Genomic DNA, 72,089 nt, shown 5'->3' with positions numbered 1-72,089 from the left:
TGATAATGATGTCATTGAAAGTTCTAAAAGTTTCTTATCGTCTAGCTTTAGTATGAAAGACACGGGCTTAGTTGATGTAATTTTGGGTATTACGACCAAACGAGAGGACAATAATTTGATTCTAACCCAGTCGCACTATATTGAGAAAATTCTTAAGAAATTTAATCAATATAATTGTACACCCATGTTTACACCTTTTGATTCAAATTTGAAATTGTATCCTAATACTAGAAGAGCTGTTGATCAACTAGAATACTCAAGAGTAATAGGTAGCCTGATGTATGCCATGACTTGCACTAGACCTGATATTGTTTTTGCAGTGGGAAAACTTAGTAGATACACTAGTAATCCCAGTAGTGTGCATTGGCATGCTGTTAACCGAGTACTTAGGTACTTGAGGAAAACAATAGACTATGGAATAGTCTATAATGGTTATCCAACAGTGCTGGAAGGATTCACGGATGTTAGTTGGATAACTGACCGTGAAGATCACTTGTCCACGAGTGGTTGGATTTTTACTATTGAAGGAGGAGCTATGTCCTGGGGTTTTAAAAAGCAAACATGCATAACAGACTCAACCATGGTGCTAGAGTTTGTAGCGTTGGCTTCTTGTAGCAAAGAGGCAGAATGGCTAAGGAATCTCTTGTTAGAGATTAAGATATGGCTAAAACCTATGCCACCAATATCTTTGCATTGTGATAGTGAAGCAACTCTATCACGGGCCTATAGCCATGTCTATAATGGAAAGTCCAGGCATATAAGACTGAGACATAGCTGTGTCAGGAAGTTAATCACATAAGGTGTGATTACCATTAGTTATGTAAAGTCAAGTGAAAACTTGGTTGACCCCTTAACAAAGGGATTTACAAGGGATTTGGTGTGGAAAACATTAAAGGGGATGGGTCTCAAGCCCACTTAACATAATCACTCCTGGTGGAAACTCAACTCAACGCTTGAAAAAACATAAAGTCTTGAGTTCAATGAGCCCAAGTACACTATATGTCGTGATTGCAAGCACTTAGTTTTATTTCATCCCAAGGTTGAAGTGTTTGGTACATGTAATGTGAAAAGAAGAGGATGAGTTAGCAAACTCTTAATAAGCTTACAACTGGGTTGTTAGGGTACTGTAAATTATAGGGGTACTCTCAGTAAGCTTACCTATGTGAGTGTAGGAGGTGTTTCCACTTCCTATGAGTCCAAGGGCTTGACTCTAGAGCGCTCATGAAACAGGATATAGATACAAGGCCAATCCACGTGTCCGTTTGTTTGAATACTTGAGGTAACCTGTACTATGCGTGAGATATGTCCGGTTAGTCGTATAAGATCGCTAGTTCAAAGACAAGTCTACTATGCCATCTTGACTAACTTTGAGATGTCTTCACTAAGTGAATGATTCAAATCGTAAGATATCTTCACCTATGCATAAGGCTGTCAAGTGAGCCAAGACTCATCATCTGGTATTTTGAAAATGGTGGGGGAATGTTAGGGAATTTTCAAAATATATAGTTTAATTTTTGGTTGTTTTAAAAACCTTCCATGTTTTCTTTGGAAAACATGAAATAAGCTTAAGGACTTTGTTCCACATTGGAAAGAGAGCAAAACATGGAGCACTTAATAAAGTGTTACATGGAATATTCTTTTGAATATGGAATTATGGGATGAAAACTAGTGTGCATGCACCCACACCGCAATGATGGTGCTTCGCACCATCCGCACACGCGTGCGCACGTGGCGTGGGTAGTGGGTTGTGTGGCGTTTGATGGCGTACTTAGCATGGACGCATCGGCGCAAGGCGCCATGAGGGCACTTTCCTATTTGCATTGGATAGGTTGGAGCGATGATGTGGATCCATCGTGGCATGGGTGACGTGGAATACAGTCAGCTCCACGTGGCAGTGATGTGTCGTCCATTGGAGATGAAACGATTGTGTGTCCGATCTGGAGCAAGTTGATTATAGCCGTTGATTGGAGATGCGCGCGATCGTACGAATGAGATGGCACCCGATCGTGATCAGGTGTGATTAGTCAAGGCATCTATTCGGTGTTAGAATGATCTTCACCATAGATCGTCGATCCAACGGTTAGATCTGATCGGATGCGATCAAGGGACATGAACATTCGATCAGATCCATTAAGGCCTATAAATAGGCCACGAAATCAACCATTTCATTCCATCCAAAATTCTGAAAAGCATTCCAGCAATTCTCTCTCTCTCTCTTTTGATTTTGAATTTTCGATCAAGAGTTTCTTAAGAAAATTTCTATTTTTCTTATTGATAATCAAGTTCTGCAGATTTGATTATCAGCGTCTTGGTTTCTAGATTATATCAAGAGTGTTATGATCTATTGTCGTCAGTGCAGACGCCGATAGACTAGATCTTTAGATCAGGCTTCATCGTATCTTAGAGGCAAATTTGTTGTAACCCCCTGCACGCCTTTGGTGGGTACAAATATTGTCTTTAGGAAAACGACGTAACGCGACTTGAAGCACTAATTTCTGTTCTATATAGACAAAATCATTGCCAAATTTTGAAGACCCGAAGACCACCATTTGAAGAATTCAAGACCCTTTGTTCCAACATTGATGAAAAGCAAAGTACAGGGTACAACACAAAACATCAATAAATGAGGTGATTGCAAAAGTATCACGATGGGCTAAATCATCCTAACTATGTTAGCACCAAAAAGCCCATCCTATCATTTTTTAGCACTCCCAAAATTGGTGAGCCACCAACCAAGAAACTAGAAAAAAAGACAAGCAACAAACAGATAGCTATAAATATTTGTACAGCTTAGCATAGTAGACACGAAAACATCAACTCGGCATAGCAGGCACAAAACATCATTACAGCTTTGCATGGCAGTCTCCTCTATATCATTAACACAGCCTGGCAGTCACCATGGCAATCACCATATCAATTCACTATATTAGAAGAGCAGACACAAAACAGATAGCCTTATGACCATATATCAGTACACCATAACAGCTTAACATATCAGTACAGCCCACCTCTCTTTATTTGCAACAATATAAACTTTGTACCCTGCTACTATCTATACATACCCTAATTATACAAGCACCAAAAACAGAGAAACTCCTCTACAACCTTGGCACAACATGGCATTTTTGCACTCCACTGCTAAGCATAGCAGGCCAACAGATTAGGTCTTTTACTCTTCCTATTATCACCCACCAAGACTTTGCAGCTTTCTTCCTTCCAAACAATACCTAATGCCTCTGAGAATAGAAGTGAAATCCTAATGGATAACTCTCAAACAATGAAGCCGAGTTGTGCAGCCAATACACCAGCAGCTGCTCCATTACACTGAACAACAAATATGCTTTCTTCAAGGGCTTTCTTGTCAAACATCTCTATATACCTGCTTTATTTAAGAGCTAATTTTACACATCTGGATGTACCAAAAGCAACAATGACAGCAGACTAGTGTAAAACAGCGGAAGCCAACCACAAGCCACAATCACAGTATACCAATACAAAACAGATCACAACAAGATCACAGCGGAACTGAAGACAACCCCTACGCAGCCCATGACACCTCCACTGCTACACCCACACAGTAAACCATTGCAAAAAAGCTCCAAATCAGTGAGAGTCCAAAAAAACAGATCACAGAACACAGCAGCTCACGGATCACGGCTCACAGATCACAAACATGACTGTTCTCAACTCCCCTTCCTAATACAATATTGAACCTAATGCAAATTGAAAACTACATCATTCACAGAGAACTCCACTTTGGCTAGGGAGGATTTAACCCACTAAGCTATTCTTGCTTTGACAGTTTTACATAATTCTTCCAAGTTTGGCTGAGAGCCATTAAATACACAGTCATTTCTATGTTTCCATATGGACCAAAAAACAGCCAAGGACACAACCTTCCATAGCATTTTCTCATTCTTTTTCATTCTGCAAAATGACCACCACTACAATAGCCCTTCCACAGAGTTTGACATCACCTATTGAAAACTCCACTACTTCAAAATCTTAGACCATAACAGCCAGACAAATGGACAAAAAAGCAAGATATGGTTGGCGGTTTCCATCTCATTTTGACAGAACACACAGCCCGCATTAGCAGCCTCATCTAATATTCCAATCCTCTGAAAGAAGCTAGATGTTTTCACTTTGCCTAACCAAGCCAACCCCCCCAAAAGAATTTGACTTTTGGTGGTACACAATTATGCCAAACTGCCCCTGCCAGTTTCCTATCAGGCCCTAATAATGACTCACAACCTTTGTGCCCTGAAGCAACAAAATATATCCCAGAGGGATTATCCTGCCATTTCCATATATCAGACCTGAAAACCCTCACTGTTGGTGCATTCGTAAGACAGATATGTAATCTTCTGACCTCCTCATCTTCCCAGACCAACAGAGATCTCCTAAAAGCCAAAGTCCAATCCTAAGACCCTCCTCCACTGGTGAAAAAATCAGAGTCTACTCCATCTTTAGCAGTGGACAGAGAAAAGAGTCTAGGAAATTCATCCTTGAGACACAACTCCCTGCCCATTTATCTTTCTAGAACTGAGCTCTATGGCCATTCCCCAGCTCAATTGTAGAGTTTTAGAGGTAAAAATTGCGTAAGACAGGTGTAGACTAAACTGCACTAATTATGTCAGACCAAATTTTTGAGCCTCTGATCCTACCTTCCACATGTGGCAGCCATCTTCCTCCCCCCACGTTATACTTTGAACATATAACTTCCTTCCACAAAGACTGATTCTCTGCCCTAAACCTTTACCACCATTTTAGCAGTAGGCACTTATTCATATCAATTATTCTTCTGATTCCCAAACCTCCCAAAGTTTTGCTTTTTGTAATAGTATCCTAACTAACCATGTGAACTTTCCTTCTAAGGTCTGAATCCCCCCAAAGAAAATTAGCTTGGATTTTATCAATTTCCTTTGCTACCTCAACTGGTATTTTGAATAATGACAAATAGTAAATTGGCAAGTTGCTCATGACAGATTTAGGTAAGGTCAGCCTCCCCGTAAACGAAAGTAACCTTCTTTTCCATATGGATAATTTCTGCTTAAATTTGTCCAAGACTGGCTTCCAAGTGCATAACCTATCAGGATTAGCTCCTAGAGGTAACCCAAAGTACTTTAAAGGCATGTTCTGATGTACACAGTTTAGTCTAGACGCAAAACTATGTAGCAATCCCTCCACTATGTTGAATAGGAAAGGTGACAGTGGGTCGCCTTGCCGAAGACCGCGTTGTGGGAAAAATTCTAAGGTTGGTGAACCATTCACTAGAACCGACACTTTTGTGGAGGTTACACAAGTTTTCATCCATTTCACCCATCTATCTTTAACTCCAAAATTGGATAGCATATTGAATAAGAATTCCCAATTGATCGAATCATATGCCTTCTCAAAATCTAGTTTCAACACCAATTCTTTCTTATTTGATTTTCTACACCCATCAACTATCTCGTTAGCAATAAGTATCCCATCTAGGATATTCCTACCCCCCAAAAATGCTGATTGGGCCTCACGAATTATCTGTGGCATCATTTGTTTCAACCTATTCAACAAGACTTTAGCCAGAATTTTGTATAATGAGCTAATAAGACTTATGGGCCTATATTCACTCAAGCTTGATGAGCTATCCACTTTTGGGATTAGAGCAATAAAAGAGCTGTTCAAACCAGAAACTAGTGTAGCATTTTGGTGAAACTCTCTAAAGAAATGCATTAACTCAGGTTTGACTATTTCCCAGCATTTCTTAAAGAAGGCCAAATTAAATCCATCAGGCCTGGGTGCTTTGTTACCTTCGTAACTCTTGATAACAAATCTAACTTCCTCTTCCGAGAGCTCTGCTTCCAGCAATTCCGCTGCTGGGCTTCCTCTATTATTTTTGAATTGGCCAGATAATTTAGGCCTATCATCCCATGATTCAGAGAAGTGATTCTTGAAATGAGACATCACCATATGTCTGACCTCCATAAGTTCCTCAACCATTACACCATTCACCATCACTGAACACAAAGAGTTCCTGTTATTTCTATTACAAGCCATTATATGAAAATACCTTGTATTCCTATCCTCTTTTAAGGCCCAGTTATCATGACCTAAACTCGCCCCTATGGGTTTAGCACCGTAACCAGCCAGTAATCCGTGATTACCGAAGGCTGCTTGACAGTAAAGACAATAATACAGAGTACAGGGGCTGGCGGAAGCCAAAATAGTAATAAAAGATGTCCAATGAGCTGTGACAGTCTGTATGCAAAAAGAATTTTTCGAACATATTCACATTCGTAAGCAAAACATATATACACCATATGTACAAACACTCAGAGTACAGTACAAGTCTTAAACAGTATTACAAAACAGAGACGGAAGGGTGAAACTGAGACACCCTAAAACAGCCTTAGCTCGGTTAGACTTGGAACCTCGAGGTGAGACACAATGGTTGGCTTGGCAAAAAGGGAGTTAAGACGCTCCTAGCATCGATCCAGTGCCTGAACACCTACATATAAATATAAACAGTGAGCTAAAGCCTAGTGAATAACAACTGTGTAAAGAGGTTAAGAATGAATGTCCTTTCAGTAATTAAACAGTCATATCAGTCATTTAGAAACCGTAGCAGTTATATGTGGTACATCCAATAGCAAAACAGTACAGTAGGTCTTAACAGACCGAACAATCAGTTGATGGCCATCATAATAGTAAACAGTAGTGGTTCCAAACATGGGAACCGACAGAGATCTCTGTGACAGTAGTAGTAACAGTACAGTAACAGTAAGTTGCTAAGGATGCCACGAATACAGTTTACAAATAGGACAAACATTCGTTTATTAAACAATAACATTTCAATAAACATAATAGTTGATCATTCAGAAAATATTAATAATTGAACATATCTTTATAACATTGTTACTCACAGAGCACTAGGCTATAAGCAGCTAATGAGCGTCCTCGGATGCCAGCCCTACACAGTTATAGAACGAACATACACTAAGTTACACACTTGGGAGTCAACAACTTAGTCCCTATCTTGACTCGGTGTGGTTTTACATCAATATCCTCATTAAGATGCCTTAAACATGGCCTAGGAATGCCTAGGATGGAAAGAGGATGCAAAGATGCACTTTAAAACACTTTTCAAAATTTCAGAAAATAGGGGTCTCGCTCGAGCGTGGCTTTCTACGTTCGAGCGGACATGCAGACAAAGGAGCTCTGCTCGAGCGTGACTTCCTTCACTCGAGCGGACTGTAAACTCCATGAAAAGTACTGGATACATGCAATTCACGTTCGATGGATGCTCGACCCCCGCTCAAGCGTGAGACTCAGGTTCTCGCTCGAGCGTATTGTAAAACACACAAACTTTTGGGTATACGCATTTCACGCTCGAGCGTAACTCTCGCCGCTCGAGCGGAATGCATGTACTCAGGGTTCACGCCCGAGCGTGAAAGTCCCCGCTTGAGCGTGGGTCAAATTTCTAAAAAATCCAGATTGACCTCCAAACATGAAATTCAACATTCAACCATCTGAAACTCATTTTTCTGGGCCAAAACTTTGGAAAACACTTGATAACCCATAAAACAACATGTTTCAAAGATCAATTTTGCAAAATCAAGCCCAAAGGTAAGTCAATTGAACACAATTTCAAAGAAACTCTCATGATCTATGTAAAAACATAACATGCAAGAATTCTTATGAATTAAGTGCTCTAAAACTTGACCAAATGCAAGATTAAGCTCAAGAACGTGGTGAACTCATGGACTACATTCAAAATATACACATGCATGGAAGGAATTCATGCAAAACAACCTCAAAATGCAAGAATATGAACATGCATGCATAAATTAGCTCATAATTCCACTCTTCAAATTAATCCTTGACTTTAAACTCTAAATTACCATGAACCATGCAATATACAACTCAAATGTATAAATGAGAGGATGAAATCTCTACCTTAGGTCTTGAATTCAAGGTATAGAAGCTCAATTTTGCAAATGCTCTTCAAGTCTTCTAATTTTCCAAGCCAATCTAGGTGAACTCAATTTCTTCCAACTCTCTAGCTCTCTCTCACATTTTTAGTCTCTAGAGGAAATGAAAATGATGCATAAAAAATGTATAAGGCATAATAAGGGTGGGTTTTTGAGTCAATCCACTCAATGGCAATTTCATAAATAACTTGAACTAATGCGATTTAGCTTTATTTAATCTAATTTAATTACACCAAATCAAATTTAAATTAAATCTACCATAATATCACATAAATTCTAATTAACATAAAACACCAATCAATTTCAGATTCGGCCGCCGATAAGGCCTTCAATTCGCAATTCGAAGTTAAAACACGAACATATCATTTAGTAGTCAAACAGATAGAAATGCATTTACAGACAATACACTCATGCAATCAGTTTAGGATTTCCTCCTAATCAGTTACTTATCATATTCAGTCATAGTTTAGCAGTAATCAGAGGTGAGGGTTGTCACACCAGTTCATTCTTGACTTTTGTAGCTATGTCCATTCTAGCATTTTATTCAATCTCCAAATTTCCTTCATAAGTTCCCTTCTTCTAGCTTGTTCATTCTCCAGAAGTACTCTTTCTTCAGCAGTTAGTTCAAAAGCATGGGCTTTTTCTTCAGCAGCTCTGAGCTTAAATTCAATATTCCCAAATACTTCAATATTCCACACTTTTAATTTTTGTTTCAAGGCTTAAAACTTCTTAAGACAATGGTAACCAGCCCCACCCTCTACCTGAAGTCCTGACCAAGTTTCCTCCACTACGGATATAAACTTAGGATGAAGAGCCCAAGCATTGATAAACCTAAAAGGTCTAGGTCCCCAATCTCTATCGTCCTCCATCAATATTATAGGACATTAGTTAGATAACAGCCTAGGGAGTCCCCATAACTTGAAGTTGAAATTTTGTAACCACTCATGATTAAGAAGAAATCTGTCAATTCTGCTCCATTTCTCTCTAGTTTGTAAGTTGCACCAGGTGAATTTCTTACCAAGCATTGGTAAGTCAATCATATCTAATTGGTCAACCATTGTATTGAAATCCCTTATTCCTCTGTCTCTTCTAGAACACCCAATTATTTTAGTAATGGTCCTTATTTCGTTAAAGTCACCCCCCATACACCATGGCTCCACGAATATATTCTTCAACCGAGCAAAAGTATTCCATAATTCATTCCTTCTAGCCACATCCGAGGGACCATAGACATTAACAATCTGTCACGACCCAAACCCGGCCCTATGGGTTTAGCACCGTAACCGGCCAGTAATCCGAGATTGCCGAAGGCCTGCAGAACAGTAGAACAGAGTACAGGGCCTGGCGGAAGCCAAAACAGTAAATAAACAATGTCCAATGAGCTGTGACAGTCTGTATGCAAAAAGACTTTCATACATATATACATGAACGGTACAGAACAGTAAGCACAGTATATACAATTATTCAGACTAGGGACTCCATCCCTTACATAGCAGTACAGTAAACGTTCAGTCTATACAATCCATTCAGTTATTACAAAACAGCAAGACAGTACAGAAGGGGGAGTCCTAAAACGCCCCTAAGCCTTAGCAAGATAGGCTTGGAACCTCGCAGTGAGGCACGGTAGTTGGCTTGACAAAACTGGAGTAACCCTGACGCTCCTAGCCGCGGTCTGGTGCCTGTACACCTACATATATATATGAGCAGTGAGCTAAAGCCCAGTGAATAACATAATGCGTAAAGAGGTTAAGAATGAATGTCCTTACAGTAATGAAAATAGTTCATTAAATCAGTATTTCAGTCGTTCAGTCAGTACAGTCATATGTGGTACACCCATTAGCATAACAGTACAGTAAACAGTAGGTCTTAAAAGACCGAACAGTAATGATGGCCATCAGTCAGTAACAGTAGTGGTTCCAACAAGGGAACCGACAGAGATTTCTGTCACAGTAACGGTAAACAGTAGGTGCTAAGGATGCCACAATACAGTTCAGAATATAGGACATACATTCATTCAATTAACAGTAATCAGTTCAGAAAACAGTACAGTTCAGTTGTTCAGAAGATAATCATTTGTGAACATATCTTTACACAATCGTTACTCACAGAGTTCTGGGCTACAGTATGCTAGAGCGTGCCTCCCCAGTCGCTAACCCTACACAGTTAACAGATTAAACACACTAAGCTACACAGCTGGGAAAGATAGTAACTTAAATCCTAAATGCCTCGGTGTGTTCTACATCTATATCCCCAACAAGACGCCTTAAACTAGGCCTACGAATGCCTAGAATGGGATGAGGATGCAAAGATGTACTCAAAAAGCAGTTTCAGAAGTTTCAGAAAAACAGAGTCCCGCTCGAGCGCGGTTCTACTCCTCGAGCGGACATGCAATAAGGTACACGCTCGAGCGTCAACTTTCCCGCTCGAGCGTACTGTAAAAGTACTGGATGGGTGAAATCTCCGCTCGGCGGACGCTCGACGCCCGCTCGATCGTGAGACACATGCCTCCGCTCGAACGCCCAATCCTCCGCTCGAGCGGACTGTAAAACAGTGCAGAGAAAATACTGGATGCTCGGATTCCACGCTCGAGCGTCACTAGTACCCACTCGAGCGGAAGTGCAAAATCTGGAAAACCCAGATTGCACCTCCAAGCCAAAAACCAAGTTTTAACAACTCAAAACTCGACCTCTTGGGCTGAATTTCCAGAAAACATTTGTAAACACATGGAATAACATGATTCAAAACTCAACTTGAGAAATCAAAGCCCAAGGGTGTTTAATTCAAACCCAATTTCAAACCAATTTCAAGAACAGGATGAACATACAAACATGCATGAATTCAAATCAATTCAAAGCTTCAATTTGATGCTCTAAGGAGCCAATTGTTTCCAAAACATGATGAAATCATGGACTTAAACATAATTGTGGACATGCATGTAACATTTTGCCATGAAAACAACTCAACATCTACAATACAACCATGCATGCAAGGATTGAGCTTCAATTCAACAACAATGAACCAAAACATGACTTAGTTCTACAATGAAGCATGAACCATGCACGAATTAGCTCAAACACAAGAATGAGAAGATGAAATCCTTACCTAGGTCTTGTATTCAAGGTTTGGGAGCTCAAATAGCAATCTACACTTCAATTACCAAGCAATTCTCCAAGATGAATCCAATTTCTCTCACTCTCTCCATCTCTTCTCTCTTGGTCGGCTATGGCAAGGAGGAAGGCTGAGCAAATGTTTTGATTTAAGTGTGTACAAGGCTCAACATGTGTGAGGTAGTGGCCACTAAGTGGTCTAATGGTAATTAAGTCAAACTTAAACCTATCAATATTTAATCTAATTTAATCATACCTAATCAGTTTTCAGATAAATTTACCATAAAGTCACATTAATTATGAGGATCATAAAACATCAATCAATTCTCGGTTCGGCCGCCGATAAGGCCTTCAATTAGCAGTTTAAACATAAAACGTGAACAGATCAAATAAACAATCAAACAGATAGAATACAGATTAACACACACACTCAGTCAATTCAGTTCCAGTTTTCAGTCAGTCAGTTCAGTACTTTAATCAGTTCAATTATCAGTCATAATCAGTTCAGTTTGACGGTAATCAATGTTTATCGGTAAGCAGTGATGAGGGTTATTACACAATCACACAATTAAAAGAGTAAAAGAGATTACCCGACAAAAAGATAAAATCACGATGACCACAGTAAGTGGTTAATTGGAACACCCCTAGATTCCAAATGCATAGTAGCCCACTTACTCGGCCTTCCGCATCCACTGCCATATACTCAAAACTATCGTCATACCAGATGGATTTTACCACTTTGGGAGTTATTGTTGCTCTCTTTGTCTCTTGAATCAACACAAATAATTTTCCTTTCTGCCAGAATTCTTTTAATTTTCCTTTTTTTCTTAGGTCTACCAAGACCTCGAACATTCCAAGATTGTATCTTCATTACAAGACTATTTAGTACCCAAATACCCAGAGCTTAGGGCTCAGTTAGCTTCACCTACCCTTCTCACCACTTTCCTTTCATCATTGGCCTCCAATTCCTTCAACTTACTAATTATCTCTTCCTCTTTGCCATCACAAGCTACCCCCAACACTTTTCCAATTTGAAATGATGTTTCTGCCTCTGATAATCTTAAGCATCCTCTACTAGACTTACTTGCCATGGAAAGAGAGATAGCAGCGACTGCCGATCTGAAAACAACCCCATTTCCGTAGATACATAGATGGCTTCACGAATTTCTTGCCCACAACTCTTTTCCCCTTCTTAGAAATTTTATGTCTTCTATTTTCTGCTTCTGTTTCCTTCCTAATTTTCCCTTCGAATAATGTTTGTGGTCAACAAATTATTCACTGAGCTGGGCTGCTCCACACTAGAAGTAGATTTAGGAACTGAAGAAGAGCTGGGCACCCTTTTATCCACCGAGCTGGGTTGCCCCACTCCACAGACAGATTCAGTAATAGATTGAGTGTTATTATCAGCCCAAGTATCTGGTATTATAGCCCCTTGGGCCGATCCATCCCAACTTGACTCAACATGGGCCCTATTTATATCCACCTCCAGATTAATTCCTTGTTGCTTCCCTACAGACCCACTCATGATTCTGATAAACCCAGATGTGACCACCTCATCATCAACTCTACAGCTTCCCTCCTTGCGTGCGCCATCCTTCTCTGACGCCCCTTTACTGAGCCTCCTTTCTAAGCCCACTTCACGTGCGATGCCTACCTCTGACCCTCCCTCTATCATTTCTGTCTCCTCCACCACCGAAATCTCCTTCAAGCTGGTATCTTCTTCCATGCCATTCATATTAACCTGTGCATCCACCCTATCCCCTGCTTCCACATCACAGCCTTTAACCACCTCATTACCCATCTGTACTACCACATCATCATCTTCTTCCTCTTGTTTGCTGCCCTGATCTGCAATAATCTCATTTTCTTCTGTAGCTGTCTTCATGATTCCTCATAAAAGATTGGCATATATAGTGTTCTTTCACTATTTGAGTGACTATGATTTGTTCCTCACAAATCCTAACTGGATAAATTACACATTTACAATCTAGGTTAATTGTGTGATTAATGTTTCCCATGTGTCTTGTCGCAACCTTTACCTTTCCACAATGGAAAGAGGTCAAGTTAGCTATGTCTGCATCCAGTTCTGTAACCTCTCCCCACTCTTTTCCTATGCTACTGAATGTTTTGTTGTTCCACAAGACCAGTGGCACACCATAGCAACTTAACCATACCTGCCTCACCTAACCTCTCCCCACTCTTTTCCTATGCTACTGAATGTTTTGTTGTTCCACAAGACCAGTGGCACACCATAGCAACTTAACCATACCTGCCTCACCTGTTCCAAGACCATTCTATCTTTCCATTCTTCAACCGATTCTCACCAATCTTTGAGCCAGTCCTTCATGATCAATAGTTTTTCCTTCATAGCTTCCACTGATCGAAATGAGAGAACTAATTGTCTGTCACCACCTACTCGAACTGTGATGTCTCCATGACCTCTTCTTTATAATTCATCCTTAAAAACTTCAACCAACGTAGTTGGATTTAGTCTGATCACTGCGCTTTCATACAGCCATCCATTACCAGCTTTCTGTACCTTAACAGTGTGAACTGAGTTTGGTTGAATCACCCTATCTCGAACCATATTATAATAGTGGTCATGTACAGTGTGATTGCCTTCCTAATCCCACCTCTGTTGTACTAGATGTGGCTTGCTTTGTTTTATACCCCCCTCCTTTCTGAACTCAGTTATTTTGACCTTTAGCGCCTTGTCATCACACCAAAGGCCAATTGCTTTTTGTAGAGCTACGTCAGCTGCTACTGGACAATCGTACCTAATGAAGCCAAATCTGGATCTTGTAGATCTTCTTCTCTTATTTGGGATATACGCATCCAGCACCACTCCAAAATTTGAGAAGATTTTGGACAGCCCTTTCGCCCCCATAGATTTGGGTATGTTGTCCACAAACACAGAGTAAATGGTATTCCCCTAAAAAATCCCAACTCCTCTACCACCATGCCTGCGAACTACAGGTTGCCATCCTCCATTCCCATGCTTACTTGCTTGCCCTTCAAACTCGTTTCCAGATTGCCATGGACGCCCAGATGCTAGATTTCTACTCATCTTCATAAATGTTGTCTAATTGTGTGAAGTGCAAGATGCAATTAAAACAAATTAAAGATTAGAGACCAAAATGAAATATGTAGTATACTTTGGGTGCTATTTGTGTAATTTACCCTTTGCATATAAGTCCCTATCATTTCCCCCCCCCCCCCCAAACAGAGAAGAACAACTGAAAAGTTCTAAGTAGTCGTACAGTATAATGAATCCATGCACTATTTGTTTCAATAAAGTTGCAACTCTATAATTTTCTATGTTAAAATTGGCACCAATATGGAATAGGAAGCTACAAACAAAAACTCTCTATTCTATGTTATTGTTTACAATTAAGTAGGCATAGAGTTGGATCATAATCAAAGAATGTGAAATTATTTTGAAATTTCATAAGAAAATAGTGTTCATAAGAAAATAGGGTAAAGCTAGACTATTATGTATAACATTTTCAATATTGAATCATGTAACTGACGTTGCACATCTTCATGAATAGTTTTGAATTGTGCCACTTAGCTTAACTAGTAAAGTTTCATGGCCACAGTAATAAAGACATTTGATTGAGTATTGGTGAGGGATTATAAGATGAGACAATTATTTGTATGTTCACGAGGCATTAACAGTTCCAGGAGCCACATGAAAATGAAACTAACGTCACCACAAATTTTTTTTATAAAGAAAAAAAACCCTTTCAGAGGCACCAAATTTGACAAATAATTGCCTTAACATTTAGAATGAGCAGGGAAAAAAACAATGAAACAAAACTTGCAAAGAAATCTTAGGTTGAGGTCCAGTGGACCCACTCTAATACCACATAGAATTTAAATACAATAGAGAAATAATAAAGACCACAGAATATAACACTATCAAGGCAATTCAACTTCTCACCCTCCTATTCTGCTTTCTTCCAAACACGAAATCAAAACTTGTTCTGTGTTGTATGCAAACTCCAACAATGCGAACAGCTCTTGATTCTCTTGTAGACCAAAACTTGCGCCGAGTCTCCCTCTTCTGGGTTGTTCTTTGAGAACCGTCCTATGTTGACACAACAAACTTGAGAAGCTAGTGGGACCGGCCTTGCCTATCTCTACTACTTTGTCTTCCACCCCCACCCTTTTTACCATTTTTACCAAACTTTTTCCCCTTAGATTTGCTCTTCACATAAGAATTTCTGGTTGCCTTTTTCTGCCTTTCCTTGCGAACTTGTTCGACATCTTTAATTTCTGAACGCACGTGAGCATTGGGCATTGACCAATGCTTCTTCCCACCTTTGAACCTTCTGTTGTCTCCTCGTATGCCATTACCACCTGCCAGACAAACATATTTGTGGATAAATCAGAGGTCCAGCGTCTTAATGTGCAACTAAAGCATTATTATTATGCATTTTTTAATAATTGTTAATGATAACAGAACAATATTATAAAGATGGAGAAGGCAGAGCACAATGCCTGGAGTATAAGGAACAAAACAAGTGACAGAATACACAGCTCAAGCTACAATAATGTAACACCTCAAATTCCGACATTCAATACTACTTGCTCTGTAAACATTTCATCTCATGTTTTGATTTCAATATATGGTATGATATATTGAAAATCAAAAATAAAAAAGAAGTTAGCATATCATAGGTCAACATGAATGAATGACCAATTCTAAAATGGCCAAATCCAAGCGACAACTACCAAAGTTGATTTTTAGGCTCGTGAAACTTTGATTGCCCCTACTTGGGCAGCTCAGTGTTGCCTAATCACTCAAAACCAAAGTGAGGAGAACACTTACAGTGGGAAGAAGAAGAAGAATTGTTAGAATTTCCCATCTTTACCTTCACCTACTCCACTACACACTCCACTTCACCTACCTCCACTTCACCTAACCCACTATCACCTCCACTACACCTACTCCACTACACACTCCACTTCACCACACACTCCACTTCACCTAACCCACTATCACCTCCACTACACCTACTACCACATTTTCTTCTATATATAGATTGTATAGGAATTGTAATTTATCAATCTTGTAATACATCAAGATATCCATCAATAATACAATTTATTCTCTTTCTCTCTCTATCAATATTTTTAACATGGTATCAGAGCAAGGTTAACAACCTACTCATTTTGCTTCACCGGCGGGCGGCAGCCTCGCCTTGGCCGCCCGCCGGACCTCTACCTATTCCATCTCTAAACAGTATTTTCGCTACATATAGATTTCCATCTCTAAACAGTACACTTGCTGCACATGCTCCTCCATTTACTCCCTGACTAAGAAATTCCTTATCAGTGTCCAAATAGCCGCTATGTATGGCTGCTTCTAACTGATCTTCTTCGTCTCTGACAAATTCAAGTGCTTTCACAATGTTCTTTCCCAGATTTTCAGCAACATAATCTGCTACCTTCTCAGAAACTCAACTTCCTTGAAAAGTGTTACCCGAGAAAAGCTGAGGAGACGTGGGGACATCCAATTTTCAGTTGTTGATAACCTGTCTGTTGCTTCTTCACCAGTAAGCCCCATGGATGCATCTGGTTCAAATCTTTCTGGAAAGGATAAACATCCAGAAGCTACTGGAATGGGCTTATTCTCTCCAAATTTGTTGGAATCACTTGGCAAGTCTGGTACACCACCCTTTTTATGCCCAGGATCTCAAGAACCTTCAATGGGCTCATCCCTTTTTTCTCCCTATTATTGTTGGTGCCCTCCTATGGCATCAATTTTTCAATACACAGTAAAACCTCCACAACTGCCTATGTCATTCACTGAATCACTATCTTTACCTCCACTTTCTTCTTTACTACCAGCTACAAGGTCTTCTAGTGTGTTGACACCAATATCACCTCTTAATGTGTCTGATCTCCCCCCTCTGGATTTTCCTACTTTGCTGCCTGAGCCACTGGTCAGGTTGCCACTATCTAGATCAAGTTCACCCCAGATCCTACCATTCACACCTCTAATGTGTGACCCTATTGTTCATATTCCAGTCATTGATGTTTGTTCCTCAGGCCAGTCTATCCCAGTTGGTGGTCTTGCTTACTATGTCACTGCACCATCAAACTTGGCAGACATGGCAGCCAATCCCTTTCATGCTCTGTTCTATTTAGAGTTCATGCTGTCAGCCTGTGCACTGTTCTCAAAAAACTTGGATTGAGGTTTCTGGATCTTCTGCTAAAGATGTGGCCAAGCAACTTAAGGAGCAACAATTTTTCTGTTGATTTTTCTGCATTACCACACCTACCATTCGAGTTTGCACAACACCCATATTTTATTCATCTCAGGGATCAACCCCGATCACATTGTTACACAAAAAAAAAAAAAAAAAAAAAAAAAAACAAACAAACAAACAAACAAACAAACAAACAAAACAACCACATCCACTGGCGGATTTTTTTTCTTCTCTACTCTGCAGCCGGTCTCTTCTTCTTGCCTCCGTCTTGGGCGGCCCTTGACGGTGCTGCCTCCGTGTTTCCCACTCCACTGGGCATGATCACTACTCCCTGCTCCTCCACTGCAGCATATGGTGGACCTCCAAATCGGAACATCACGGTGGCCTTCCGCTTCAGCTCCTTATTTTCTGCTTTCAGCACACTTATCTCTGCTCGCGCATCCTTATACATGCGTTGGAGCAGAGCCAGTTGGGCGTTTAAATGCTGCACCTCATTTGTCCTACTCTGCAGCCGGTTTGACAAATTTGTGACCGCCGTCATGGTTTCCACGCATGACTTCAGAGTATATTGATTAGCCTCAATATCAGTTTGCACCGCCATTTTTTGCTCCACCGACCGCATCGGAAAGTTCAATGGAGCAAAACCAGAGGTGTTTGGTTGAGGTTCACTGGCCACCGCACCAGTTATTTCTCTTGTGGGCTCGTTCAGTTCTGGAAAGAGCGTGAGCAGGTTCTGGGTAGCTGGACGGGAAGAAGAGGCCATGTTTTTGGGTTGCTAAGTGTTTCAGCGAAATAGCAATTTCAGACTGGTAATGTTCGGAAGGGTTGGTGACAGAATGGCAACAAAGTGTTCCACAGTTTCTCTCTCCGCAGAGGCAGAGTTTTTTCAGCGAAGGGTTGGTTTCAGAGGTTTCAGAATGGTATGCCTCAGCCTCAGCCTTCGTCTTGGTTAAATAGCCGAGGCAGCCACGCGTATCGCGCGCCTCTTGCCGCCCGACAAACTGGCACGCCTTTTCATGGCACATCTTTTGACAAAGTGGACACGCCTTTTGATGGCACGCCTTTTGATGGCACGCCTTTTGATGAATTGGGCACGCCTTTTGATGGCACGCCTTTTTGACAAAATTGGGCACACCTTTTGAGGGTGCAACTTTACAAGGGTCCGACAAGACTCTGTAAACTGTCCCGACATTGATTCCGGTTAGCTCCTTTATGGGTCCGACAAGACTCTGTAAACTGTCCCGACATTGATTCCGGTTAGTTTCTACAAGGGTCCAGCAAGACTCCGTAAACTGTCACAACATTGTCTTCTACAACGGTCCGACATGACCCCATAAACTGTCTTCTACAACGGTCCGACATGACCCCGTAAACTGTCTGCTACAACGGTCCGACACGACCATACAGTGTCACCTATCCTTTTTTATTTTTATGTATTTTCTTGTTTTGTTACTCTCTCCAAACTCAAGTTGGTTAGTTTCTCTCCTCCTTGAGTTTGCGGGGGGCTGTTAGAATTTCCCATCTTTACCTTCACCTACTCCACTACACACTCCACTTCACCTACCTCCACTTCACCACACACTCCACTTCACCTAACCCACTATCACCTCCACTACACCTACTCCACTACACACTCCACTTCACCACACACTCCACTTCACCTAACCCACTATCACCTCCACTACACCTACTACCACATTTTCTTCTATATATAGATTGTATAGGAATTGTAATTTATCAATCTTGTAATACATCAAGATATCCATCAATAATACAATTTATTCTCTTTCTCTCTCTATCAATATTTTTAACAAGAATGAAGGACAGAAGATCACAATCCCAAATCAAAATATCAATCTCACTTATTCAATAATCAATATACATATCAAGTCAACCAAGTCCATCACCTAAAAGACCTATTTATATAGGCAAACCAAACTAATCCTAGACAAACTCCATTTTCTAAATAAACTCTTAGATAAACCAGAGATCACTCCAAAAGTCAGTTTCACATAGGGCTGCAAATGAATAGAGCCACAAGCTCGAGTTTGGCTCAGTAAGAACTTGTTCGAATTTGGTTCGTTCAATTTTTGTTTGGCAAAACATTTTAGATTTTTAATTTTTTTTTTTCCAATCTAAGAAAAAAATCCAAAAATAAAACCTTTTTGTTTATTTAATTTTTTCAAAAGATAGAATATTAACGAATTAATGAGTTAGATTATTACAATTTGACATTCTACACTTCTCCATAAACTCGAATTCCAAACCTCCTTAGAAACAAAGATTTACACCTAAGGTTAAAATTTTAATAAACAAGCCTAAACATACTAAATCTCAGCCCATAAGCTCGGCTCGTTAACTAACTCGCTTAACATCTATTAGTTATACATTAAATAATGTAAAAATATATATAAAAATAAAATAATTATGTTATTTATATATTTAAAAAATGTAAATGTAAATGATAGCTAACCGTAGATAATACATTTATATGATAGTAGTGGTAGATATTATTATTTTAGTAAAATATTGGTTTTTTTAATATGTTTATATATATTGCATATATAATTGTATAATCAAAATTTCAATTGTAACTTTATTTTCATACCAACTATGAATTTAAAATTTTTTTGGCTCGTTAAGAATCATGAACAGAGAGCTCAAGTCAAGTCTAAACCATATCGGCTCGAACTCGGTTCCTTAAATTTTTATTGAGCTCGAGCTTGAACTCGTTAAAATCTTAATAAAGAAGCCCAAACATACTAAAACTCGGCTCGACTCAGCTCGTTTGCAGCTCTAGTTTTACAAGAGAACAATTTAGAGGGCTACATCGGTTGACTTGGTCACAGGGAAGTGACTAACCAGACAACAAACATAGAGACACCTTTGGCAGAAAACACTTGCCAATAAACAATAGAATAAATGTCCCCAAATGGTAACAAGGAAGCAATGATAAAAACTCATCTGCTAAAAATTAATCCGAAAATACTTTAAACATCATGTCAGAAGTGAGCACTCAAAGTTACTACCTAGAACTCACATAATTACTACCTAAGGGTATCTAACCCTTCCGATATGCACTAAATGTCCACGCAATTGAAATTTTCATCAGGAAGTAAATCAAAAATTTTAAATCCTATTGTTACGAACATAAAAAAAAAATATGCAAAAAGAAAAGAAACTACATTTATAACAACAGACTAGAAAGGAAAAGAATTGATAGCATTTGAATGCCAACACTATAAAACAACAGAATAGCAGTCAATAAAATTCAAAAGAACAAGAGCCCGAATGAATACAAATTGTTTCTGATTTCAAAGCACTCACCTGAAAAACTTTTGGATTCTTCAGCATTGCCCTCATAACTGGATCCTTTAAGGGATATTTTATTGTGTGACTGCTCTTTCCACCTCTTGTATATGCCAGTTTTGTTAGCTGTTACTTTTGCACCACCCTCTGTCTTTATCTGCTCACCATTGAAAGACAAAAAGAGTAAATAATCCCAAATAACCTTCGCGCCAAAACAAATAAGCAAAATTAGTTTTAGCCATGGATAGAACAAAACCACTTTTCCACCCTATAAAATCAAACCACTTATCAAGGTGCATCCAATATGCTATTCACAACTAAAGCAACATAAAGCAATGTATCACACATCAAACAAATAAAAGTAATTTCATATACTTGAGAATCATCTCATAAGACCAGTTTCTTGTCATAAAGATATATTAGAGAATGGACAGCATATCACTGAAAAAAATACATCATGTGTCTGGGGTACAATTCAAAATACTAACTTTATAATAACACAAATAACAATTCTTTCCAGTGTTAAGCATGATTCCAATAGTTTCAATAGAATTCAAAATTATAAAGAATGAAAAAGAAGATGAAGAGTTATCCACAAGCAATGAAGTAAATACATCAAGACTAGTTTTTGAACAGCTACTCTTTTCCTAAGGTTCAAATTCAATTTCACAGTCACTAAGGACTCGGCAATGTCTAATAGAACCTGCCAATAGTGAACCCCAATAGAAAACTCCACATTATCCCATCATAGGAAGAAGTTTGAAGCTGCAAACTCCACAAATCTTTAACAATTCAACACTCTTAGCGAAAAATAGAACATCTTTAACACTCAGTGGACTGCAAATAAATATGTTCAACAAGAAAACCACTTTACACCTAATTTCAAGAAGCAAAGCATCTCGCCTACACCTATTTCTTCTATATGCCAATTATACCAATAAAAAAAGCTTAATATATTTGTAAAACTGCAAAGATATTTGATAAAATACCTTTCCACTAGCTGTCACACGGTCCCCATTGTTTAACTTGATGTACTTCTTACTCCTCTGCCAGCAAACAGATTCACACGGTTTAAAAAGTTTGAGAGAAAAACAAAAAATAAACATCCACAAGATATACCTTATCCCAGTGGAATCTAGATTTTTGTTTCTGCATGCCACCACTATCATCTGCAACCAGATCCAGCACAGCAGCTTCCAACCTATTCAATTAATTAATCATGACATAAAGATGCGTCAACTATTAAAACGTCAAGAACAAGAAAAAACACATACTACAGATTAATAAACATTTCTTTTTTTATCATTCAGCAACAAAAAGGACATATTAATTACAAAGAAAACAGATAGAATGCTCAAAGCAAAAAAAAAAGGTAAGGGATTCTCCAAAGACAAAAATGAAAAGAAAGAAGGAAAAAATAAAATAAAAAATGAAGATACATGTGGCACACAGCCCTCCAATTACTACTAATAGAAAACAAAGGAACTCTTTAAATGGTGCTGAAACTGACACACCCAAAAAGAAACCAAATAACATATTTTATCACATAAACTACCAAATATCTTTTGAATTGTCTTCAAAAACTCTTGCATTTCTCTCTAACCATAAAACCCACAATATCACACAAATTGGACAGCTCCAAGGGTCCCTTAACTTCTTATTTGAAACAAAACCATTAAAATCAATAGTAAACAACTTATCACATGAAGATGGAATCACCCAATTAAGGAATTATTTGTCCAGCCAAGTGATGATGAGTTATGTGAGGAATTGTTGTTTGATGATGATTTTTGGTCAGAAGGGTTAGATACTGAGGATAAGGAAGTCAAAGGGGCATCAAGCATCATTGAGGATGAAGGGTTAGACTTAGAGTTGCCTGGTTGTCCTCCATTAGTTGTTCTGCTAGTTGAAGGTTCTACAAAGGATGGGTGTGAAGAGGTTTCGGTTTCTAAAGATGAAGATTGGATCACTTGGATGAAGCAAAATATATGTGGAATTTGCAATGTTTTAGGGGTATATCATTTGGGGGCTTTAAGAAAGAAGGTATGCAACTTTTGGAGGACACTCACAGAAGGCTAATGAAGACGAGAAGTGTAAGGATGGGGGTTTTCAGAAAAGACTAATATGCTTCATCATAAATTAATCTTTACCTGTTTGATTCAAATCCTTCGTTAGCTCTTACCATGAGTCCTGCCTCCAAATGCTGCATTCGATAACATAGCATATGTTAAATAGCCATAGCTATGTTCTTTTGACACACAGTGCACACAAGACGTTAAGAACTGAATACCACCCAAAAAAGGACAGACTGATTGAACCAAATAGCAAGTTAAATCATTATGAGAAACATTACAAAATACTGGAATCATTATTAACATTAGACAGAATAGGATGACCTACTTGATTTGTAGGTACCGCACTTATAAAGTATTCATCATCCTTGAAGGTCTTTGCCTTCCTTTTGGAACCAGAAACTGCAAGAATAGAAGGAATGTTAACAACAATCACAAAACTAATATCAGCATAATTATGATCTGTTGTGTCACAAAGTAACATTCAAAATAAAAATGAAAACAAACTTTTAGGTTTCCTTGTTTGTTGGTTCATGGCTATTGCAAGTGATGCCCATTCTATTGTCAGCGGGATATATCTAATTATAGAAAGTTTCATTCCTCATAATTTCCATTACTGGAAGTCTATTGTATTGAATTCGCAATTGGATCTCAACTAGGAATGTTTCACTGGGCTGTTTAACAACTAGATTTACTTAGAAACTAATCATTTTTAAAAAATTTGAGTTCTGTTTGGACACAAGACCCATTTTACTTGAATAAGATCAGCATGAATTGATATTGAATATGGCATGCTTAACAGATGAAATTTAGTGATTGTTTTGTTTTTAACTCAGCAGTAATCTTCTATTTGTAAATTCTCTTCTCTTCCTACTTCCATTTATTGCTCCTGTCTGGAAAAATCCATCCAGAAACCAGTATAATATTCCTTCTGCTTATATATTCAGATTCAGAGTGTTGCTAAAGATCAACTGTAGAAATAGAAAAAGCTCTTTGAGCTGAAATGCCATATTTTCTTGTGTACTTAGACATTCCAACCTCCAAAAACTTTAACATGGTTCAAAATTTAAAAACAAAACAAATATATCAGGTGGGTAATTACATACTTGACAGAAACCTCTTCCTGTCTGCAGTGCATAATATAAGTGTTGATCACCTACCTAAGGAGGGTCCTCACTATGATTTGAAAGCACAACTCCTAGGTGTTAACGGGATGACTCTTAACTTCAGACACTTTCCAGCAGGGTCATTATTTCTTCTTCTTAACTTCAAGGAAGTGGTCCATTTTCACCTAATTCCAATTTCTGGGAAAAAGAAGAATCATATCATTGTGGCCATGGATGGAACCATAGATATGGTGTTCTTTAAAGGAAGCCAGCAAACAAGATCACCACTTGTACTTTCCATTCAAATTGGAACACTAATATTCATGATGATAGCCATAATCCTCTAAGAGGCATTAGCTCGTGCTTAAAGGTTCTCTCTTCTGCTGCTGCTGATGCTTTCCATCAGGCTCTTGTTCCATGAACAAATTTTGATTTATCTTAAAGTTCTCACAATGCAAATCATCCTTCCTAATTGGTTTACACTGTCAAAACAGTATAAAAATACCACAAGTAGAACATTACAAGACATACCATGACATATATATACATATATATATATAGAGAGAGAGAGAGAGAGAGAGAGATCAAAATGAATTAGAGAAGAAAATTAAAGACTAGACAAGGACAAACCTTTTTTCTTTGTGTCCTTTGAAGAAGTGATTTCAGGTATCTCTTCCTGCAACAAGTGTCAAGGGGTTTATCAAGCTCACTACAGAGAAGAATTATCTGGGGATCAGTCAAATAACTATGTAAAGCATACATGTAACCAATAATTCCACTTCTATTAACCGCATAAAAATGTTCACACGGGTCAAGGCCCACAAAAATGAGGAATTCTCTCCTTATCCAAAAAATTGAGGTGGTTCAGATTCACTCCACCATCTAGAGCCCAAATATTAAGGTTCATCTAATCGTTTGGGTCAGGTGTGGATACTAGCAATTCAGGCTAAATGAGCCAATTAAAATGGCATTTTTTTAATGGATTTGATAATACGGTTGCAAATCCAAAGAACAACATAAATATGGCATACTTTATTTAGAGGTTTACCTTTGTCAAATGATCATTAGAGCGTTTCTGATGTACCATATTAATGACCTCCTCGTGAATAGCTCTTTTCTTCTTCATCACATCAACCCATTGTCCAGAAGGGCCCTAAAATTAAGCCTTTATGTCAAGATATACTCAACTGAATAAGATAAGAAATTAACAAAATATTCTCCTCACAATTAAATGTAAACAGTGGCATTTCTCTGAATATTACTTAAAATCAAACGGATAAAATATGTTCATCATGGCAAACATCTGCAAAAGTTATACATGAAAATTGCTGAAAATTATAACGCTGGAAAGTTGAAAAAGTTCACAATATTACAACCACATAAATTAGCATATGCGAACGACAAAAAGTGACAAGCTCCCTTATTATCATGAAAAATATCACCTTTAAAAGAGGGTTTGGTATTGGAGACAACAATGTCACACACAAATGGAGTTTTTAGGGCATAAACAGCTAGTGAAAATGTACCTCCGGAGGTGAAAGGGAAAGAAAATGCAGCTCAATACGGAAACACATGCCTTCACAAGTACAAGACAATCTGCAAGCTGAAGAAGTGGAGACTCTGACTTGAGATTAAAAATATGTGATTCTAAACATTTTGGAGGGGCATCAAGAATTTGTTAACTTCAAACCAGGGTCACCAAGAAACTTTAATAATATAGTGATTTATGTTTTGGAACACACTCCCAAACATGGTACACTTTCGTTCCAAATTGGTGAATTTAGGAGGGGAAATCAAATATAATGAATTAAAGCTATAGAGAGTGGAGCTTTGGCAGAACAAAATAAATTAAAAAATAAAGATTGGCTATTAATTTCCTAGAATTGAATTTTTACATGATTAATTTCAAGAATATTAAATTATATTTTATTGGATGTATAACTATTACAAGAAAATTGCTCACATTTTGAAGTACCTCAAATTCTTATAGTGTGATCTATACATGTCTACCACATTTTAAAACATTTGGCGTACCACATTCCAGTCCTCATTTCAAAACGATCCACATTCCAACCAACATAGCTTCAAACATTAGTCACACAATAGATTTATCAAGCTCTTGTTAAGGTAGGATTGTCCAGTAGTGAATAATCAGTAATGGCCACAAGAAATTAAGTTTCTGACCTTTTGAGGAAAAGGTCTCTCTTTTTTCTTTTTTCTTTTTGAAGTAGAAAAAGGTCTCTTTAAAGAAAAAAAAAATTATTCTAGGAGTCTTTACAACCAGTTCCTTGATGTTTCCTAGTACAAAATGGATACAATTGTCAACTATAAAGTCTCGTTCAACTTGGCTTTTCTAAGTTTCTTTTGAATCTTTCCTTGCTCAACAGTCAAGCAGAGAATTCTAATAGAAATCACATAAGAAAACAGTAGAAATGAAGATTGTTGATATCTTAGAAGTACAATGAACTCATCCGCCAGCCTTTTTATTTTCAACAAATTTCTACTATGATTCATATTACTGTATCTTCAACTTTTTGTTATGGCTTATCTTCATAGAAAACATATAGAACTTGATTAGAGAGGAAAACTATACATACAAAATGACTGAAGAGCCATTAAGTTTCAAATATTTAGAAGAATCCAAGCCAAAAAAAAATTTGAGACAAGTGATGAATTTTGTTTTTTTTAAAAGATGTAGTATTGTAAATTTTTTTTAACACAAATACTTTTTGTATCTGTATCAAGTTTGATCTAAAGATTAAAATATGTTCAAATCAACAGATGAAAGGGATTGATTTAGGCGAGAGTATGTTCCAATGTCACAAAATAAACTCCATCTTTATGGAGAAAGTTTTAAAATACATGAAAATAACAGTTATCATAGAGATATTTTGATCATCCACAGAAGGATAATCTCATTTGACATTGCAATATAGCACATAGTAGAAAAACAAACAAAATTAGGCACATACAACTACATGAAAAAGAAAATTACAGAAGATTATATCTGAAGTAGATTGAGTACATAAAGTGATGAATTATACGACATTTATTATCAAAAAGATGCAAGAGCAAGAAATTACTTGTACACGCTTTGATTTAGCAGCTTCACCTTCAGCTTCTAAAATAGTCTGCTTGGGTCTATGATAGATCATCCATTGAACGGTTAATACTTGCAGCACTAACATTTCATGAAGAAGATGAAAACAAAGGGGAAAAAATACTTTCAAAAGCCTTTAAAAACTACTTAGAAGTCACCTGAAGGTTTTCAAGCGTTCTGAAAAGGCCAGTGCTGTTAACTCATTGCCACCTAGCACATTTTTGAAAATTGGATGCAACCCTTCACGAGGTAAATCCTTTGCTCTTCTAATGGACTCCCTTGCAGGTAATGGTTTAGTCTTAGAATATAACCGGAATGCATTTGTACTGGCTTTCAGCAACGAAGTCAGTTCTGCAGAGGAATCAATAATTTCTCGAACTCTATCAGAAACAAGATCTATAACTGTTTGAGGAAAACGCCCATAAACAGTGTCTCCATTTGCAATGGCTTGATCAATTTTGGACATTACTCCATCCATATCTTGTAAAACCTCCTCTTCTGTGGGAGCAGCTCTGATTGGTTTTGAGAGAAAGAGATGAAGATCTAAAAGATAAGGCATATCTTCAGCTGTGAGAAAAGAAAATGCAGTGCCAGTCCGACCTGCTCTTGCAGCTCGCCCTACTCGATGCACGAAAAGTTTAGGTTTGGGGGGGAAATCCCAGTTAATAACATTATCAAGCAACGGGATGTCAATACCCCTAGCAGCAATATCAGTCACAATCAGCAACATGGTCTTTCTAGCCCTAAATTTTGATACATGAATTTTGCGAGCATCTTGATCCATATCACCGTAACATACAGAAGCCTCAATACCCTCTTCTCTGAACAGATTATTAAGAAACTCTACGTGATGTTTTGTAGAAACAAAAATCAATGACTGCTGATCAAAACTGATTTGTTCTCTTACCAGATACAACAATGCAGCATTTTTTTCTTCATGCCGTAGGGTGAAAAAGTTAAGCTTCAAGTCAGGGCTAATCCTAGACTCCAAATCAAGTCGCACAAGATGAGGCTCCCGCAACCCAGCCTTAGCAAACTCAGCAAGGGCACTAGGTAAGGTTGCGCTGAAAAGCAAGGTCTGCCGGTTCTCAGTAAGTTGGGTAAGGATTTGATGCAACTGTTCAGCAAAGCCCATACTGAAGAGACAATCAGCTTCATCAAAAACCACATACTCCACGGTACGCAATGACATATCGTCAACCTCAGACAAATGGTGCATGAGCCTACCAGGGGTTGCAATTATGATGTCGGGATTCTGTGCCAATTCTTCAAACTGGCTTTCCATACTATCACCACCAACTAGTAAACTAATACGAAGATCTGAATAGAAGACAGAAAACAAATTCATTCATACAAATATTGTGTTAAGGACTCAACATGATTGAAATCAATGAAAGTAACTCTTCGATGTCCTTGGCTGTAAATCAGAAAAATCTGATGGACGGTGACCAGAATTATTCCAAATTCATTTTCTCTAACTGAAAACAACACTACACATATCATTCAAATGACTTGCTTGAATTTTAAATCCCTCAACCCAAAACAAAATTATACAATAACACATCATTGAAGATAATAATATTCCTTAGCAACAACAAAACACAATAATGTAAATTCAACTAGTCCACACAAAAGCAAAGCTACATAAATGAACAATGACATATGTATATAGAGAGATAAGTAGGCAACGCAGTTACCAGTGAAGCGACCGAGTTCTTTGGTGAATTTCAAGGTCTGAAGAGCCAAGTCTCTGGTGGGGGACAAAATGAGAGCCCTAACGCCGCCCTGAGGAACGTGCTGCTTGAGCTTCTCGAGCATGGGGATGAGGAAAGCGGCAGTCTTGCCGGAGCCGGTGCGGGCCATGGCGACGACGTCGGCGCCGGCGAGGATAATAGGCATGGTCTTACGCTGAATAGGAGTGGGGACCCTGTAGCCCTTACGCTTGACGCCTCTGAAGACATTAGGGCTCAGATTCATCGACTCGAAGCCTCCTGATTTCGCCTTCTTCTTCAGCTTCTCTCTCCTTTTCAGCTCCGTTTTCGAACTCACCAGAATACCCGCCGCCATGGAAAATCTCTCTCTCTATCTCTATCTCTCTCTCTCTCTCTGTTGTGTTCTCTAAACCTCCAATCCAACGCAACAGTGGTCTCTTTCTCTCTGTTGTGTTCTCTAAACCTCCAATCCAACCCACTCTTGTGTTCTCTAAACCTCCAATCCAACCCAACAGTGGAAGAGAAGAAGACGACTGATGATGATGAGAGAGAGAGAGAGAGAGAGAGAGAGAGAGAGAGGAAGAGACAGAGAGACAGAGAGATTGCAGGGTTTTGTGGTTTGGCCTTCGGGCTTTGTTAAGACAACACAACTGGGCGGCCAGAGTTTTTTTTTTTTAGGTTTTTTTATTAGTCTATAAATTAATAATTCTATATATACCAATTAATTCTATATAAATAATTAATATATCAATTAATGATACAGTATAATTTTAAATTTTTTTTAGAGTAATATTAGAGGTCCTAAAAATTTTATAAAAAATGTTACCAAATGTCTGGGTGTGGGACCCGCATTAATATTTATAATGTGATAAGTAATAATATGGAATTTTTATTGATAAGTCCAATTTAGAAATGTTTTAACCCAAGAAGTCATTAACGAATTTTTTAACCCATTTAGTCTCATGTATGTATAGTTTTATTCCATAAAGTCCATTTTCTTGATTTACACTATTTTCTTAGACACTTATGCCCTTATATTTAATTTTGATACCCTTATAAATATTTTTTCAATGATTAGCAATTTAATGATGTGAACATTCATATTTTAAAATTCACATTTATAGGAATGTAAATTGGCCCGTGGGCGGCTCGAAACCCGCCCGCGAGCCAAGGCGGGCTCGGCCCGTTGACAATGTGAATATTCACATTGACATGTTAAAATTCACATTAATAGGAGTGTAAAATTGGCCCCCGTCCCGTGGCGGCGCGAAACCCGCCCGCGGCCCATGGGCGGCTTGGGGAGGGCCCGGTCTGGCCTGTTGACAATGTGAATATTCACATTGACATGTTAACATTCACATTGATAAGAGTATAAAATTGGGCCGCGGCCCATGGGCGGCCAAAAGCCCGCCGCAGCCCGGGGCGGACCCGGCCCGGCCCGTTAACAATGTGAATATTCACATTGACATGTTAACATTCACATTGATAGGAGTGTAAAATTAGCCCGCCCCTCGTAGCTGCCCGAAACCCGCCCACGGCCTGTTGACAATGTGAATGTTCACATTGACATGTTAACATTCACATTGATAAGAGTATAAAACAAGACAGCAGCCCAGGGCGGGCTCGACTCGGCCCGGCCGGCCCGTTGACAATGTGAATATTCACATTGACATGTTAACATTCACATTAATAGGAGTGTAAAATTGGCCCCCGTCCCGTGGCGACGCGAAACCCGCCCGCGGCCCATGGGCGGCCCGAGGCAGGCCCGGTCGGGCCCGTTGACAATGTGAATATTCACATTGACATGTTAACATTCACATTGATAAGAATATAAAATTGGCCCGCGGCCCATAGACGGCCAAAAGCCTGCCCGCGGCCCGGGGCGGGCCCGGCCCGGCCTGTTGACAATGTGAATATTCACATTGACATGTTAACATTCACATTGATAAGAGTGTAAAATTGGCCCGCAGCCCATGGGCGGCCTGAAGCCCGACCGCAGCTCGAGGCGGGCTTGGCCCGACCCGTAACAATGTGAATATTCACATTGACATGTTAATATGCACATTGATAGGAGTGTAAAATTAGCCCGCGCCCCGTGGCTGCCCGAAACCCGTCCACTGCCCGTGGATGGCCCGGGGCGGGCCCGGCCCGGCCTGTTGACAATGTGAATATTCACATTAACATGTTAACATTCACATTGATAAGAGTATACAATTGGCCCGTGACCCGTGGGCAACTCGAAGCCCGACCTCGGGCCAGGGCGGGCCCGGCCCGTTGGCAATGTGAATATTTACATTGACATGTTAACATTCACATTAATAGGAGTGTAAAATTGGCTCGCAGCCCGTGGGCGGTCCGAAGTCCGATCGCAGCCCGAGGTGGGCTTGGCCCGACCCGTGACAATGTGAATATTCACATTGACATGTTAACATTAACATTGATAAGAGTGTAAAACTTTTCCGCTGCCCGAAGCTCGCCCGCGGCCCGGGGTAGGCCCGGACCCAAACCCGGGCCATCCCGGGCCGCCCACGGGCTTCGGGGTGCCCATGGGACGCGAGTCAATTTTACACTCTTATCAATGTGAATGTTAACATGTCAATGTGAATATTCACATTGTCAACAAGCCGAGCCGGGCCCACTTCGGGCCGTCCGCGGGCCGTGGGCGTGTTTCGGGCAGTCACGGGACACGGGCTAATGTTATACTCTTATCAATGTGAATGTTAACATGTCAATGTGAATATTCACGTTGTCAACGGGTCGGGCCCGCGTCCACGGGTCACGGGCTAATTTTACACTCTTATCAATATTAATGTTAATATGTCAATGTGAATATTCACATTGTCAACGAGTCGGCCGGGCCCGCCCTGGGCAGTGGGAGGGCTTCGGGCCACCTACGGGCCACGGGCCAATTTTAAACTCCTATCAATGTGAATGTTAATATGTCAATGTGAATATTCACATTGTCAACGGGCTGGACCAGGCTCGCCCTGGGCCGCCTATGGGATGCAAGTCAATTTTACACTCTTATCAATGTGAATGTTAATATGTCAATGTGAATATTCACATTGTCAACAGGTCGGGTCGGGCCCCCCCCGGGGCCGCCCACGGGCCGTGGGTTAGTTTCGGATAGCCACGGGACGCGGGCTAATTTTATACTCTTATCAATGTGAATGTTAACATGTCAATGTGAATATTTACATTATCAACGAGTCTGGCCGGGCCCGCCCAGGGCAGCCCACGAGCCCAGGCGGGTTTCGGGCTGGTCACAGGCTACGGGCTAATTTTACACTCCTATCAATGTGAATGCTAACATGTCAATGTGAATATTCACATTGTCAACGGGGCGGGGCGGGCCTGCTCGGGCCCGGGCTTCGGGCTGTCCACGGGTCATGGGCCAATTTTACACTTTTGTCAATGTTAATGTTAATGTTAATATGTTAATGTTAATATGTCAATGTGAATATTCATATTGTGAACGGGCCAGCCCAGGCCCGTCCCCGGCGACGGGCTGGTTTCGGGACGCCCACGGGCCGCAGGCCAATTTTACACTCCTATCAATGTGAATGTTAACTTGTCAATGTGAATATTCATATTATCAACGAAGCTGGGTCGGGCCTATTTTTTTGGCTTGTGGGCCGGCTCGGCCCGACTCGAATTTTTCCGGACACTCACGAGGATCGACATGAGCTGGGCTCCTACACATTGATGATATAAACATTTATATTGACGGTGCGAACATTCACATTAAGGGTATTTTGGTAATTATGTCACTCATAGGACTTATTGAAATATAAGAAAATAATGTGAACTAAATGGAACATAAGTAGATGAAAAGAGTATTTTGGTCTTCTTATCTCAAATTGGATCTAATGGAATAGTCAAAAAGAATATGGATTGGATGGAATAAAGCTCTTAGAAAATGAATTTATCAAAAAAACTCCCTAATAATATTATAATTAATATTAATATATTAATTAATACAATAATTAATATATACCACCGTTTATGAATTCGTATGACCCTCTCTTGGGCCGATCTATTTCTTTCAAATACACGTTTCTCGTGGGCAAAAACTTTTCTCACTCTAAACTTGTTGCACTGATTTGTTGTGAGTTTATGATAAATTAAAATTGGATAAATAATAAAAAAAATTAAAATTTAATTAATATAATAAAATCAAATTTTAATTTTTTATTTTAAAATTTAAATTTTAAAATTTTGAATTATTTTCAATTTAAACTATCTATTTATTTTTATAAAATAAAACTGAAAAAATATAAATATACATATATTTTAGTTATTAAACTCAATTAAAAAAATATTAGTTGCGCCAAGGACACCAAATAGTTGACTAAATTTTTTATCAAACATTTCACATGAGTGTGAGATCCATACCTATGTAGATTTGTGTGGATCCCACACACATGTAAAAAGTTTTATAAAAAATTTGATAAATTATTTAGAGTCCATAACACTTTTCAAAAAATATTTTAAACATTTTTATTTATATCTATATTTAGTTTAATGACTAAACTATTATTTTTTTGTCAATTTTATTTAACAAAAATATGGTGCAGGTTTAGATTAATTTTTTTTAAAAAAAAAGATTTAAATTAATAAAATTCAAAGTTTGTTTTGCTGAATCCTTTTATATATATATATATATATATTTGTATTTTTTTATTAAAATTTGATACGTTACTTGTTATGTCATTAGTAGTATACATTTTAATATTTTTCTTCATAAATGAAAGGGAGATTTGGATATTAAAATTATAACAGAAGAAATTATGCAAATGCCAATATAGGACATGCAGAAATTTTGTCCTTTTCTTGAAAAATATAGGACATAAAAAGTAAAATAGAAGAAATGTCAATGCAAACTAAAAGTTTTTTTTTTTTTTTTTTTTCCTTTTAAAGGCCACAGCAATTACATTTTTGAAAGGGAGGTTTGGTAAAACCCTTGTAAAATTTTATTGGAATAAGAAAATACGAAATAAAGTCCTCACTAGGGGTGAGTAACGGATATACCGATCCAGCAATAACGACCGAACCGAACCGAACCGATTCGTCACATTTTAGACGAATGCGTGATGACAAGCGGACGATTGCGGATTGATTTTCTCAAATCCGCCAATCTGGCGGACAGATGGCAGATTTGAGATTCCTTTGGCCGCAATCAAACCGCCAAACCGCGAGCACTCTTAGCAATTTATAAGACTTTGTGTTTTTAGTTTATTTAAATATTCTGTTTGTGTTTTCAATTAAAAAAGAATTTAAATATTCTGTTAAAAAAAAATTCAACTTAAATATCTTTTTTGAATTGAAAAAAATAAACGTATTATTATCTATATATTTTTTATTTTTAAATCTATCTCTAAAAATAATAAATAAAAAATATGATATATGCTGGTTGGTTTTTGTTTTCAAAAACAGATATAGATGTAACAATACATAGACATATAATCTCTACTATTGCTCTGTTCATGGTTTTGGTGGTTTGAATTGTTTTTATATATTAAGAACCACAGATTGTAATACTTTATGTGGATGATGTATGCTGTGATTATAGTATGTGGATGAGCAGTGCAGGGATTGTGATATTCTAAAATTTTAAACTTTCTTACTTTGGATGAGACATGCAATGATTGTAATATTTTTTTAAGCCATTGACTGTAATATTTTTTTTTTTTTTTTTTTGAGGAAGTGCACAAGTTGAATTATGTTGAAAATTTGTAAAATTTTAAACCGCCAAACCGATTCGCATCCATCTGCCAAGCCGCCAATCCGCTCAATCCACATCCGCTGGATTAGCAGACGGATGCAGATTGATTTTCTCCAATCCGTCAATCTGACGAACGGATGACAGATTAGAAGTTCTGTGGCCGCAACCAACCCGCGCCCACCACTACCTCTCACAATATGACAAATATTCTTCTACCAAAAAATTGTTCACTGTTTCGCATGGTTGAAGTATGTTAACTGATTTGTATTTATAAACAATTTCAAGCCTCTCAAATACAAAATTTAGTTTTAATTTTTTGAATTCAATTTATTGAAAATTAAGTTTTTTATTTTTCGTGTATTTTTTTTATAAATATTTTTAAAATTTTAAACAATTTTTTATTTTTTTAAATGTACCTTACTTAGATGTATCTAAATAGTAAAATATTTGTAAAAAAATATTTCAAGAAATTAATAAATACATAAATATTAAAAATATACTGAATTTTTTGTTTTTTGTTTTTTGTTTTTTGTTTTTTTTTTTTGTATTTTTAGTATTTAGTGATTTTTTTAAAAAAAAAAATTTCACAAATATTATATTTTTTAAGTATATTTATGTTAGATGTGTCTAAATTTTTTTTAAAAAAAAATTACTTAAAAGTAAAAAAATAAAATTTTCTCAAAATCATTTTCTAAAAAAACCAAAACGAAACAAACTAAATAATTTTAAATTAAACATCTATTTTTTATAAACTTCTCATCGACATCGATCAAGCAATTAGCCTTGATGAATGAGATTTTGTTGAAAGTCATTACACTAATATTCTGTGAACTTGCAATAACTTGGTTGACCAAAGCATTGGATTAAAACTTCGGAGTTATTCACCCCTAGCACAATTTTCATTTCAGTCCCCACCAAACAAAATTTCACTCACATTTTGGGCTTTTGCAAGAGGCGGTGGGGAAGATGGAGTGGGGGTGCAAGTAGCGGTAGAGGGAAGGGTACCACAGGGATTTAGGGGTGGGTAGTAGTAGAGGGCGTGGAGAGGGGTGACAAGTGGCAGTAGAGATTGGGGAAAGGACTAAACCACTGGTGATTTGTAGTCCTGACTAAAAATTAATTGAAAACTGAAACGTACAAATTCTGGGAAATTAAATTGGCTGATTAAAGAAAAGCATATGAAAATAAAGCTTAACATTTGAGACCAAATATACAACTTTTCCCCACAAACTGGTTTACCCATGAGGTTTTTATGGATCAAACATAACAAGAGAACTAAAGAATGCATCCAACGCAAGGGAGTTGCTGAAAAGGAGGGAGAACCTGTCACCTTCAGCAACACCCACTAGGTGAGGCGTCAAGACTACAGAAGTTTTTGTTTGAACCTGTCACTTTCAGCAACACCCACTAGGTGAGGCGTCAAGACTACAGAAGTTTTTGTTTGAACCCGTCACTTTCAGCAACACCCACTAGTCGAGGCATCAGACACCGGAGGTTTTTGTTTGAAAATGTTCCTTTTAACGCTCAACGATGAGCCTTCAGCCAAGAGACTTGGTGTTTCCAAAATCTGCATCAAAACAAAATTATCGGAGTAACATCGTAATCATGATTATCACCATGTTAATTAATTATTGGCGAAATTATATCTAATCATGAAAAATGCCTTATTATACATATGACCAGGGTAACAGGTTATAAATTTTCGGTGAAGAGGCCTAATTGCTAGAACCCCTTGTCATATTGTTTAATGTACGTTGCCAAATGGCTTTCCCTCATTCTATTTCATTGTAAAAATGAAAAAATAATTGGTACAGTAACATATGGAAAAGTTAGGGTTGCGTTGCCCTCATTCTATCAAGAGATATAGGTTCTAGGTGGTTGTTTGGTAAACATGATTTGTGTGGGTTAACAACACTCTAACTTGGGAGTGGTGGGTGCTAAGAGGCCAGGGTGAAGAGAGAGAGAGAGAGAGATAAAAAGGGTGAATGTTAAATGGGGACTTATAATTGTGCCCACAATCAATTCATATGGCAGTTGGTATGTCACAGTTTGCAATCTGTGGTGTCCACTATAAAATTGTGTTGGTTAGTAAGTCTTAGTTTGTAATCCATTAACTATACAATGATTTTAGGCTTCTTCAAAAACAAAGAATCCAAAGATTCCAACTAACATGGGAGAAAAGATTCTAACATTATGCATATAATGATTTTAGGCTTCTTCAAAAACAAAGAATTCAAAGATTCCAACTAACATGGGAGAAAAGATTCTGACATTATGCATACCTTCATAACAAGTTCCTCAAAGCATTGCTCCACATTGACCCGAGTTTTTGCACTACATTCAATGTAAAGGCATCCATACTCCCTAGCAAAGTCAATTCCTTCTTTTTTGGTGACAACCCTTTCATTTTCCTGGAAAAGAAATAATTAAGAGACTTTAAAGCCACAAACAAACTCTATCATTCTATCCAGTAATGCAACATCAGATAAATTTGTGGGACACAGAAAATTTGAAACTGGTTCTCAGGCACTATATTGATACTGTAGCACCAAACTATTGGAATTAACTTCTTATAGCACTTAGGTAAGAAAAGGGAATTCTCAATGCATTTTTTTGCACATTGTACCTTATCAACCTTGTTGCCAACAAGCATCTTGATGCAATCTTGATTTGTTGAATACAGATCAATTTCTTTAGCCCACACATCAGATAGATCCGTAAATGTATCTCGTCGGGTTACATCATAAACTGTTCCAATCCCAAACACAACTTGGTTAACAGAATATTTGAAGAGTGCATGGTCTTTGGGATCATGAGACAGCTTCTAGGTAAAGAAGGGAAAAGGTTGAGACCCACAATGACATGGTAGGTTATGTGTCAACTTTTGATTTGTTACAAACTCAACCGTGTAAAGCCCAACTCCCTTGGCCTTGGCCATGTCATTGTTGGTGAATTGTAGGGACTTAAATTGTGAGTCTCTAGCATTTCACATAAAAGACTTTAGTTTATTTTATCTTTTTTAAAAACAAGTCTTGTAGAGATCAAGTAACATAAATCTTATACCGTTATTTAGTAGGGAAAAATATTTCAGGAGTGGTATACCAATAAAAATGTGTAAATTAACAGTTTGATTATGTTAAACAAAAATACAAAAGAACAACAGACTTTAACCAATGCTGAGAATTCTGACAAATTGAAGTCACTTGGAACAAAGAAACTTGTAACTACCAGTGGAGAGATTTATGCCAATTGAAAGCTACACTATAGATCCTCAAAGAGGTGACATTGTAAAAAAGTTCAAGAGAACCATGTGGGTAGGATTTCAACACTAGGAGACTGAGGCCTACAAATGTACCGAAGAAATAGACAACTTCTTGATCTCTCTTAACATGGGTCAACTCAAATATAGAAAACTCTGAAATGTGCAAGCATTAAATTTCGCAAAATAAATCATAGAACTCAACTCAACAAAAAAGTTTAGTCTCAACTTCTTTTGCCAGTTGCATGTCTAGGGATACAACTCCAAGAAGAAATGTATAAACAGATGGGTAAATTTAAGAAACATTACAAAATAGAACATTGCAAGGCCAACCAATATCATAGAGAAGAACTTGGCAATCAGAAAGAGTTCAGATTGCATATTAATCAAATTTGGAATAGCTTACATAACATGTGCAAATCAAACCTAAAGTGACACACACACAAACCTACACATTCTGATGAACTAAACTAAATATGCATCCCATGTCCAAAATCTTATACTCAACCTAACTCACTATTTAGTTCATATGGGTCTCATAACAATCCCATGTCCAAAAGTTGTTCTCACAAAATTCTAGCTTTATGATAGCTATATCAACTTCAAGAACACAAAAGGTTGCGACTATATAACAATAAGCGAATGTCCATGAGCAAACAACTTCAGGGGTTTCATCAGAAGCAATTAAAGCTGATGGCACATATTAAAATTAAATTGATAAAAAAAATAAATAAATAAAAGGAATAAAGATGGACAAAAGATGAAGAAATGGAGACAACATACCCATTATTATTCCTTGAGCTCCTCTATAATATGAACTAGTTAGTGTTCTGAATCTTTCCTGTCCAGCTGCATAATGAGAAATAAGAAAACTTTTCCCAAAGTCAAGGGAATTTCACCAGGGCAAACTTTTTAACAGTTAAATGAAGAGTATCAAACACTGCCAAAAACCAACTCTTGCATTGAGCCATTAACCATAAAGAGGGAACCAAAGCAAGGAAGAAACTTTCCCATCCTAACAAAACGGTTCTTTTTCTGTCAAATTAATCTTCTAAGTTTTTAGCGGCTTATAATAACATAAATAATAATCAGATACATAATCTCTATGTTTTCTTTCTCTGACCCCTAGAGGGAATGGGTACATAAGGAAGAAGGATGACAAATGCTTACTCGGAGAAAACGGGCTTAAAAAAATATATGAGAGATATATGAAACAATAAGTACAATAAAAGCAGTATCCACCCCCACACCCTCTCCAAAGTCCTGATGGAGGGTAGAAATAGCCATTACACAACTTGAGAATAGCTTCCTCTCTTGGTCAAAACTATCAACCTCTACCCTTAAGGAATATATTGTCATGACATGACCACAGTAAGGGTTTGTGAACATTTTTAAGATATCTATCTACAAATTATGCATTGGAGCAGAGACCGAGAGTTCACTTTTCCACCTACCCCACAATATGGCCTTCAATCAAACAACCATGAAACTCCATAATAGTCAAATCCCTTAAGGCTTTCCAACAGAGCCATAGGCTCTGCTTTGATGGTTAAAATTGTCCCTGCTAGCCAAGAAAAGAAAAGAACAATATTTCCTTTTAAAGTCTTCCAATTTCTAGCTGACGCAATTTACTGGAGTAGCGACAAAAAAATGTGAAATTTATTATTAACCTTATACAAACAATTCCAAGGACAAGCAATGCTCATCATATAAGGTTGAGCAGATGTGGTATTCAAAGACCACTATTTGAAGTCTCTTGTCATTGAGACAAAGAAAGCTCAAAACAGCACTCTAGAGTCTAACCTAATGTATTCTAAAGAATGTATTTACTTCTCATCACCATAGTCCTAGATACTTTGCTATATTAGGAATCTCAATAAATATCTTTACAACAAGGATTCAAACTCCCGAATTGAATTTAATGTTTCTATTTTGCTAAGTTTTTCTAATCTAAACATCAAATAATCTGATCTCTTTCTTAATCATGTATAGCTGTAGCCTGTAGTGCATCCTATGAGGACCAACCAACTATTATGAGCTATGAAGCACAGGTGTGGATAAGGACATGGGCACAATACGGGTATGCCGATACAACAAATTCTTAAAAAAGTATGGTTCGGGTTCGAGTACGGCTGGGGTACATTAATTTTTTTTTTAATTTTTTTTTTAAATTTATAGCTAAACATCCAATATACAAATCAAAGTTTCAATATTAAAACTAAAAAGAAAACAACTTGTCTAAAAAGTTATATAATTATTTTTTTTTCTTTTTCGATTGTCTAAAACAGGATGCAAAAGAGAGTAAAACCACAACTCACGGGTAAAAGGTGTTGGAAATAAATTACTTAATATTTTTAAAATTGAAAGAAGAATAATAAAGGCTATAATAAATTCTAGCAGCAAAAAAAAAAAAAAAACTTGCGTACCAGTGCCGTACCCAAATGTATTTGTTGTACCCAACATGTTCAGCGTACTTGGTACGCGTACCCGGACCCGGACCCGGTACTCATACGGCACTAGTTTTGGAGTACCAGTGTTTCATAGATTATGAGATAGGAGATTGTACATATAAATAATCTCAATGTAAATTTCCCTCATGCTTCACAATCTTCTTACAAGTTAGGCTCAAGGGATCATATCATAGAAACAATGACAATAGTAATTTGCAAAATAGACATGACCTGCACGCATTATGCATTCTTGCTACAGTTCCAGGCATCAATTATGCGATTATGATAGGAAAAGGGTTTTTTTAATAAGTAAACTGGATTAGTCATTTAAAATAAGAAAACATGCCAAATTATACAATCAACATAATTCTTGGTTTTCTCTTTTTACATCTTTCCTTCTTTCCAACCACTGACCTGCATTTGGGGGGGGGGGCGCGGAAATCATGTCCCATATCCTTTCACAAATTAGGCTATATTATCTTGTCATGCCTGTGAACTCACATGCAATAGAGCCTGCACTATTAGTTATCTGAGCAAATGCTGACGGTACAACACTTGCAGTTAGTTTAACATGTATCCCTAAGAAGCATGGACACGGACACGTGACACGACATGGACACGCCGACACGCTAATTTTCAAAAAATGCAGGACACGACACGCGGGGGACACGCATGAAATATATAATTTTATATATTTATTATATGTTATATATATGAATATATCATTCAAAGATAATAAAAATATTAAATATGACAATAATTCTTATGAATTTATATGATTTTTGTTTTATTATTGTATCTTAAGTTGTTTTGTTCAAACTTATAATTGGTTTCACATGTGTCTAATTGATAGACACGTGTGTTTAAGAGATACACATGTATTCTCCAAGTGTCCAAAGAGTGTCCGGGTCTTTAAAAAATAGGACACGTTTTAAAGAGTGTCGGACACGTGTCGGGAAAGTGTCCAAAGAGTGTCGGTGTCCGACACGGATACAACACGGATACGTTACCTTCTTAGAAGTGTCCATGCTTCTTTCAATAATTTTATTTGTTTATTGGAGGCACGATATATTTTCATGTGTTCAATTTAAAAATAATTAAGTAAATAAATAAAATTCAAAGCCAAAAAGCTGGATCATATTGATTCAGGCACCATTAGTTGTACAAACTGATAAGGAAATTCATATAAAAACAAAAGCCCAAAACAAGAACTATAATAATTCAAAGATAGATATGACGTCAAAGGAAATCCTATGAATGAAATCCTGAAAAGAAACTACAAGCATGCATTTGTGAATGAATATAGCATGTTTTATTTCTTATCCTTCTTTTTAGGGGGTTTTTTTCTTTTTTTCTTTCTTTGTGGGGGATGAGGGAGGGGAAGAATCATGAGAAGAATTACCTGTGTCCCAAATCGCAAGCTTCAACTTTTTCCCCCCAGTGGTAACATATTTTACTTTAAAATCAACCCCTACAAAAAATGAAAAAAATTAATAAATCAAGTAAAGAAAATAAGAAAAAAGCCATGCACATATTTTTACATAGACTCTTCTAAATGTGCAGAGTACCCATGTCGAATACTCAACTTTAGTGCAAGGGCATGAGATGTGTGTCTGACATGTGCATTTGGATATTCATCTTGTAATAATATTTCTAGTAATTGGAGTTCACCATATAACAAAGCATAAAAGTCCCATATTACTCATGAAATACTTTGTCACCACATAAACACCATTTTACCATCAAAAATTAATATTAACAACAACAAATAGGAATAATTTGTTGTATCCCTCATGTCCCGGAACATGAGAATTAGATGAATAGAACTCTAAAACACATACCCGCCCGCACCCATCACATGTACTTAGCACAAAACTAATCAATTCATGACCGACATAAAAATGATCATCAACTGACACAATTACTTCAAACACATGATACTACACTCTACAGCGTAAGAATAATAGATCATCTTGAGATAACATAACCCAAACTCAAATATTTTTTAAAATTTCATGAACTCAAGCATCGCAATTTGCATACACACTAGGAATTTTGGATATGATTCCAAGAGTTCATCTCTGAATATAATCAATACATGTAATTGTGATCACAAAAAGAAACAAACTTTCATAAAAATATTAAAATGATAAGACGATTTGAGTATTGAGCTTTACCAATGGTAGGAGAGAGATCTTCAAAGGTATCGGAAGTGAAACTCAAAAGAAGACTACTCTTCCCAACTCCAGAGTCCCCAATCAACAACAACTTGAACAAGTAATCAAACTCCGGTTGACTCGATGAGGCATCCATTTTTTTCAACGATTCCAAAACACAAAATCGAATCCCTCAACCACCACCACCGAGCATCAAATTCCAAAACCCTAAAAGTCACTCAAACTCAAGCACACATGAGTCCAAATTCAATAGAAATCAAGCCTACAGAGAGATAGAGAGGAGAGAGTAAGAGGGTTTACCAGAGAACTTGATGCGATGCCTTCAGATCTGAGGGTGCAGAGCTGGGATAAGAAAAAAAAAAGGTATATATATAATTTATTCAATTAAAGTAAAATTTAATTGGTTTTTTTGACAGCCAAAAAAAAGTGAAAGTAGTGGGGAAGAGGTTGCTGAAGGAGGAAGAAAGGTCTGCGGAGCGCCTTTTTAATGGTTACAGACACCGTTTTTTTACGCGTTCGGCAATCGACCTGAGTTAGGATTCGGTGTTAGTAGGACCATGTTATAAGTTACGCCTGCATTGATTGTATTGTTGATTTACGACTGTATCAGTTACTGTTGATCTACCAGGGGACGGTTGTGATGAAAATTAAAGAACATTTTTTACAAGACGTTTGTGTAACTGAGAATTAAAGGTTGACATGGTTGGGCTGGACTTGGTGGATGGGTCGGTCGGGTCGGGCTAGATTACGAAATTGATCCTCATTGTCAAGTTTTCTATTATCATTTTGAGTCCAGTAAGGATTAAAAAATTTAGGTTCCAATCTTGCTCAAATAAGCTTGACCCAAAAGGGCTCATAGGATGGATGGATGTATTTTAGACATTTTTATATTTTTTTTCCTATGTTTTGCCAAGTTAGCAAGTAGGTTCATCTCACACGAGCTAAGGTTTGAATTTTAACCTCTAAGTCCAAGTCTAATCAAGTCTTATTCGACCTAGTCTAGCCCATGATATGAATTTGGACTAGATAATAGTTCGACAAATCTTGATTGAATTATGAGCCTTCAAATCAATGATATCTATTAATTGAAGTTGCAAGCGCTACACCGCTTTCAAAAATCATATTTAAAGATGTGCATAGCTCATCGGTCTCATTTGTGGACATATTAGATATCTCATTTTTAATGTTTTAAGAAAGAACAAAAATTTCAAAGAGCACTAAATATTTTTTGGGTGCATTGAGACTGTGTACACTAATCATATTATGGAACCAGAGTAATGTTATCTTTAACCATAGACCAAAAGGTGAGATTCATAGACAAACAAAACATGACTAATCATATTGTGGAACTAGAGTGATGTTATCTTTAACCATAGACCAAAAGGTGAAATTCATAGACCCAAACAAAACATGACTAGACCACGGGGGTGGTGGCCGGTAGAGAACCCAATTTTCTTTACAAATTTAAATTTTGAGTGTAAAAAATGGTTAGATTTTTAGCTGGTTCACTTTGAGACCTCGCACTGTACTCTAATCGTTCATGAACTCTTCTATTGCTACCTCGATGGTAAGTTTCTTCTTATGGATTGAGTTAAATATGACCGACAATTGACTATTCCAAGACTAGAGTCTATAAATATAATGCTACAAAAATGCTTGAAACCACTAATTAGTGATGGCTCTAATAATGCCCACTGCCACAATATATAATGTGCCTTATTTTATTTTTATTTTTTTTCCAATTTTCATCTCACTAATGGTGAATTTAAAATTCTAAATCATTACTGCATAATGTTAACACCACATAACATTTTTTTTTTTTATAAGAAAAACAAAATCAAAATATGACCAGTGCAATGATTAACTTTGACAATCATATGACATCAGCAGCTGACCTACTACAACATTAATCATGGTGAACCAACCCTAACATATATAGTGGGTAAGGGATAGAGCATGGAAAAATTAATCATTAAAGAATCTTGGAAATTAAAAGTAAATCCTATATTTTTTAATATTATGCAATGATACATTTAGGAGTTTTTTGGAGTGTCGTAAATAAATGTACTTTTTATATTTTTAGATTAAAAAATTAAAAAAAAAATATAAATATTTGGGTTAATTTTTTGACTATTTATGAAAAAATGTGTATTAAAAAATTGTATAAATAAGTGTGTCGGAGAAGATAATGTAGTAGGCGTACGGAATGGCAGTGCAACCGGCTGGGTGAATACATGGAAAAATATTGCATCCTTTTTAGGTTTTGATTAGAAGGTGTTGTTCAGCCTGTAGGGGCCACCACGGATCCCGTTTTTCTTATCGGAACCGTTCAATGTGTAAAACTCGTCGAATACTATATATTTGTAAAAAATTACGTTGATTAGATATCGATAGCTATTTGATCGTGTTAGTTTTTTTTGTCAACTATTAACTATAACACCATCTTTTTTTTATATAAAATTGATTTGATCATGTAGTTAACGATATCCGATAGACGTGATTTTTTACAAGCATATAGTACTAGACGATTTTTACATATTAAACGGTTCGGATTATCAAAATGGGACCCATAGTGGACACCCACGGGCCCAACTTTACCATCCAACCTAGTGAATGTAAACATGTAATTTTTTTTTTCTTTTACTCAGTGGGTTTGAAGTCAATACGGTTGATGGGCAAAAAGTTTATTTGTATATGTATATTTGTATATTAATTTTTTATATATATATATTTTTTGTAATTAGTGATAACTTTTTAACTTTTTTGGTAATTTTTTGACTTTTTGACTTTTTCTAAACTTGCCAAACCAGCCCTTACAAGAGAGATTTTTTTTTCCCATACAGCAATTACACACTACAACAAAATGCATATTTGGCGACTGAAATTGGCGACCAAAATAATTTTAGTCACCAAAAACACCAGATTGGGCGACTAAAAACCCGATTTAGTCAGCATTGATTGAATCTTTTTACCTACTAAACTATTTTAGTCGCCATATAGCCTTATTGGCGACCAAACTTAGTTTTAGTCGCTGTTTGTTACCATTTTACGCTACTAAAATTTGATTGTGTCGCCGTATAATAACATTTTGCGACAAAACATTTTTGTCGCCAAAAAATGGGCATATTTTTGATGAATTTTTGACGACCACAGCTAAGTTAGTCGTTGTATATTCAATATTGCCGATGAAAATCTGAATTTAGTAGCCAAAGAAACAGCTTTTGGAGACCAATTTTTAGTCGCTGTTAAGGATATTTGGCAACAAATAATCATTTAGTCGTTAAAGCTTCGAAATTTTTTTAGAGGGAAACTCATTAATTTTGCCGCCCAGTATATATATTACACAAACACACTTTTTTGTTCCGTTTTGTCTCACACACCAACATAGTATTCGATACCAAACCTGTCACTCACCACCGCCGATCATCACCATCACAGGCAACCGGCGCTCGCTACCACGACCACTGCAAATCGGCCCCACCACTGATTACAGGTATGTGTCTATCGTCTCTCTTCCTCTCTGTCGATCTGGGTCTGTTTTCTCGCTGTGTCTCCTATCCCTTACTCTCACGATTTTTGTAGGGTTTTGACATGTTTTTTTCTTTCATTTTCTGTTTATTTCGTAAACAATTTTGTTAGGGCATTTTCTGATTTTGTGAATAGGTTTGGTTGAAATTTCGGAATGTGGATTTTGGATTCCCAATTTTCGATTGTTGAACTATATCACCAAATGTGCCTGTGTTTCTTACCTATGCTAAAATAAGCAAACAATTTGGTGCACATTGTATCTTTTGATGCTCCAGTTCTGAAGTCTTGAATCCTGTGTATTACAGAATTTGTAAATTAATTTTTTTTTATTTGGAGCATTTTTATTTTTATTTTAATTAGAATTTGGGGCTATCTTATATTGCTCGACAGTTTGGGCATCTAACATATCTTTATCCCTATTCTTGCCTTTGGTTAATACTGCAGCATATTATTCTGGGAAGACATTGACATGAAAATGAAGCAGAGAAAATGTAAAACTTCAAGAATTCCTAGACACCATAAGTAATCAAAGATTGTTCCTAAGTCATCAAAGGTGAACACATACCCCATAACGGCGTGCTGATGACCAATCAACAAACACACTACGAAAAGCTTGAGGTTTACACTGTGGTTGCTTTCTATAGTTGAAAATAATTTCTTTAAAAGTCAGCGTCAGTTGAGAAATCTGTGGCCAACACATAAGAAATTAGGATTAGAAAGTGTGATTAATCAATAGCCTAAATACTCTCACATCTTTCTAGTGCAAACCTTTGGAACTCCATAGAAACAATAGAGGATAATCTAGTCAATATGATGATTAAAGAACATGGTTGTCCTTTCACTCAGGATTTGTTAAAACAAGACAAAAAATAATCTCTCTGATCTCCTGGGATAGCTGTAGCCTTTCAACCATACCATTGATTCTGAAAGCACCTAACTTTATAATCTAAGTTGCACAAGAAGTTGCACTATGTTAGTGTAGAATGGGGACAATAATAGAATGGCAATGGCCAATGTAAGGCACCAAACCATAGTCTAACTACATTTTTTTTTTGTCTAGGCCCTCAATAAGCTTGAGCCATCTCTGCTGTAGACCAAAATGCCCTTACTGCAAGAACACGAAAGCCATCAGAAAGTAGAGAACTCATAAAGGGGTGGTAATCTCTGTAAATATATCACATTCGAACATTGTAGACCAAATGTAGAATGTAATTAGTAGTAGTTGTTGGGTTTGAATTTTGGATTTTAGTAATTGATTATTAGATTTTGTTGACTTTTTAACTATTTTAAGTTAATAGTCTATTTCATGTAATATTTTTCATGAATTTTAAAATTATTTTTCTACTGATTGGAACAAATATATACAAATTAGTATAATGTTAGTTACATATTAATTAATCTTGCATCACGACTAGCAAATGCTCATATTAATTAATATAGAATTGAAGAATCATTTTAAGGGTATATATTTGAAATACTACTTACTAAGAACAATCAATCCATGTAATTAAATTAATTTATTTTGTAATATGAAAATAAATTTGTTCACTCATTTTTATAGTATATGAACAATACAAAATATAATTATAGTTGAAATATAATTGTTGTCAACTTGATTAACACTCTTCTCTAATGAAAAGAAGAAAAAATATCCCAAATCATAGTCTATTGACATTTTATGCACAAAATTAGACCCTTTCAACAATCTAACATCTTCGAGCTACCTTCAAAACACATAAACGTCAACTAATTTTATTGATATTATATATTTGCCACAGCTTCAGACCCAAATATTCAAGCAGCAAATAGCCAATGATCATCTACTACACTATACTCACATGAACTTGTACTTTGTCTAGTATTGAATACACTACAACTAGTGCGTAATGCTTAAAAGAGTCTTGAATACACTCTTATTTGTGAATAATGCATAAAATATTATTGAATACACTAATATTTGGAGGTGTTAGTTTCACATATGGAAAAGAGCATCTGCTGATTGCATCTTCATGGGAGTCGCACCAACTGGATTTGTTTTGGGTCTTTGTTCTTTGTGATTTGTGCATTCCCAAGTTACTAGTGAATACATGTCACATTTGCGTATGAATATATGCCAAGTTACTAGTGAAATTAGCCAACTATATGCAATTGACAAATAGGCAAAACATCCAGATCTGTTATTACTATTTCATTCACTTCAAAAAGCAATGCTAATTGAACCCCTAAACTTACTTAAGTTCTCTTCCATTACAGAGTATTTTTCTAAGTTGTCGTCATTTCCAGGTTCATCTTTGCTTGATATGTACTGTTCCAATAATGGACAAGAGTTGGATAATGATAAAAGATAGGCTAAAAAGTAAAGAGTATCTAGAAAGTGTTCAGTCATTTATTGAGTTCGCTACGAAGAATTTAGGGCCGCAGGATGAAATCCGTTGTCCTTGTGTTGATTGCTTGAACGGCACGAAATTTAGTCGACACGTTGTACGGTTACACTTGATTCGAAGAGGAATCGCATGTTCATATCGAACTTGGGTCCACCACGGAGAACATGTTCCCATGTTTCGTGCTCATCCTACTATGCGAAACGATGATACTGAAAGCAACCGAGCTGGAATGACAACCAATCACGAAAATGTGGGTGAACTTCCAACCATGTTAGAAGAGATTTACATGAGTGGTCTCATGGATGATCATATCGACGAAGAATGTACTAGTTCGGAGAGGCACAATTTGTTGAAGTTCATAAAGTTGTTTGATGATGCTCAACGCAAAGTATATCCAGAGTGTAAAAAGTTCTCCATCTTGTCCTTCGTAATTAAGATGCTTCACGTGAAGGTGTACAATAAATGGAGCAACAAATCTTTCGATATGGTTATGTAAGTTTTCAAAGACATTCTACCAAAATGTGATGAAAATGTTCCATGGACCCTTTATGAAGCGAAAAAGTTCTTACGTTAATTGGGTTTGGGATATGAGGCCATTCATGCATGCAATAATGATTGTACTTTATTTTGGAAGGACAACGCCACATTGGAGAATTGCCCTACATGTACGGAGTCTAGATACAACTTGAACGACAAGACGGGTAAGAAAATTCCACACAAAATACTAAGGTACTTTCCTTTGACACCAAGGTTGAAGAGATTGTACATGTCGAAAAAAACAACCGCACATATGAGATGGCACAAAGATGAGCGTGTGGATGATGGAGTATTGCGACATCCAGCTGATGGTGAGGCATGGAAGGACTGTGATAGGCTGCATCCTACGTTCTCTGCGGATCCTCGGAATGTAAGGCTTGGGCTTGCCACGGATGGTTTCAATCTATTCAGAAATATAAGTACATCGTACAGCATGTGAACTGTAATCTTAATGCCTTATAATCTACCCCCATGGAAGTCTATGAAAGATCCATTTTTCATGATGTCATTGCTTATTCTCGGATGATCCGCACCTGGAAGAGACATCAATGTTTACTTGCAACCATTAGTAGAAGAGTTAACTAATCTATGGGAGCATAGTGTGCAAACATATGATGCCTCAAACGGGCAAATATTTACAGTGCATGCAGCAGTCATGTGGACCATCAACGACTTCCCTGCATATGGTTCCTTGTCTGGCTGGAGTACAAAAGGTTACCTGGCTTGCCCTAATTGTAACATGGATGCATCATCTTAGAGTTTGCGAAGTAAGATAGGGTATATGGGTGCTCGGCGGTACTTACCTGAGAACCATAATTGGCGTAGAAGTAAGCTATTCAACGGTGAAATTGAGAATAGGTCCAAACTTGTGGAGTTATCGGGAGAACAAATACTGGAGAAAATTAATTTGGGGACGTACAGGCCGTATGGAAAGCATCTAACCAACCAAAAAAGGCAACGGACTGCAAATCCAACTCCGAACTGGACAAAAAGAAGCATTTTGTTCGACCTACCCTATTGGAAAACACTTAAGCTTCGACATAACCTTGATGTCATGCACATAGAGAAGAATATATGTAACAATTTGCTTGGGACACTATTGAGCATAGATGGCAAGAACAAGGACACGGACAAAGCACGTTTGGATCTGGAGGACATGCGAATACGAAAAGAGTTATACTTGATAAGGCATGCGAATGGCTTTTTCGAGAAGCCTCCGGCATTGTACACATTGTCCCTGGTAGAACAAATAGGGTTTTTTGATTTCTTGAAATCGATTAAGTATCCTGATGGCTATGCGGCAAATGTATCCAATTGTGTCACCACGAATGGTGGTAAGTTAGTTGGCCTGAAGAGTCATGACCGTCATGTCATTCTACAACGACTTCTTCCCATTGGGATGCAAGGATACCTTCCTACTGAGATTGAGACCACATTGTTTGAGTTGGGAACTTTTTTCAAATAGTTGTGCTCAAAAACATTGAGGGTGACTGATTTGGAGAAATTGCAAGAACAAATCGTACTTATATTGTGTAAGCTTGAGAAGATTTTTCCTCCTGCTTTTTTCAATGTGATGGTCCACTTTGCAATTTAGTTGCCTTACGAGGCTAGGCTTGGAGGGCCTGTGCAATATCGATGGATGTATCCTATTGAGAGGTATAACTACGAGTCAGAACTTTTTTCATGTAATTATAGTTCAATATGACCATACTGACGATCAGGTCGATGTTTACATGTAGAATGCTCGGACTTCTTAAAGGATTTGTGGGCAATAAAGCTTGGCCAAAAGGTTCCATTGCGGAGGGCTACATATCAAAAGAGTGTATGACGTTTTGTTCAATGTATTTGCATGGAGTTGAAACGGTGTTTAACCAAGAAGAAAGGAACTACGATGGGGGTGACAATGGACCGGGGTTGGCGATTTTCACTCAAAATGTTCGTTCTTTTGGTCGCCTCCCAAGGGCAATTGATGTGTCCGTAGCTGACCGCGAATTGGCTCATTGGTTTGTCATGCACAATAGTTTGGAAGTAGACGAATATCTAGAGTATGATTCCTCATCATATATGCAACATACATTTCCTGCATGGTTTTTATATTTTAAAGTCTTCAGTATTCCAATTACTTATGACTTACATTGTATTAAGTAGGGAACACAAGCTCTTGTTGCAACAAAAATATGGAAGTTCATGCAACATTGCAACGCGACAATGCAAAGAATTTCCTAAATTGTTCGAAGATCGCGTAAGCTAAAACTCGTTAGTGTATAGTTTGCAGATAATGTTTAATTATTCTAAGTTTGAATTGACATGACATACTTTCTTGTGTAGATGAACCAATAGCGAAATCAAAAGTCACCCGAAGCAACCGATGAGATGTGGTCATTAGCCAATGGATCTAACGCCTTAGTGAACACATATTCGGGATGCATTTGTAATGGCATCTGATTCCATACTATCGACCGTGATAACTGTCGTAAATGTCAAAATAGTGGGTTGGTAGTGGAAGGCGCCTACCAAGGCCAATTGATAAAGTTCTACGGCTACCTTTGTAAAGTGTGGGAATTGACATAGTTGTTTGGACATCGGGTTGTTTTGTTCCAATGTGAATGGTATAACACCGGTAGTAGTCAAACTTTGCATGTCGAACCACATGTGACAACCGTTGACGTAAGAAGTCGATGGTATAAAGATGACTTGTTTGTGTTCCCAAGCCAAGTTCAACAAGCTTTCTATGTTCATGATACGAAGTTAGGGCCGAATTGGCGAGTCGTGGAAAAGTTTCAACATCGACGAATTTGAGATGTGCCAAAGTTGGATGTGCCAGAATTTGATGAAGTGCTGCAAGATGATGAAGCTAGTACTGTTGTACCAACTGAGCCTATTGATGATGATGTTATTTTGCGTCAGGATGACATTGAACCTGAAATTATTTCAATGGAAGTTTCTCAGCCCAATAAGCGTGTACAACCCGAGGGTGTTATAGATGATGCTTTCATCTGTGATGACGATGATGAACTAACAATTGCGGGTGATGACGAAGAAGAAGATGAGATAGAAAGTGATTTTGATACAGATACGGACCTAGAGTTTTAACTCAGTTTGTTTCAGGTCAGATTTTCCAGTTGGTCAGCTGTGCTGTTTGACTGATTTTTCTACAATCTGTGGCAGATTTACTCATCCGCTCTATCTCTGTTTGTTGACTTGGACAATTCGCTGCTGTTTTTGTCCACTTCGGCTGCTTGATGCTTGACTGCTATGCTTAGGTGCTAGCTAATGGTAGGATGGTTGGTTGGCTGAGTTGGAATGTTGTGTTAGTTGCTTAAATGTATTCATGCTACTCTGCTGAGGCCTTGTTTTGTTGTTTTGTGTGCTGCTATTTGGTTGTTAATCTGTTTGGTTGTTATTCATGTTGTGTTGGTTGTTAATCTGACACAAGATTTAGTCATTTGAAAATATATTTTGAAGGAAACAAAGTCATGAGAACACTCATAGTTGCTGCTAGTTTTGTTTATGCTGAGAACACTCACATTTTGAGAAGTCATTTTTTTTCACACTTTGGTTGATATTGTTTCCCAAAAGTCCAACATCCCTACTGTTTGGATGGGGGATTTTAATGTTGTTAGGTTTTGTCATGAAAAAGTTGGGGGGTCTAATACTTGGTCTAGTGCTCAAGAGTTGTTCAATACCACCCTCCTTCAAGCTTCTCTGGATAATATTTCTTATACTGGTTGTCAACTCACTTGGGCTAACAAGCAAACTGATGGTCTATATATTGCTTCCAAAATTGATAGAGTTATTGTCAATGATAAATAGCTGCAATGTTTTCCTTCTTTCCATGCCAATTTCTATCTTGCAATGTCTTTTTCTTCCCATGTTTAGGATTTGCTGCAAACTTATGTCTCTTAAACCTCTGTTAAAAAATCTTAATAAAAAAGATTTCAGTGATGTGTCTACCAGGGTCATTAGTTCTAGAGCTGAGTTAGATAATATTCAAATCAAGCTAGATAAAGACCCTTTGAACCTTAATCTTCAAACTACTGAGAGAGTGCTGTGCAAGAATTACATCAACCTCTGCCAGGTCGAGGAACGGTTAGCCCATCAAAAATCCACGATTCAGTGGCTTAGTTTGGGGGATAGAAATAGTAATTTTTTCTTCAGATCTGTCAGGAACAATCAGAATAGGGGTAGAATTTGGAGAAAAATTGTCATGGCTTTGTTTTCTTTGAAAATATATTTTGAAGAAAAAATTGTGTTGGATACTTTGACATGCAGTGCCTAATTGTCATGGCTTTGTTTTCTTAATACATCTGGGATCACATGCTATTGAAGGAAATCCCATTTCACTTTTCGAAATAGCTTTGTTTGTTCTTGTCTTCTGGTTTTACTAAATACAATACATAAATTTACAGGGAATCCTTTTGACTAGAGCACCTGGAACAGGCAAGACTCTCCTTGATAAGGTAAGGTGTTACATAGTCTTACAAATGTTTCATGGACTTATTGTCGTTTAGATTTTTAATTAAGTGCTTGACCAATTGGTAAGCTGCGAGGGTTCAGAGTTAATACCTATGTTTCTTTCTCTTTTAATTCTGACTTTGATCCACCTCACCTGCTTGCATGTAATGCACCTGTTTGACCAATTGGTAATTCCATGAGTTTTGTATAAATTGTTGCATGCTATTCAATTTTTTGAAGTTTGGTCATCAGAAAATTCAGTTCTGGCTTGTTAAAGGATCAGAAATGCTAAGGAATTTTGAAATCTAAATGCTCTAGGTTTTAATGGTTTCTTTAACCCTTGCATAGTGAGTGTGAGTTGAATACAAATTTTTTGAAGTTTCATTTTCATGTTTGCTCTAGAGCTGAACCTCTCTTTTAATTCTAAGTACACATACTAAATGACAGCATATTTGTATTTGTTGGAATGAATTTTGGATAACTTTCTTTAATTCTTAGGCACATTTAGCTTCTTCTTCTTTTTCTTCTTCTTCTTCTTCTGACACACCACTGGTGTGTAGGTCTCCCTATTTTTAAACATAGATGGTACAAGATGTATGACTGAACAAAGCCATGATTAACGAGCAATTTATTGTTAAACTTTGACATGTTGTGTCATTATTGAGGAAACATGAAAACTACTAAAACATTTTGTGTTGCTTGGAGACGTGGATGATTCAAAAATTTGGTTGGTTATTAGAATACAAAAGTAGACGTAGTTTACAAGTGTTATTGTCACGCCCCAAACCCGCCCCTAGAAGTTTGGGCATGACCACTTCAGAAGCGGACACTTAACCTGTTTTATATCTATATATATATGGGGCCTGAACGGAAGCACTAAATATAAAAATTTGACACTGGAAACAAACTCCATCGAGCTACTACTATCATGCCAGGATCACAAACTTTTAACAAACAAATAAAATCTAAAACATACACCTGAACATTGGTTATATACATACATATATACAGACCCAGCCCTATTATTGGGCATATACAAAAACATGAGAGCTATATACATCACTCTTAGATAGACATTCAAAAAGCAAGCCAACATCTTATCAGCTTAACAAAATCAATGACTGTGTATAGTGCCTGGACACACGAAGGTTGACAAAAGAAGGCAGCATCATGGCTAGGACTGACCATCTGATTGGTGACCTACAGAAACAGACATAACAGAGAGTGAGCCGGACTCAGTGAATAGTAATACATAAATAAAACGATGCTTAATTTGAAACATAACACAGGGCAATGCATATAAAGATGTAGAGTTCACATAGTTAGTCTGATTCTGAGCTAAGTACATAATGGCCTTAGGTTCAATCTTGCAACATAAACATGGTGGCTATAAGCCCTTGAAACATGTGGCATGAAGCCCTTATAACATATGGCACTAAGGCCCTTGAAACATGTGGCATAAAGCCCTTGTAACAAAGAACTTGTAACATCCTTGAACTTGTAACAGGCTTAAACTTGTAACATACATAAACTTGTAACATACATAAGCTTGTAACAACATAAACTTGTAACATACACTTGAAACATACCTGAATATACTTGAACATCATTCATTAATTCGAACGGAACATATCATAACTAGAGCATTTCTTGTTGTATCATGTCATTATCGTACGCTTAACAATGAGAGACTAATTCACATTCTCATGAGGGTCACACAATGATTCTAAACTTTGCGCTTATAACGTGGATTCTGAATAACTTCCAATTTATAAGTATCATAGCAAAATAACTTTAATTCATATGGATGCACATAGCTACTCTTATATTTACTCAGAATCCATCATTCAAGAATGAACATAAGTTCTTTTGGGTAAATGACTTACTTTACGTGCTCTATTAATCAATAGCATACACCTTTGTTTAATCATTCTTATATGTTAACATAGTTGCCTTGCCTTGTAATTAACAGAGTCCTAATGGTAACCGTTACATCATTCCCATGAGTTGACATAATTAACGTAAAGTTGACAGGACATTCCTGATAATTAGTAACGAAAAGTAAGCATATTTTCATTAGATTACAGATGACTTTATCGGTTTCACAATTTCACAGTTCGGCCCTTGGCCTGAGAGGTTCTCACATTCACAATAGCCTTTGGGTTTCATAGAGTCACAACTTATCACATCAGCCTTCGGCCCTTTGGATTCACAAGTTCACAAGTTTGGCCCTTGGCCTCATAGCTTCATAAGTCACAAGTCGGCCCTTGGCAACATAGGTTTGATCTTCACAAATGGCCCTTGGTCACATAACTTCATATTTCACAAATGGCCCTTGGCCACATAGATTCATAATTCACAAATGGCCCTTGGCCACATCGTTTCATATTTCACAAGTTGGTGATCCATACTTCACAAATTCGAGATGCATATTTCACAAATCCTTTTTGATGTTTCCATAATTTCACAATGTTCCTCATATAGCATACACCTTTGATGTTTCCATAATTTCACAATATTTACGTAGCATACATAGCATACATGTCAACATAATTCTTATGACGAAGATCATAACCTCAATGACAATAATCATTAACGGTTAGAGATACATCGAAGTACTATTACTCACAGTGCTACAACGGAGTGCTTGGCCCTCCTGAAGTGTGCCCTGTACACATATATAACTTAGTCATTAGTTCTTTTTCCTTCCTTCATTATTCTTCACAAGCCTACCATTATCCATCCATTATACCACAATTTCCTCCATCTCAATATATCTATATATAGAAATAGAAGATTACCATTCTTGCAAACACAATATGGAATTTATAATCAATCACCTCGATTTCAAAATAGGAAGGAATTGTATGGACATCTTCCACATTTTTCCAAAAATAAATCATTCTCTTGATTTTAATAACTAGCAAGCCCACAAGTACTTAGCAAAATAATTTGGGATTAACCCATTTTGGAAAACTCCACATTTTAGGTCGCAAAAATCAAAGTCAACATAGTCAATACCATCTCACATAATCACTACAATTCAACATAAGCAACATGATTCAACTCAACATCATTAAATATAATTTAACATAATTCAAGAGGAAATTCTTAAATTCCATTTCAACATTCCATAACCGAGTTTATGTCATCTATATCATTAATAAATTATTTCCTCCAATTTCCTTCTCATTATAACATGATTTACATTGCTCATAACAAAATTCATTCGCAAATTTTAAACATAATTTCCAAGAATCATCAAATTCCAATTAAACTTGTATATACATAATTCAATACCTCAATTTCATTATTCTACTTTCAATTTGGGTTAAATCTTTGGTTATCATCTTTAATCAACCTAGGGTTTCAAGAAAATATGGAGATTTCAAGAAATAATTAAACTTATTAACCCAACACTTTTTATTCCAACTTTTCCATTGATTATACACTTAGGACTCATAATTCACCATTTTAACCCATTAATTAACTCCCAACATCTTCAAACCATAAAACCCCAAATCTCATACTATACACTACATGCTCTAAATATGGAAATTTTGTATTTAGATAATAAAATGTCACAAATCTATCTATGGATATAAGTATTGAAGAGTATTCAAACCCTTACCTCAATAATCAAGCAAAGAAGTGAGCTTGAGAAGAAGCCTTCACAAATCCGAGTTCTAATCGGGTAAAAACATCGATCCTCCCTTGTTCTCCATCCTTGATGCCAAAAACCATGGTGGATCATGAGCAAAGTAAAGGAATTCAAGGATTTAGGGCTAGGGTTTCGGACATGGAAGAGGGGAGAAGAAGAGAGGAAAAGAAATTGCAAGAAATGGCCCAAAAATCCCGTTTTTAGAGCTGCTGTCCCGCACCGACCGCACGTGCGGCGCTATTCCCCGCACGTGCGGCTCTGCTTCCAACACAGATGTGAAAACTTCAAACGGGTATAACTTTCTCATCGGAACTCCGTTCTAAGTCGTTCTCATGTCCAAATCGAAGCCCCGGAAATAAGCTTTCCAATCGTTCTAACCTCACATTCAAATTCCAAGTGTGGAAAAAGAAAAGGACAAATGAATGACGGCTGATCGTAGGTTAACTGTTCGAATTAAATTCGTTGGTCCAATCTTACTTTACCATCATACCACCACCTCAAACAATACCCCAAAATAAGGTAAGAAGATTCCAAATACACTATTAAGAATGTCAAAAATGAGCCCATGCTCGAGCGGAGGGTAAAAAAAATTTCAAGCCGATACAATAAAGGTCGCCATAACTCAGCAGATAATTTTTCAATTCCGATAGATATAGTTGAATTAAAACACATTAACCCCTAATTAAATAAGGATGACTTTCTATACGCATATTGGGGTCATTACATTCTCCCCACCTTAAGAAGTTTGGTCCTCCAAACTTGATTCACCTTGTCACAAGTCTAGTTCCGTCCTGGACACATAATATTTCTCAATCCTTTAGCCATTCACAATTCTATACAGTTGATTTCGATGAAGTTTGCTCCCAAAATCACAAGTAATTCAACTCCACTAACTAATTGATAACCCAATTAATAATAATACTTCATAACATTTTCATTTATTACTCCACAAATCATATCTTCCACATAATAGAACAGCTTAAGGGTATTCAGAAATGAATTCATTTCAAGTATTCGTTTGCATGCAACTCACAAACTATCAACATAATTCATGCTTTTTAAGTTCACAAATAACCCCCATTATCATAATTTCTTCAAGATTAAGGAAACATTCACGACATCATCATGTGTCAAAGGTACATACTTCGTACAATGATTAGACCCACAGTAGCAATTAAGTTCTAAATCAACGATTTCGTGGTTCTTTGTTCATTACCTAAATTAGACCTATCAGTTCAAATCAAATCCCTAACATACTCCAAATACCAACTTAAATCTCATATCAAGGAATTACATGTTCAGAGTAGAGTATTAGTAAAATCAAATACAGATTAAACCTTAATGGTCATACTTCCCAAATTACAGTACAGGAACTTATCAGACCTTTCAAAGATATCAGATGATGGAATAATTCCCAATAGCATTAAACTTATTTAAACTTTGATAGAACAATCTCCAATTCAACTTGTAACAGATAAGACAGAATAGCTTGAAGCTCAACATAGAGCCTTCATCAAGTATGCCACAATAAATTATCAAATGAAAAACTCATTCATGCATAGCAAAATATCTCTTTCAAAAAACTTGTCATATCTTGAACATTCGGAGTTTCGTAGCGTATCTAGTCATTTTGGGAAAATTATCCAGAAAGCTTATCATATCATAAACATGTCGGAAGTTCATAACATTTTTATCATTCCGAAAATACTTATCATATATAACATTTCGTAGCCCAAATTATAGACTTCCTTAAACATTGTATAGCATAGTCATTGTTAAAATCATTTACGTCAGAAGTACCGAATGTAAATGATGGTATGACATCTCTAAATAACACGGATCACATAAGTTTCATTCCAAATAAAGGAACAAGCCTCGAATTAATTTTCATACATTAAGGTCAGAACGGAAACGCATCAGAACAAAATTATGTCCTTCAGATAAATGGCAATCCACAAAAGAAACATAATTTCCGTATATCACTAAACTTTTATAAAATTCCACCGAACATTATGTGATCACAAATCATGATACTTATCTTTATTAACATTCCAGGTAGCAATTTCAACGTTCCCTACTCGTTATCAATCATCAAACAGCTCAATCATAATAATTCCCTGAGTTATCAGCTACCATAATTCTAACGTCTCTCATCATTTCATGTTTCCAAAACTCAACATGTTTGTACTTCCCATTAGTCAAGCCAAAACACTACAATTTCATAAACCTTAGCCTTTTGTTTCCTTATACATATCATGTAGAGAAATATTGATTACGGATTACAATTTACACATAACAAAACAGATTACAAATAATAAAGTTAGATTTTAGATTTCAAAATTCACACAGGTTTCCATAAACCAATTACACTCGCTAAGAGAGGTCATTATATGCCTAACTTCTTCTTACAATCAATCGTACTCAATACAATCTCAATTAGTATGCAACCACATTTTATCAGACTACTCAAATGCAGTACTTTCTCAAAATCACAGATCTACACATTGTCAGGAGGACATAACTCTAGCTTAAAGTTAAAGTATCACATATAGTATTTCCTTTATTCTTAGAAATATCCCATGCTTAGAGTTTAATCAATTCGCCAATTCACTTAGAGAGATGCTAAAAAGATGACTAACAACCGACAACATACATTTTAATCTTTACATGTAAGTCGTCTTACCGACCAGTTCGAACCCTCACCACACTTCCGCTGCGCAACTTTATTGATTAAATCCCATCTGCAGATCTTACCATGTTCTGCATAGCAATCAATCACAATATATACAAGAAATGTATAACATACATGAATAATAGCCATTGCGGTTAGCATCATTACATATACCCTTATCGTTGCTATCAATTCCTTTTATATGCACTAAGGATGTCATGCATGATGCCTAAGTCTTTTCTAGACATCCTAAAGCTCAATGGAGTCGTGTGTGGGATAGCAACTCGTGCTCTGATACCACTTGTCATGCCCCAAACCCGCCCCTAGAAGTTTGGGCATGACCACTTCAGAAACGGACACTTAACCTGTTTTATATCTATATATATATGGGGCCTGAACGGAAGCACTAAATATAAAAATTTGACACTGGAAACAAACTCCATCGAGCTACTACTATCATGCCAGGATCACAAACTTTTAACAAACAAATAAAATCTAAAACATACACCTGAACATCGGTTATATACATACATATATACAGACCCAGCCCTATTATTGGGCATATACAAAAACATGAGAGCTATATACATCACTCTTAGATAGACATTCAAAAAGCAAGCCAACATCTTATCAGCTTAACAAAATCAATGACTGTGTATAGTGCCTGGACACACGAAGGTTGACAAAAGAAGGCAGCGTCATGGCTAGGACTGACCATCTGATTGGTGACCTACAGAAACAGACATAACAGAGAGTGAGCCGGACTCAGTGAATAGTAATACATAAATAAAACGATGCTTAATTTGAAACATAACACAGGGCAATGCATATAAAGATGTAGAGTTCACATAGTTAGTCTGATTCTGAGCTAAGTACATAATGGCCTTAGGTTCAATCTTGCAACATAAACATGGTGGCTATAAGCCCTTGAAACATGTGGCATGAAGCCCTTATAACATATGGCACTAAGGCCCTTGAAACATGTGGCATAAAGCCCTTGTAACAAAGAACTTGTAACATCCTTGAACTTGTAACAGACTTAAACTTGTAACATACATAAACTTGTAACATACATAAGCTTGTAACAACATAAACTTGTAACATACACTTGAAACATACCTGAATATACTTGAACATCATTCATTAATTCGAACGGAACATATCATAACTAGAGCATTTCTTGTTGTATCATGTCATTATCGTACGCTTAACAATGAGAGACTAATTCACATTCTCATGAGGGTCACACAATGATTCTAAACTTTGCGCTTATAACGTGGATTCTGAATAACTTCCAATTTATAAGTATCATAGCAAAATAACTTCAATTCATATGGATGCACATAGCTACTCTTATATTTACTCATTGAGTGTAGTGCTCCACTTAAATATAAGTCCCATTAATCATAATTAACAATATTAAACAATTGAGCACTATAACACCAATTTAATTTACTTAATTTGATCCGAATCAATTTTCAATTAAATTTCACCGTAGGCTCTAAAAATCATGCAAATCACAATGGCGCGACCAATTTCGGGTTCGGTGGCCGATAAGGCCTTCAATTTAATTTTCAAAGCAGATAATCAAATAGATATTCCTACGGTGAACAGATAGAAATTCAAAACCACATATTTTCACGTCATGGCACACAAAATCATATTAAACACATAATCACATTCTTGTTAAGGACCAATTTAACATATTATGGAATAAGGATATCACAGAAAGTCTATGCTCTAGCTCACCTTGTTCATGGTGAAGCCGTTCTGTCTCGACGGAGAGGGGTTATCGCAATAAATGCTGCAAGGGCTTCATTAATGGCGATGTGCAGTGGCAATAACTTTGTAGGATGTTTGTCTGCTTATGTGGCTTGTCCTTCACCCACCACATGTCTGAATATCATTGGTTCTTAATGCCATGTTGACTTCCAGCTATGTTGGGCCTCATCAGTTGAACTATGCATTGGGTCCTAAGTGGTAGGCTTGGGTTGTTCATAGTGGGCTATAGCCTTTATGGGCCTACCCATGTCAGTAGTCCCCCATTCCTAAGTGCAGCTTTAGTCTAACAAAGGGAATAATTAAGAAAATGAGGGTTGTGAGGGACCGGCAGGGTGAAGGTCGACCGAGAGGAGTGACCAATCATAAGGAGGGCCGACCGCGAAGGGTGGCCGAGTGGAGGGACCGATCATGAGGAGGGCCGACCGCGAAGGGTGGCCGAGTGGAGGGGCCGATCATGAGAAGGACCGACTGTGAAGGGTGGCCGAATGGAGGGATCCATCATGAGGAGGGCTGACCGTGAAAGGTGACCGAGTGGAGGGACCGATCATGAGGAGGGCCGACCGCGAAGGGTGGCCGGGTGGAGGGACCGATCATGAGGAGGGCCGACCGCGAAGGTTGGGTGATGTGGCGCAGGGCTCAAGAGGCGGCGTGACACGTGTTTGAAGTGAAATGGAATAGACAAGGAAGGGGAAAGGGGCAGTGGATCGTGGTCGTACACGTGGCCGAATCTCGTAGTGTGAGAGGTTAGGCGTTTGGGTAAGAAGTGAAATGATAGGTCATTATAGGGTGTTAAAAAGACAGTTTTGGCGGATTTTTAAAAATTTTCAAACTGGCAAAAATTAATTGTGACCCTTGGAATACAGGCAAGCCTTGGGCTTTTGGTGTTATTCGCTTTACCTATCTTTTTGCAAAAAATCAAAAAATTCCAAGTGTAAACTCCTTCGTGGCAAGCGATCCACCCCTGAGACACTTTGTGGACTATCTCACACCAGCATCTGAAGCTATTCGCAGATACACAAGAGAGATGGCCCAAGAAGAAGCAACAGCCTCGAGGGTTGATCTATTGGGTGACGATGATGCGGTGGATTTGGCAGAACAATACCGGGCGGAGAGGCGAGTGGGGAGCGAAGGGGAGCCGGTGGGGCGACCTCGTTCGTCCACAATGATAGCGGCTACGCAGCCAATCAGCTAGGTTGAACCAGATCAATGGCATACGAAGGCCGACAAGTTAACCGTTACCACGGAGGAGTTAGTGGGTATATGCGAGAAATACCAGATTCCTGCTGAAATAGAGTTAAAGCTGCCGACAACGAAGGAGAGGCCATCTGATGCCCGACCGGGGGAGTTTGCCCTCTACGAGGAGGCGTTGAAGGGAGGGTTGAGGTTGTCACTTCCTCAGGTGGTAGTGGATGTCCTAAATCGGTTGGAAGTGGCACCGGGTCAACTAATGCCCAACGTGTGGAAGATTGTACTAGCCTGTACAAGCGCGTGGCCGAGGGCGAACGAGGAGGCAGCTATAACGGTGGATGAGTTTTTTGCATGCTATAAGGCCTCAGGGCAGTAAGAAACTTGGGTCACTCTGCAGGCGGCGACAGGGAAGGGTTTGGTAGCAGGGTTGCCGTCATCGATAAAGGAGTGGAGGCCGCGGTGGTTCTACGTATCCGTAAACGGAGGAGTTGGAGTGCGCACGGTGTGGAGAGTGCCCACCAAGTCTGTGGAGCCAAAATTGGGAGTAGCAGCTGAGGAGAGAGTGAAGAAGGTGAAGGCCTGGAGGGAGAAGGAGGACGTCAAATGGGACGAGCTCGTTCTGCAGTTAGCCTTATTTGTTGCGAGGTTGGGCCCTCAGCCGACTGATGGAGACCTGGAGCCGGCGGAATTAGAGGCGAGAATGAGGGCGCAAGAGCCGGAGGATAGGACTATTCTCGCAAAGGCTAGTAAATTCAAAGAGTCACAGGCAGATCGACCGTCGAAGCCGATCGCGAGAGAGAGGATCGGACCGTGCCCGAAACCGCTGGGGGAAAAAGACTTGGGTGAATTTGAGCCACGATCGCCCCCAATTGATCCTTTGAAGGAAAGGGCCAACAAGGAGATGGAGGGTGTGGTGAAGAAGAAGAGAAGGGTAAGGGAGAGGGAGGAGGGGCCAGCCCTTAAGAGGAGGAAGGAGGTGACGGCGGAGGAGACCTCCGAAGTGGGGTTGGGGGAGGCAGCAAAGGGGGTGGATAGTGGGGCGACTGGCCCTGAAGAACAAATGGCAAGTGCGGCGATCGGTGCTGAGCAGGGGACAGAGCCACAGCCTAACGAGGGTTTTGCGCCCTAAGAAGAAGGGAGGGTTGGGTTGAGGACCGCCTTCTACCATGTCCCAGCGATGTCCGGGCGAGTGGAAGGAGAAGGGAGAGAAGCTAGGATGGCAGCAGATCGCCTCTTGGGGGTGGTGGAAGACGCATCCGTGCGCTCGGTGGCTGGTTTTACTGAGGCTGAGCTACTAAAGGGGTTATGCTCTGCCCAGATGGAGACGACTACCTTAACAGGAGCCCTGTTGAACAAGGCGGTGGCAGCGAAGGGCGAATTGAGGAAGGATAGGGAAAAGTTGGGGCAGATGGAGGCCCAGCTTGAAAATTTCAAGAAGGAGAGCGTGGGCTGGAGGAGGGCTGCGTGGAGCGCGTGTGTAAGGGGGCTGGAAGAGGCCCAGAAGGCGAAGAAGATGAAAGTGTTGGCGATGGTGCAGGAGTACTCAGCCAATCGAGCCAATGCTGAACTACTCGCAACCAAGTTGGAGCAGAAGAACGAATGCCGCAAGGTGGTGTCGCTCGAGTTCCAGCTGGCTGGCGAGCAGAAGAAGCTGAAAGATGCCCAAAATGCTTGCATTGTCGCCAACGTGCGGTTTGAAAAGGCCATGACCAGCAATGAAGATCTGCGCGCCCAGTGGGTCCAAGAAAAGGAAGAAGCAGACCTGAAGATCGTTGGGTTGGAGCGGGATCTTGCAGACGAGTGTGCCAAGGTAGCGGCAGAAAAAGCAGCGCTGGAGAAGGAGTTGAAGGAAGAGAAAACCAAGTCAGCCTCTGAGAGGGCAGCGTACCCCGATTTGTGCATCACAGCAGTAGAGCAATTCAAGGGGTCTGCTGACTTTCAGATGGTGATCGATGCTGCGATCGCCAGCAACCTGGCGAGAGAAGGGGCTGGAGGGGCTGGCCCGTCGGGGGCGATGGCTGGGAGTAGGAGTGAAGAAGAGGTGATCCAGAGCTTCCAGCGGTCGGACTTCTACAAACATGAGATGGCTGAGTTTTGGGACAGCGGGTGGAAGATGTTCCAGCGTAAAGCAGAAGAGCTGTTCCCAGACTTAGACTTCAGCAGGGTCAAGATTGATGCAGACGACGTGGCCCAGACCCCCCTAAACGAGGGCATTGAAGAAGAAGATCTCGTCTCAAGTGAAGAGGAGTGAGTGATGTGGAGAAAATTTGGACTTAGAATTTTGGTTGTTTTGTGTTTTGTTTTGTTTTGTTTTTTTTTTTTGAATTGCTATAATAAACTTATGTACAAGTTTGTGAATGAATAAAATTATGACTTGTGTTTGGCATACTGTTGTTTTTATGTTTGTGATTCTGTAATGAACGAGAATGGTGACTTGCACAGGGGTTGTGTATAAATCATTGTGAAGTGTAAAATGTAAGAAAACCTCAACGCAGAGTGAAGTGTAAAAACGTGAAGTTGTGAATCATGACCCAACAAGAAGCAAGCCTAACTTGGAAAACATTAAACTCGAATTTGACTAAGTATGGCAATTATGCTACGATCATGAAGTTGCAGTGGTGGCTTAGTCTAGCTGAGGCTTTAAGTAACTCAGTCTGGCTGAGCTCTTCACATTCAGTCTGGCTGAGGCTTTAAGTAATTCAGTCTGGCCGAGCTCTACTTGCTCAGTCTGGCTGAGGCTTGTAATGCTCAATCTGGCTGAGGCGTGTAATGCTCAGTCTAGCTGAGGCTTTAAGTGACTCGGTCTGGCCGAGTTCTTCATGCTCAATCTGGCTAAGGCTTTAGGTGACTCGGTTTGGCCGAGTTCTTCATGCTCAGTCTAGCTGAGGCTTGTAATGCTCAATCTGGCTGAGGCGTGTAATGCTCAGTCTGGCTGAGGTGTGTAATGCTCAGTCTGGCTAAGGCTTTAAGTGACTCGTTCTGGCCGAGTTCATCATGCTCAGTCTGGCTAAGGCTTGTCGTGCTCAGTCTGGCTGAGGCTTTAGGTGACTCGGTCTGGCCGAGTTCTTCATGCTCAGTCTGGCTGAGGCTTGGAGTGACTCAGTCTGGCTGAGCTCTTCATGCTCAGTCTGGCTGAGGCTTGTAAGTGAGTGCTGCAATTAAGACGTTATTGAGGTACCACACAGATAATTGAGATATAAGATTGTTGTCGTGTAAAGTGTAGCCCATTTGATCACAAATTTACATCATGTGATAGGAGAACAAGAAAATTCAAGTGGGTAGATTGCCAAAAAGAAAATACAATAGCTGATCAATACAAAAATAGGGATTTATTGAAAATAACACTTCAAGTGTTCGGCGTTTCACGGATGGGGGAGGTCTCGGCCTTCCATGTCCTGAAGTCGGTAAGTGCCCGGACGAGGTCTGGCTTTGACAACGTAAGGTCCTTCCCACTTAGCTGCCAGTTTCCCCTCAGTCGGATTTTTGGTGGCCAGAGTTGCTTCTCGCAAAACAAGGTCCCCCATTACGAATTCCCTTGGTCGGACTTTGCGGTTGTAGTGTGTTCTCATTTTCTGTTGGTACGAGGCCCGTTTGACTGCAGTGGTTTCTCGGAGCTCTTCAATTAGGTCTAGGTCTGCCCGACGCAGCTCTTCAGTTAGTTCTGGATTCGGATGTAGAACCCTTGGGGTAGGAAGACCGATTTCCACTAGGATGACCGCCTCAGCGCCGTATGTTAAGCGAAAGGGGGTCTCCCCGGTGAGAGTGCGAGCGGTAGTGTAGTAGGCCCAGAGTACATTCGGTAGTTCCTCAGCCCAGAGTCCCTTAGCAGCTTCCAACTTGGCTTTGATGATCTTCAGAAGAGAACGGTTGGTGACCTCAATTTGGCCGTTGGCTTGGGGGTGACCTGGAGAAGAGAAACATGGCTGGATTTGAAGCTCTGCACAGAATTTCCTGAACTTGGCATTGTCAAATTGTTTGCCGTTGTCGGAGACGATGGCCTGAGGGATGCCAAATCTGCATACGATCGACTGCCAGATGAATCTGGTTATGTTCCGCTCGGTAATTGTGGCAAGGGGTTCTGTCTCCACCCATTTAGTGAAGTAATCGATGGCGACAATTGCGAATTTGGTTTGGCCTCGGCCGGTGGGCAATGGGCCAACTAGGTCGATCCCTCATTTGGCGAATGGGTAGGGACTGCAAGGTGTGATCAATTCTGTATGAGGAGTATGGAGGATGTTGGAAAAACGTTGGCACTTATCACATTTGAGCACGAAGTCAGTCGCATTTTGATTGAGAGTAGACCAGAAATAACCAGTGCGAAGTATTTTGTGGGCTAGGGACCGGGCGCTCGAATGATTACCACAGACACCCTCATGGATTTCCCTCATTACGTAGGTGGCTTGAGCAGAGTTGAGGCATTTGAGGTATGGGCGTGAAAAACCACGTTTGTACAAAAGGCCGCTGATAAGGATGTAATTGGACAACCGGGCCCTGATTTTGGCGGCCTCTTGTTTGTCGGCTGGCAGTTCTCCCGTTGTCAGAAATAGAGAGATGTCGGCCGCCCAAGGAATAGATTCATTTTGGAGGAAGTAAACTTACTGCTGGTCTGGGGAAATGGCAGGGTGGGCCAAGTACTCGAGGCGGACACTGTGACTGAGGTCTGACTGGTCTGCTGAAGCTAACTGAGCCATTTCATCTGCCTTGGAGTTTTTCGTCCGAGGGATGCACTTGATGTGGAAATTATTGAAGAGGCGAGCAAGAGGGAGTGCAATATCCCTATAAGCCCGCATTGTGTCATCCTTGGCATCGAATTCCTCGTGATTTGTTCGACAATGAGCTGGGAATCGCTGAACACTTGGATATGGCTGACACCAATATCTCTGGCAAGGCGAAGGCCTGCAATCAATGCCTCATATTCAGCTTCATTATTGCTTGCGTCGAACAAGAAGCGGAGAGCACATTTGAAATAACTCCCTTCTGGGGTGGTGAGGATGAGACCAGCCCCACTGCCTTCTTTGCAGGATGATCCATCGACGTTGAGGGTCCAAGAATGAGGGTCTTCCGGCTCGGTAGGGGGCGGCGAGGGTAAAGGAGCTGTGGTCAGAGTGGGATTAGTGAATTTCATGATGAAATCGGCAACAGCCTGCCCTTTAATCGCCGTTCGAGGCCGATAGGAGATGTCAAATTGGTTGAGCTCGATCGACCATTGCATAAGTCTGCCGGAAAGTTCTGATTGTTGCATTATCTTCTTCAATGGTTGGTGAGAGGATGATTTATGATCAGGAGTTGGGCCGAGGTAACGGCCGAGCAGATTGAGAGCCCAACGGTGCATGGGGCCAAGATGATTGACCATCCGCCAAGAAGTGGGCTGCCAGAACTTGGGCCGGGCAGAACTTGGGCCAAGTGTAAGCCGCCCCGGCCCAAGAAGGAGCTCGGCTAGATAGCGCTTGGTTGGACCGAGCTGCCTGATCAGGGGATGGCTGAAGCCAGACAAGCTAAGTGACCGGCGCCCGGAAAGGCGTGGTCAACCGAGGAGACTGTTTGACCGGCAGGAAGGCCGACCAAAGGAGGTACCCGGGCTAGGCTCTGCCGGGATGCCGCCTAGCCCGGTCCTCCATGTGTTTATCCGGTTAGGCGCTTGGGTATGAAGCATGGTATGGCCGTGGTAGAGCAGCTCGGCTACCGAGCTCCAGCTGTGAAGTCAGGCAGTTGAGATTAGGTGATGATCGGCAAGGTTTACGCTGACAGATGGGATAGCAGAGCCACGTGTCAGGAGATGACTGGGAGTGGATATGGGGCTCAGAAGGTATATAAGCATGTCTGCGCCCCCCATACGCGATATACGAACATCTCTGTAAGGAATTCTCACACCCAAACACTCTCTCCCTCCTCTCTATCCATCCTAAGGTGTGTGCTAACTTGATCGTCGGAGGATTTTTCCGGCCACACACCGCCGGGTAGCTCACCGTTACTTGCTCGCAGGTGATCGGACATCGACGGAGCTCGGAAGAAAGGAGTACGGGCTTGCCGGAATATTTGCTCCCCGTACAATTGGGGCCGTCTTTGGGAAGCTTGACAGACAAAACCTTGTCTTCCAGGTTCATCTGATCGCCGTCCATGGCGAACAACGACGAGTTTCCGTTGTCCGCCATCGACGGAGCCACCCCGGAGTATACCCGAAGGAGAGAGGGACCTCCTGCTGTCCATCCAATGGCTGACTTGGGGATGCCCACTGGCGGACAGTCAGGAGACGCGCGGGACAAGCGCGGACGAAGTCATGGACATTCGCGGAGTCCAGACGGTCATCGGCGGAGGAGAGACTCACACGCCAGGAGACTGTAAAGTAAGTTGAGAGATCAAGATGCTGTCATCCGGCGAATGGCGGCGGAGATGGAGGATCTCAAGAGGCATGTCAAAGGGAAGGGTGTAGTTGGAGTGGGAGACCACAGTGAGCGCACCCCATCCCGCCGTTCAGGCGGTCAGAGTCAGCGACGTACTCAGTCCATATCCATTACCAGAAGTTACCAGGTTGGTGATTCCGACGCGGGTGCAGAGAAGTCTAGCGCGCAAGACAGCACCTACAAACCCTCACGTCCGGAGACGACGTCGAGGTACTCTTATTCTGCTCAGTCAGAGGATTTACGGGCGGTTTTAAAGGAGCGGGCTCGCCGGCGCGAAGCTCAGAGAATACCTGCTTTCCAGCGACTATCCTACGGGGTTCACGCCAGCGAGGAGGTCGGAATGCCTCCGCCCCGCCAAGCAGTGCCACTCTTTGAAGATATGGACTTGGCTAGGCTGAGTGCCACCCCTTTTTCCCTGGATATAGAAACAACACCACTTCCGGCAGGCTTCCACCAGCCTAAGTTCACACTTTACGACGGAAAGACCGATCCGTACATGCATGCGAGCCACTTCCGACAGGTCATGGCCGGACATAGGCGCAATGACGGACTTATGTGCCTAATCTTCCCGTCAAGTTTAGGCGAGCTAGGCTTAAAGTGGTTCGAGAGGTTGCCGGAAGGGAGCATACAACGGTGGCATCAGTTGGCCGAGGCGTTTGTTACACGCTTCAAAACCAACACAAAGACACCAAAGGAAGTTGATCATTTGCTAAGTGTTAAGATGGAACCGAGCGACACACTGAAGGTATACAACTCAAGGTACTGGGAAACCTTCAACGAGATCTTGGACTGCCCGGTCAACCTTGCAATCACGCAGTATAAGCGCAGTCTCCCGGTCGGACATAGACTGCGGGACTCGCTTACCATGCACCAGCCGACCTCCATGGGCCAGCTCATGCAGCGCATCAATGAGCACATCCGTGTAGAGGATGACGCGTCAGCTTCTACCGTGAAGGCCAGTCTGGTAGTAACAGACAAGAAGACAGCAGGCAAAGTGCACGCAGTTGGGCAAGAGTCCGGCCGCTCAAGTGACCGAGCAGAGGAATCAGACCGTGGTTCAAATCATAAAAACCGGGGTAGAGGACGTCGGAATGACCGGGATAACTACCCCCGAGATGACGTTGAGGACGCAAACAGAAGGATGAAGGCGAGGACTGGCATAACCACGGTCTTCAAGATTCCAATCTATCGCATACTTAGTGAAATCCGAGACGAGGAGTATGTCCGGTTTCCTGCTAAGTTGGGCGATGGACAAAAGGGCTATAATCCGTGGTATCGTTGTCCGTTCCACCGAGAGAGAGGCCACCGGACTGAGGACTGTTTGCCTTTGAGGCAACACTTAGAAGAGCTGGTCGCAGCCGGGCATCTAGACCTTTACATTGATGGCGGCGTGATGCCGAATCAGGCTTCAGTCGATCCCCGGGGACAGGATGACCAAGACGCACCACCGCAAGGAGTTATTAATGTCATCCACGGCATCGTGGAACCGGAGCGTGTCTGCGAACTCTGGGGCATGATAAAAAAGGCAGAGCATATGCGAGAAGTTTTGTCGGTACAGCCTGCCATCAAAAGGGGGAAGACAGAAGAAAAAGACGTGATTAGTTTCACCTCAAGGGATCTAGAACGTATTCAGACGCCGCACAACGATGCCCTAGTAGTAACACTACGCGTCAAGGACTTCGATGTTAAGCGAATCTTGATCGATCAGGGAAGCTCGGTCGAGATCATGTACTATGATGCGTTCAAGCAGCTTAAACTCCGGGAGACAGACTTGGCTCCGGCAACTTCGCCACTGGTTGGATTCAACTCTCAACCGGGGTGGCCTTTGGGAAAGATTATCCTGCCGGTCAAAGCGGGATCCGTGGTCAAACAAGTTGAGTTTTGGGTGCTACAAGTGCCTTCGACGTACAACCTTATCCTTGGAAGGGAATGGCTACACGCCATGCAAGCTGTAGCATCGACTTATCACCAGGTGATGAGATTCCCCTCGGCTATGGGGGCAATTGAGGATATTTGGGGCGATCAGGTCATGTCCAAGCAGTGCTTCGTGGCGGTCAACGGAAGCCGGGCTGCCAAAGGATTCGTTCAAATGATCGAGGGACCGGAGGACCAGGGTGTCTTGGATGATGTGGGCACCAAGGTCGAGGATAAGGCTGTTGAAGAATTGGTTGAAGTGCGGATTGATACCGAGCAGCCGGACAAGTTCTTCTTGCTCGGCTCAAGTCTCACGGCCATAGAAAGGACCGAGATGATTGAGTTTTTGATGGCGAATATCAAAGTCTTTGCATGGTCGCCTTACGACATGCCTGGCCTCGACCCAAGTTTTATCTGCCATCACCTCAATGTCTTCCCTGGAGCAAAGCCAATCATCCAGCGAACAAGGAGATCGGCGTTGCATCACGCCGAGGTAGTTGCTGAGGAGGTAAAGAACCTGCTTGAGGCACGAGCAATTCAGGAAGTGCACTATTCTCGGTGGATTTCCAACACAGTAGTGGTGCCTAAGAAGAATGGGAAGTGGCGAGTTTGTGTCGACTACAAGACAGTCAACCGAGCTTGTCCCAAAGACAGCTTCCCTTTGCCGCGCATTGACCAGCTAGTGGACTTGACGGCTGGACACAATAGGCACAGTTTCTTGGATGCGTACCGCGGCTATCACCAGGTCGCCATGCATGGGCCTGACTGAGAGATCACCTCTTTCACGACTCCAAGGGGACTCTTCTGCTACCGAGTCATGCCATTTGGTTTGAAAAACGCCGGGGCAACCTTTCAGAGGATGGTGACCAAAATGTTTGCTCCTTTGCTTGGCCGGACAATGGAGGCTTATATCGATGATATGGTGGTAAAAAGTCGACATGAGGCAAACCATTTGTCCGACTTAGCCGAGATGTTTGCCATTCTAAAGAAGCACAAGCTGCGCTTGAACGCCTCAAAGTGTGCCTTCGGCGTGGGATCCGGAAAATTTTTGGGATTCCTAGTCACGAACCGAGGCATCGAAGCAGACCCTACTCAGATCAGAGCCGTGCAAGAGTTGAAGCAGCCCAGCTCGGCTAAGGACGTGCAGCATCTGGCCGGTATGGCCGCCGCGCTTAATCGATTTATAAGCCGGTCATCAGATCGCTGCCGCCCTTTCTTTCAAGCATTGAAGTCAAAGTTCTCATGGGACGACGAGTGTGACCGAGCTTTGGCCGAGCTCAAGGACTATTTGTCTTCTCCGCCGCTGTTGGTTACACCAGAGCCGGGTGAGGAACTCTACCTTTACCTTGCCGTTTCC

At 39.4% G+C, this 72,089-nt stretch overlaps 3 protein-coding genes across 4 annotated transcripts; 1 reads left to right on the top strand and 2 right to left on the bottom strand.

Moving 5' to 3' along the window:
• Positions 1-14,781: 14,781 nt before the first annotated feature.
• Positions 14,782-29,286, bottom strand: LOC114285550 (putative DEAD-box ATP-dependent RNA helicase 29). Its single transcript, XM_028228586.2, has 11 exons — positions 28,586-29,286; positions 27,047-28,208; positions 26,872-26,929; positions 24,837-24,941; positions 24,419-24,464; positions 23,011-23,084; positions 22,761-22,813; positions 21,730-21,811; positions 21,600-21,656; positions 20,629-20,767; positions 14,782-15,445 (listed from the first exon to the last, which is right to left on the bottom strand). Exons 1-11 carry the CDS (start codon positions 28,953-28,955, stop codon positions 15,201-15,203), a joined length of 2,391 nt encoding a protein of 796 aa, XP_028084387.2. The 5' UTR covers positions 28,956-29,286; the 3' UTR covers positions 14,782-15,200.
• A 6,180-nt stretch (positions 29,287-35,466) lies between these two features.
• LOC114285549 (ras-related protein RABC1) lies at positions 35,467-42,748 on the bottom strand. Of its 2 annotated transcripts, XM_082874591.1 has the most exons (8): positions 42,512-42,748; positions 42,212-42,418; positions 41,437-41,505; positions 38,368-38,433; positions 36,952-37,073; positions 36,608-36,736; positions 35,773-35,892; positions 35,467-35,710 (listed from the first exon to the last, which is right to left on the bottom strand). In XM_082874591.1, exons 2-7 carry the CDS (start codon positions 42,345-42,347, stop codon positions 35,782-35,784), a joined length of 633 nt encoding a protein of 210 aa, XP_082730717.1. In that variant the 5' UTR covers positions 42,348-42,418; positions 42,512-42,748; the 3' UTR covers positions 35,467-35,710; positions 35,773-35,781. The 2 variants fall into 2 exon arrangements, with proteins under 2 accessions (XP_082730717.1, XP_028084386.1); XM_028228585.2 differs by having other exon boundaries at positions 35,467-35,892.
• Positions 42,749-48,055: 5,307 nt separating this feature from the next.
• LOC145793521 (uncharacterized) lies at positions 48,056-50,125 on the top strand. The gene is made up of 3 exons (XM_082876367.1): positions 48,056-48,610; positions 48,758-49,030; positions 49,418-50,125. Exons 1-3 carry the CDS (start codon positions 48,056-48,058, stop codon positions 50,123-50,125), a joined length of 1,536 nt encoding a protein of 511 aa, XP_082732493.1.
• The last annotated feature ends 21,964 nt before the right edge of the window (positions 50,126-72,089 follow it).

This window comes from Camellia sinensis, chromosome 6 (genome assembly GCF_055761805.1).
Source record: "Camellia sinensis isolate YWXY chromosome 6, ASM5576180v1, whole genome shotgun sequence".
NCBI classification, from domain to species: Eukaryota; Viridiplantae; Streptophyta; class Magnoliopsida; order Ericales; family Theaceae; genus Camellia; species Camellia sinensis.
Note: the sequence above shows the minus strand (reverse complement) of the source record. Positions and strands in the feature narration are given on the sequence as shown.

What these genes read in the sequence shown, in the direction of transcription:
- LOC114285550 (XM_028228586.2), bottom strand. Translation starts at nt 28,955, where the DNA reads ATGGCGGCGGGTATTCTGGTGAGTTCGAAAACGGAGCTGAAAAGGAGA. An exon ending in GTGCGGTACCTACAAATCAA is followed by an intron (nt 22,814 to 23,010) that starts GTAGGTCATCCT and finishes TATCGAATGCAG; the next exon opens with CATTTGGAGGCAGGACTCAT. An exon ending in GAAGGATTTGAATCAAACAG is followed by an intron (nt 21,812 to 22,760) that starts GTAAAGATTAAT and finishes TTAATTGAATAG; the next exon opens with GTTGGAAGCTGCTGTGCTGG.
- LOC114285549 (XM_028228585.2), bottom strand. Translation starts at nt 42,347, where the DNA reads ATGGATGCCTCATCGAGTCAACCGGAGTTTGATTACTTGTTCAAGTTG. An exon ending in TTGGCAACAAGGTTGATAAG is followed by an intron (nt 36,737 to 36,951) that starts GTACAATGTGCA and finishes TTTCTTTTCCAG; the next exon opens with GAAAATGAAAGGGTTGTCAC. An exon ending in TTGAGGAACTTGTTATGAAG is followed by an intron (nt 35,893 to 36,607) that starts GTATGCATAATG and finishes GTTTTGATGCAG; the next exon opens with ATTTTGGAAACACCAAGTCT.
- LOC145793521 (XM_082876367.1), top strand. Translation starts at nt 48,056, where the DNA reads ATGGACAAGAGTTGGATAATGATAAAAGATAGGCTAAAAAGTAAAGAG. An exon ending in GCAACAAATCTTTCGATATG is followed by an intron (nt 48,611 to 48,757) that starts GTTATGTAAGTT and finishes TTATTTTGGAAG; the next exon opens with GACAACGCCACATTGGAGAA. An exon ending in TCTCTGCGGATCCTCGGAAT is followed by an intron (nt 49,031 to 49,417) that starts GTAAGGCTTGGG and finishes GCATCATCTTAG; the next exon opens with AGTTTGCGAAGTAAGATAGG.